Raw genomic sequence first — 72,089 nt, 5'->3', positions numbered from 1 at the left:
CGGCCGGAAATGGGGAAGCACTCAGAAGGTCATCTCATCCATGCCCCTGCCTCTGGCACAAGCATGGCCAGCCATGGGTGCTTGGGAATCCCCTGTAACCTAGACAAGCGTGAGGACCAAGGAATAAGTCTGCAGGGTGGGGACAGGAAAGTGATGTCCCCGTGATCTCCCACTAGAAGGGACTGCAGGAGACAGGGAAGAAAAAGAGAAATGCTCAGCCCCCACGGGATCTCTGACCTCCCCAGCCCTTTTCTTCTCTCTTGCTTCTTCTTTGGTCTCCAGGTTGGGGTCCCTGTATACCTCCCAGTGTCTTCCTCCCCTCTGGGCCACACACCTGTGACAGTCACCATTCCTGGAAGTTTAGATGCAGGACTCGTCCTTATTCCTTCCTAATAGTGGCATCTGTTTCGCCAGTCCTCCCTGGAGGGGTGGAGACCCAGACCACTACAGTCCCAGGTGGTTCACCCCGGGGAGCCCAGGCGGATTCTCAAGGGACAGAAGCTTGTACTGTTGCCTGTTCCTCACCCAACCCCATCCAAATTGAAAGAATGGCATCCTCGCAGGCACCGCCACATCCATTACCCCATCGCCCCCAAGGGAAGGATGATGAGTGTCCCCTGGAAAATGCTGACTATCCTTTCCCCCAAACTAATGGCAAGGCAGGCATTCACACTCCCCAGAGAGTTCACCGGGGCTGTGTCCCATGCATCCGAGGAAGAAGTGTTTCCTCTGCAGGCGCGGCCAGGCCAGCAGGGATTTCTGAGCTTCTAGGGGGGCGGGGGGGAGGGGGGATAAGCAACAAGTCCAGGGACAGGCGGGGGTATCCAGGGGCCAGCACCCCTCAAGCCTGCTATCCAGTAAACATCCTGGTCACTTTGGATTTACTAGTCCTGAAAAGAAGATTCTTGTCAGCACACAGTCGCCTGTGGTCAGGGGGACGATCTCAAACTGCTCCTCGTTCCTGGGCCAGGCGCCAGCTGCCTGGGATGGTCAGAAGGTGAAATTTGAATGCTGGTGAATGGGAGAGCGGAAGTTCAGCAGGCTGAGTTAAGCCCATTCATGAAAAAGATCTAGTCTCACTTCCTTATTACCAGGAGTCGTGTGTGGAGGGTGTGTGTGTGTGTGTGTGTGTGTGTGTGTGTGTGTGTGTGTTTACGCCTGGCACAGAGGGGACAGTTGCTTTCTGTGTCATTTCTTCCCCTGCTCCCACTCTTCCTTTTTTTCTTTTTCTTTTTTTTTTTTTTTTTGCCTCTCAAAATATAAAGTTCATCCTCAGGAAATTGCCAAAGAATGTGTAGCTGGTCTGTGGTTTGCAGAAAAAAAGAAAGATTCATACAGAAAGCAATACTCTTCCCTCCCCAAAACTTTGTCCCCCTCTCTCATGCTCTCTCTCTCTCTCTCTCTCTCTCTCACACACACACACACACACACACTCATTCCCGGATCATGCTGCACACCCAACACCCTGTGCTTCTCCCTTCCAGGCCTGGCAGGTATGGGCTGCTAAGAGTCAGCCCTTGGTGGGAGCTCAGCCCCTCAAAGGTGGGCTGGGAGGGAGGTCAAGGCTGACCATGAGCCGCTGCTCTGAGGCCTGACACAAGGCTTTCTCTTTGAGGAGAAATTCATTGCTCTCTTGTTGGGTCCACCTCAGCCAGCCACGAGATGCCTCTGGCTAGCCATGCATATCACTAGTGGCATGGTTTCCGAGCTTTTTAAAAGACCCTATTTGCCTGTTAACTCTCCCTCCCTCCCTCCTTCCCTTCCTCTCTCTCTCTCTCTCTTTGGTACCAAGGATTAAGCCCAGGCATGCTTAACCTCTGAGCCACATCTCCAGCCTCCTACCCACTTTTATTTTCATCTTGAGACAGAATCTCACAAAGTTGCTGAGGTTGCCCTCCAACCTGTGATCCTCCTGCCTCAGCCTCCCAAGTCGCTGGGATTACAGGCCTGTGCTACTGCACCTAGCCTAACTAACTCCCTCTCTTTATTTACTGGATATGATCATAAGGATAGCCTCCTCCTAGGGTTGCAATGATTATGATAATACCCACAGCTGGATATGGTGGTGCAGCCTGTCATCCTAGCTACAAGAGAGGCTGAGGCCAGAGGATCACAAGTTCAAGGTCAGTTCTTGCAACTTAGCCAGAACTTGTCTCAAAACAAAATAAAAATGGTTGAAAATGTAGCTCAGTGGTAAAGCACCCCTGGGTCCAATCCTCAGTACCGCGCACGCGTACACACACACACACACACACACACACACAATCCTTAGCACTGTAGACAGTAATGGCAAATGTTCTTTTCCTCCAGAGAGGGGCCTCCCCACATCTGGAGGCAGTCTGTTCCATTTTTCAGCAACATGGCGAAGATGCCACCGACTCTGCTGTGCTTTCCAAGTCTTGGGAGGGTTAGAGGCACCTTCTTTGACTTTAGGAATAGAAATTGGAATGCTCACTGAGGGAAAAAACATATGTACCCAGCACAGCTCAATCGACTCCCTGATTTACTGGAGCCCCACCATCATTTGTGTGAGAAAGAAGGCCTGTCTCCGAAAAGAAGACTGAACCAAAGTCCCCAAAATGAGTAACCGCAACAGGAGAGGTCAAACCCTCCGTGGCTTTCAGTTGTTTTTCTCTGACTCTGGCTAAGAAGTGCTTACGGGGCACCCACAGTGATTTCAGTGCCATTCTGGGAGGAGGTGCACCTGTCACCCCGGCTGAGGTCCCTCCGTGGGCACAGCCGGTGGAAGAGCACTTAGGTACTTTCCCTGCAGTAGCCAACATCCCCTGTGCTGTTGATGCCCCAGGAAATCTCATTCTCGCTGATCCTGCACCTCTGTGAAGCACGCCCAGGATGATTGTTACTGATGAACACCTCCCACTGGGGGAGGGGACTCGCTTGACCAGTATCATTCTCCCCCTTTTACAGATGGAGAAAACTGATGTCCACGGAGGTCTTGGCTATGGAGTTGGAAGCTGCTGGAATTCTCCAGGCTGCTATCCCTGCTGTTTCTGCACGTGGTACAGAGGACACAAAGGGCTATTTTTATCCTCTCCCATCCTGAGTTATTCTTCACTGAATTGGACAGAAGCTTCTAACCATCCCCCAAATCCCCTCCCCCAGAGGATCCTCCAGGAAATGAGCTGTCTCACATCATTGCCCTGCTTTGCCTTGACCTTGGCTTTGGCCGTGTGATTAACACTTGTTGGGTGCTTCTAGAACTCCAGGGACCCCAGCCCAGGTGGAGACGGATGGGTTCACCACTAAGGAATCTCCCTCACTGTCTTCATTTCCTTCCCTCTTCCCTCTCCCCTTTCCCCAAGCCGCCCATTGACAGTGAAAGAGAGGAAACATCTGGTCTGGGTTCAGTGCCTCCGCCCTGGTGTCAGGGGGCTTGGAGGAAGAGATGGTCGGAGGTCTTGCAACCTTGAAATAAACCAACGGTTCCCTGGCACTGCTCCCCACCCGCCGTCCTTTCCTCCCCATCCCCCCTTAATGTCACACACCCTCCCAGCAACAGGCTCATCCCTGCGGCCGGCTGCCCAGCAGACAGCTGCTGCTGCCTCTTCCAGAAACCCAAGAGAACCATGAGCAAAGTGGGGCTCAGCATGGCTCTGCCAAGACAGTGAGGATGCTGAAGTGGACAGGGGACCAGGGTGGAACGACACTGGACACGCTCCAAAACCCCGTAAGCCTGGTACTCCTCAGACTACCTCTTTCTTCCTCCACCCCTCTCCAATCACTGTGAGCTATCTTTGAGGAAACATTCCCTCTGTGCCAGGCACTAGCACAGATGATCTTATTTAGCCATAAAAATCCGTCTCCTTACATCAGAAGGAGAAGCACAGAGAGGGTGAGTAACTTGGCCCAGATCACACAACTGTTAAGTGGCAGAACTTAGATTCAAACCCATCAAACTCCAAAGCACAGGTCCTCAGCCCCCTGCGGTCTTTCCCTGAGCACCCCTGAATCCCTTATTCCTCACCAGATCCACGAGCATTCGGGCACCCACAACCATAGGAACAGCGGGCATTATTCAGCAGCCTCTCTTTCTTTCCCCATTTCTACATATGCAAGGGAAAGACTCCATATCTACCACGTGGTCAGCCCGGGACATGCAGACGACTTGAACACCATTCCTAAAGTCTAGGAGAGAGGTGGTCATTTGGAAGCATGATCAGTGGAGAGACATTATGAATATTCCTGGGCCTCAGAGGAGTTATCCCATCATTAGCTCAGGCCTAGTCTCACCTTCTTGCCTCCAAGATCCTTCTGTGGTTTTGAAAAACAAATGGCCAGGGCAGCACCACCTACGAATGATGTGACACGATGATTGCTCAGAGTGGCCTGGGGGCTGCTCATGAGTCATGGCCTCACTGTGGGGCAGGACTACATTAGGCCCTGGAGTGAGAGCCGATGCCATCTTCAGCCAAAGCCTGAATTGGATCAGATGCTTGGGATCAGTGAAGAGAGCAGCAAATCCAAGATCCTGAGGAACACAGACTCTATGCAGGAGAAATTGTGGTTTGCAGGCAGAGAAGAGATGACCAAGGGATGCTGGGATCTTGAGAGGTAGTGCTCTGAGGGACTGCCAGGGGCTGGCCTTGATCTAGAGACTGCGGAGAGGTCATGATTCACACAGTGTCAGTGGGTCCTATTTGGAAGGGAAGGGGGAGAAGGGTGGGCTCAGTAGCTGAGCTGTGTTTGCAGCATGCCTGAGGCCCCTGATGCCACCGTTTCAGGGGGGGTGCTGGGAATGGTGACAAAGACCTTCAGTGTTAGCAGACCTGGGTTTGAATCCAAGTGTCCCTTCTCAGTGGCGTGAGCCTGAGAGAGTTTTTTAAGCCCTCTTGGCCTAGCTCTGTGGTCTATAAAATGGGCGTCTCATGACCTACTTTACTGGGTGGCGGTAAGAATTCTGCATGTACAGGGGATTTAACATTGTGCCCAGCAGAAGCAAGCAGCCCCAGATTGTCCTCCTGTCCTGGAGTCTGAGTGACTGTGCCAGGTCACTCATCGATTGAAGCCATCCAGCCAACAATGTGATTGGGGTCTTAGAGAGACTCCATCTCCATTCTTAGGAGGATACCTGGGGAAACACCTTCACATTTAGGGATCCATGTGCCAAGGGCAAGGTGGTCACCCCTCTACCAACCGAAAACCCTCAGGCAGCAGAATGGATAGTCAACATATCAGCATCCTGGTGGAACCCTGCACCATGCCGGACACACACACACACAAAGAGCCCCCAAAGTGACTTCTGTGGTGACTGAATGAAGGAAGCCCTTCGTAGGTGGGAAGAGGACGTAAGAAAGAAGCACTACAGGTGGGTTGTACATGCATCAGATATGGAGATGAACACTTTCTCATCTTCTCTGCCCCTGGAATTTTTATTTTTTAGTTGTCAATGGATCCTTATTTTATTTATTTAGTGTTGAGAATCAAACCCAGTGCCTCACACCTGCTGGGCAAGCACTCTACCACTGAGCCATGACCCCAGCCCATGCCCCTGAAATTTTGGAAATAAAGGAATAAAACTTCTCTTGGACAGTGAGACCATGGATGAACACAACAATGCATCAGAGCCAAGCTCGCAGCCACTCTAAAGAGAGCATGGTTCTTAGGCAGGGGTTGCAGCTCAGCAGTAGAGTGCTCACCTAACACGGGTGAGGCCCTGGGTTCGATCCTCAGCACCACATAAAAATAAATAAATAAACTAAAGGTCTTGGGTCCATCTACAACTAAAATAAATTTTTAAAAAATAGATAAATAAATGTTTTTAAAAAGAGAGCATGATTCTCAGTTGTCCAGCCTCCCTGGGCCATGTACAAGCTGGTCTGTCCTAAAGGGGACAGCAACTGAAACACAGAAGAGAGTCCTAGGGAAGACCCAGGGCACTGGCCCAGAGAAGGAGTACTTTGGCCTGAAAGACAGCTGTGTCTTCCTTGTGGCCATGGGGAGTATGTATATCGAATTATCATCACTTGATACCATGACACATCTAAATTTTGCAACTGACTTCTGTGTTTTTGCTCTGTGCTCACCAAGCATCCGTAGCGGTGAAGCCGGACATCCCAAGTCCTTGGTCCTTGGGGACAGAGTGGGATTTGGCCCCTTAACAATTCTCTTCGGATTCCCTCAGCTGGCTCTTAGGGAGAGTCAGTGTCTCCCACAGCCATCCGTCCGCCTGTTGAGGTGAGAGCAGAAAGCCACACGCAGACCAAGGTCATGCCACCATGAGACCTGACTTCCCAGGAAGCTCCTGGCTCCCTGACTCTTCCTATTGGGCTTTCAGACAACGTCTATTTCAAAACACATCAGAATGCATCAAACAAAGCTCTGCAAGAGTTGCTTCAAATGAATAAACCAGCCTAGATGTCATACCTGTTCTCACTCCAAAGTCCTTCTGACTTCAGGTGGCCCCTGACTTCAAGGACTTCCTCTCTGGTGTGATAGTAAGAAGTTGTGTGTGGTGGGGAAGGTGGGGACGAGGCATCAGAAGGGTCACCCGCCTGTAGCTCCCCTCTGCAACCAAGGCTCAGGTTTGTCATATCTGCTTGCCTTCTTCACTCCTGGGGCGGAGTGGGGAATGCATTAAGGGCTGCCTCTGCCTCCACACCCCTGCTCAGCAAGGAAGAATGGAGAAAGAGGCCTGGGGGACAGTGGGCAAGGTCTTTCTAGGTGATGATATTTATTTTTTAGTTTTTGGTGGACACAACATCTTTATTTTATGTGGTGCTGAGGATCGAACCTAGCGCCCCGCGCATGCCATGTGAGCGCACTACCGCTTGAGCCACCTCCCCAGCCAAAGGCACTTGTTTTTTTTATTACAGCATTGGGAATCAATCCCAGGGCCTTGCACACATTAGACAAGGACTCTACCACTGCACTACACCACTGGCCCAAGGCATCATTTGTATGCAGTAAAATTCACTCTTTTTTATGTTTTTGCATTTTATGAATGTTGACAAACTGAATTGTGCACCTACTCTTAAGTTCAAGATATAGAACATAGGGGTTCAGGGTGTAGCTCGGGCAGAGCCCTTACCTAGCATGCAGGAAGCCCTGGGTTCCACCCCAAGCACTGTGGAAAAGATATGGAAGATTCTCATCGCCCCAAATGTTCCTTGTGCCTCTTTGCGGAGAATTTTTCCTCTTCTAATACTTTGGCTGTGGCAACTGGGATATCTTTCCTACTCCGATGGTTTTTCCTTTTCCAGAATGTCATATAAAAGGCATTGTATATGAAGTGGCTCTGAGTCTAGCTTCTGACACTGGACACAATGCCGCTGAAATTCATGCATGTTGTTAGAGGAGTTCTAACACTTCACTGTCTCTCATTGTGCCAGAGCATGCGGATGGATCACTTTATCATTTGAGTTGCTTTCAGTTTGGGGCATTACGAATAAAGATATCGTTACATTTGTGTACAACTGTTTGTGTGGACATCCTCACAAAATTTTGGGAAAAGATCTAGGGGTGAAACTTCTGCATCATAAAGCAAATATATATTAAATTATATAAGAAATTGACAAACCACCTTCTAAATTTGCTGAACCCATCTTGCATTTCTAGCAACAATATGTAAGAATTTTAGTTGCTCCATATTCTGACCAAACACTCCATATTGTGCATGCACCAGGGATTGAAACCAGGGCTCCTACATGCTAGACAAGAGCTCTATCACTAAACCATACCACAGCCCCAGTGCTTACTATGTCATGATTATTGTGTTGTGTTCTTTATATAGTCTGGATGAAAATACTTCATCAGGAATATAGATATTACAAACATTCTCTCACCCTGTGGCCTATCTTTTTCTTTTCCTGACAATATCTTTTCAAAGAGCAGAAGTTTTTAGTTTTGACACCATCTCTTTTTATCAAATCTTTCTTTTAAGGTTAATGTTTTTTGTGTCATTTCTAAGAAATCTTTGTATAAAGTCACAAAAACTTTCTCCTGTTTGCTTCTAAAATTTTTATAGTCTTGGGTTTTTCTGTTTAGATCGATGATCCCACTTAGAGTTAGTTTTTTATATGGTGTGAGATACGATAAGGCTTACATTCTTATAGGTCTATTCTTTTTTTCATATGGATGTCCAAATGTTCAATCACCATTTCTTGAACAGTTCAGACTTTCTTACTAAATTGCTTGTCAAAAATGAATTGACCACACAGGTGTGGATCTGTTTCTAGACCCTGTTCTTTTTTCTTTTGGATATGTCTCTTCTACATACTAGACCAACACTGTAATGCCTTGACTGTCCCTGCTTTATAGAAAGCCTAAAAATTAGGATATTGTTCATTTTTGATGTTTATATAATGGAATCATACTATATGCATTCTTTATCTGCTTTTTCTACATTGATTTTGAGATTCAGCTTCATTGAGGTACAGACCTATAATAATGCCTTCATTTTTACTACTTTGTATGTCTATCCACAGTTTTTTTTTTATCATTCATTCTACTGTTGGTTGACATATAAATTGCTTTCAGATCTCAGTTCTTCCAAACTATGTTGTGTGAAGTTTATGTACATGTCCAATAGTGACACATGCAAGATTTCTTCAGGGTTTAAACCTATGTATGGAATTACTGGGTCCCTGGGCATAGGAATCTTCTCTTTGCTAGACAATACCATTTCTTCATGTATTATATCAATTTCCACCCTTGCAGTAGGGTACAAAAGTTTTCCGTGTTCCACCCCACCTTCCCTTGGTATTGTTAGACTTTTTAACTAGAAATTATGCCTCATTGTACTTTTGATTTGCATATCCCTGGATATGAAAGAGGTTTTTTTTTTTTTCTTTCTTTCTTCCCTGAGTGATGGAGATGGAACCCAGGACTTCACACGTGCTAGGCAGGTGCTCTACTCCTGACCCTCACCCCCGCCCAACATACTTTATTGTGCTCTTTGTCTTTTCAGAAAGGACTGACAGTTGGAGCTTCATGGTAAGCTACCTGCATATTTTGCTCATTTTCCTGTTGTTATTGTTGTTGTTGTTTACTGATCTGATGAATGTTTATATATTCTGAATGCTGATCCATCTTGTGTGGGTAGGTGTCATCTCTCCTGGCCTATACCCTTCTGCCCTTTCAATGGTGACTTTTGATGACCTGAAGTTCTCTATTTTTATGTTGTCAAAATTATCAGTCAGGGCTCGGGTTGTGGTTTAGTGGTAGAATGCTTGCCTAGCACATGTGAGGCACTGGGTTCGATTCTCAGCACCACATATAAATAAATTAAAGGTCCATTAACAACGAAAAGTGTTTTTTTTTTAATTATCAGCCCATTCCTTTGTGTTATTTTGCGTATCGTGCATAGTTTATAAAATCTTTCCATATCCTGAATTCATAAATATCCTTGCCCCTGTTTTCTCTTAAGATATCTAATGATTTGTTTTGTTTTGCTTTGTTTTGTTTTCTGGTTTTTGTTTGTTTTTGGTGTTGGAGATAAAACCCAAGGTCTTGCACATGCTATACACATGCTCAACCTCTGAACTACACTCCTAGCCCAAGTTTTAAAGCTGTGATTTGCACATTTACATTTTTAATTCAGCCAAAATTTTAAGTTTGTTTATATATTTGCATATGACTATTGGTTTTTTATTTATTTTAATTAGTTATACATGACAGTAGAATGCATTTTGACACATTGTACACAAATGGAGCACAAATTCTCATTCTTCTGACTGTGCGTGGTGCAGAGTCACACCGGTTGTGCAACCATATATGTACATAGGGTAATAATGTCCATCTCATCCCATGGTTATATACATATTGTTTAAGGTACAGAGACAATTTCATCTGAAAAATCAATTGTCCCAACACAATATATTTTTCCCACCTATTTTCAATAACAGTTCTCTCATATCGAACTAACTAAATTCAGTGAGTTAGTTTCTGAACTGTGTTGATTTATTCTTCAGCCCTTTGTCAGTGGTAATTATCTTAAGTATCATAGCTTTATAATAAGTGCTGATGTTTAATCAGACAATTTCCTCACTGTAACGTCTTTGGGAATTTCTCAGCTATTCCTTGTCTTCATGCTTCAAATAAATTTGGGGGACAGATATCCACATCGCACCAAAAGTGAAAAAGCGCAACTGCTGGAAATTGTATTTGCAATCCCATTGAATCTAAAGGTAAGTAAATTCAAAATGAGGAAAATTTATGGTGCCCCGCCCCTGAGTCTTCCTACCCAGAACCATGCACGGCTTTTCATTTTAAGCATCCATTCCAGATGAGGGGGGATAGCATTTTGGTAACACTTTCTAGTTTTCCTCATAAAAATTTTGCACCTCTGTTCAATATTCCTCAGTATCTTATTTTTGGTTACCCTTGACTTTTCTTTTTTCTTTAAATTAAAATTTTGGGGGGTTTGATGATGCATGAAAATTCACTTTTGTGTAGCCATCTTCCATCTGACAGCTTTGATAAACTTCCCTATTCCTCCTAGCCATTTGACTGATGGCTGCTTCAGGTTACCTACGTGGACAATCGAAGGATCTGCCAACGTGAGAGCTGCATTTCTTTTTCTTCCTTCTAATTTCAGTTTCGTTCTCTTTCCTATTATACTGGCCATTACTTCAAGCAACACTGAATAAAAGCAATGAGAGCAGTTTGTTACCGATCTCAAAGGGGACATTTTTAATATTTCATATTGAATATGTAATTAGTATGACTCTGGGTTTGTGGAGGGGAGTAGAAAAAAAGAGAATCCAGGGCACACTCACATCGCAGGTGTGCTAAAAAAACTCTTATCAGGTAAGGAAGTCACCTTTGAATCCCAGTTGGGTAAGAGTTGTTATCATAAGCAAATATTGAATGTTATCAAACGTTTTCTGCCTCTATTGAGGTGATCATGTGATTTTTCTTCTTTGAATGAACTGCTATGTGGTGAACAACATTTAGAAATCTCCTAATAAACCAACTTTGCATTTGTGGGATGAATTCATTTTAGTCATAATCAATAATCTGTTGAACCCCGGATAGGGTCAATATGTTCAAGTTGTGTTTAAAATTTTTACATCCGTGTTTAATAGCAAAATGGTTCTGTGTTTTTTTTCCCTATAACTATATCTGATTTGGGTGTCAGAGGGGGGCCTGAGAAATGCTTCTTCTCTTCTTCTCTATAGAATTTCAACACTCTTGGAACGATCTTTTTTTTTCAACGTTTGGCATATCTCACCTGTAAAATGATCTGGGATTGATATTTTCTCTGTAGGGAGATTATCAAGGGCTCTTTGCCCAAATGTAATGGTTTTCAATGGTCACTATGGGATTTCCATTTCTTCTTCAGCCATTTCGGCAATCCATTATTTTGCTAGCAATATTTCTCCTTTTTATTGAAGTTATCAAATTTATTGGCCATAGATGACATTATTTTTCATATTTTTCTTTCTGCTGTACCAGTAGTAGATAATTTTCTGGAGCTACTATAATGGAGCCCCAGAAATTGGATGGCTTGAAAAGAAGAAATGTATTTTTCTAGTTCTGGAGGCTAGAAATTCAAAACCAAAGTGACAGCAGTGTTGGTTTCTTCTGAAGGCTCTGATCTGTCCCCTGCTTTTAAAATAGAAGAATTTAACCCATTCAGTTATATCATTGCTACTGATATAATTGAACATTTTTTCCTATCATGTTATTCTTCCCCCTCTATTTGCCCTGTATGTGTGTGTGTAAGAAAAAAAAAATCCATTTTCCCCCCTTCTACAAGATTGAAAGTTACACACTTCCATTTCTATTCTTAACAGCCTAAACTCTTCTCAAAACATACAGATCAACATGGTGATGTTGCCAAACTGATTATCTAACCTAAATCCCTCCTGCTCTATTTCCTGTTAGTCTGTCTTCAGAGCCTAGAATCTCTCTCCCATGTGCCTTCCTGGACTTGAAATCCCTAAACCACCACTTCTGGAGAACAAAAGGAAAAAAAAAAAAAAGTTCTGGAAACTTGCCAAAGGGGAAGGAAAAGGAAAAGCTTAAAATAATCAAGTGAAAAAAGGAATAGAGAGTAAAATGTGCTGGAGTTGACCATCCTCATTCTCAGAGGGCCAAGCAAAGGTCAAAGGGCCCTGGCCACTGCCTCCGAAAACAGGAGTCACAGTCCGGCCTGCTGGAGATGAACACTCAACTTCCTTCCGTGCTAAAGTCATCGGAAGAGGAACCTCGGAGCTGAAGAATGGACCTCAAGCGTCTGCGTAGCCCCTACAGCTGTCCTCAAGCAGGGAGGCCCGGGGAGGCCACAGCTGGGGGCGGGGGGATGCTTCTCAGATGTTGGTGGGGGAGGGGTACAGTGCCACTTCCAGAGTTTCTGATGTAGTCAGGGGGGACAGGAGAATGTGCATTTCTAAGAAGCCCCCAAGTGTATTAGCTTTCTGTAGCGGTGACAAGTTTGTCCCGAGATAATCAACTTAAAAGGAGGAAATGTTTGTTTGGGCTCCTGGTTTCGGAGGTTTCCGTCCATGATTGATAGGCGTCCTTATTTGGGCGCCTGGAGCAATGTGGAACATCATGGTGGTAGAGGAACAAAACTGCTCTCTGCCTGGCATCCAGGAAGCATAGAGAGGGGGACAGGGACGGGGACAGGGTCTTAAGATCCCCTCCCAGGGCATACTTCCAACCAATGACCTAACTTCTTCCCACTAGCCACACCTTCCCAAAGTTTCACTACCTCCTAGCATCATCAGATGGGTGACCAAGCCTTTCACACTTAGGGGACATCTCAGATCCAAACTATCACACCAAGTAATTCAATTGCTGGGCCCGGAGTCCCATTTAGCGCCTGAATCCTGGAGAAGTTCAGTTGAGACTTGAGCATCCTCCATAGACCCAGATCCCAGACTGTGGCGCGAGCTTGGTGAAGATTTGGTGAGTGCCTGAGTCAGAAGTTATTTTATTTGATCTTTCGCCATCTCGATTTCCTCATCTGGAGAAGAGTCCAGCAATTAAAAGGAGTGTGAAGGGCAGGAGTTCAATATTTCTAGTGGCCAGACTAAGAAATAAACCTGGAGGACAGATACTCCTTCCCATTTGCTGTCTGCTCATCCCACTGCCTTTTGGACCTGTCCAGCCTGGAACAAAAGGAGAACTCACCATGAAGGAGAAGTGAAGAACTAGGAGGGTAACTGGAAGTGGCCAGTCACCCACATGAACAGCCTCTAGGGGGGAAAGAGAACCCCCTGGTTGAGCAGAAGTCATGGAGGCAGGGTCCAGGCAGAACCGTGGGGTCTGGCCAGGCCTGAGGAGGAGGAACCCTGAGTTAAGAGCCAGGGTTCGAGGGCCAGTGAGAAATCCCAGGTTGCCATCTCTGAGCCTGACTGCAGAACAGCCAGGTGTGGCCCCCAGTCTGGCTCTCCTGGTCCATCCCTGCAGCTGGCAGCTCTATGGCCATCAGACTCACCCCGGCTGGCAACTGACAGCGCCCCCTAGGGGCCCGAAGGCTGCCCTCCTTTTCCTGCACGGAGCCTCTGTCCTCCAGGACACTGCTGCTGGTCCAGTCGGGAGGCCACAGGGTGAGATTCCCTCTCCCCCATCCACGGATGCACATGTTTACAGAGTCTCTTCCTCCTTCCTTCTCTCCCTTCCTCCCCCTCCCACTATCCTCCAGCCACCCTTAGCACCATCCAAGGCCCCATGGGGCCACCTAGCATCTCCTGTGTCCCCAGCACCCACAGACCCTGCACCTGGGACTGTGTGTTTCCCCAGGGGGCTCTCCCGGGCTGACACCCAGGTTGACAGAACTCACCCCATCACCCCCAGGGTGGGGGGAGGCCGGGGGTGGGGTGGAGAACTCTGTGGACTACAGTTGATTTGCAGCTCCTTAGAGGACCCAAAACTTCCTTAAAGGAAAAATGCAGACAGGCCCCAACTCCTGATTGGCTAAGCGGCTGGACTCCAGAAGGTCGCAGTTACCATATATGCTCACGTAGAAGAGGCCGCTGCAAATAGTGTAGACTATTTCCCAAGCCCTGGCCCTGGTAAAAATGGCAACAAGAGCACACTGACTCCCTGTTTAAGTTCCATCCCTTTCTTGTCTCCACCATGCACACGTGAGGATTGCCCTCGTAATCCCAGTGTTGCTGGCTGGAAACTAAGACTCAATTGTGTCATTGACAAGAGAACAACTTCTGGGGTTGGGGATGTGGCTCAAGCGGTAGCGCCCTTGCCTGGCATGCATGCGGCCCGGGTTCGATCCTCAGCACCACATACAAAAAAACAAAGATGTTGTGTCCGCCGAAAAACTAAAAAGTAAATATAAAAAAAAATTTTAAAAAAAGAGAACAACTTCTCTAATGATTTTCCTAAGGGCTCATCACACACACACACAAACACACACACACACACACACACACACACACACACACGACTGTTTTTCCTGGGGCTTCTCATAGGCAGGTATATATGGTAGTTCATGTGAGGAATGTGCTATTCACTTCTCCTACCTTTTCAGATAGAGGAAGGGATTGGAATGACTTAGAGCTGATCAATTCTCCAGTGACTGGAGCCCTCCTCCCCCACCACCTCCCTGCCCCCAACCAGAAACCTTCTCCCGCCTCACAGCCAGCCACACATTCTTCCACCCCCATCCCTGGCCAGGAGGGCTGAACAGAGGAGCAAAGAAAGGGGGCAGGGGAGGAAGGAAGTTTGAGAGTGTCGAAATATGTGTTCCAGGTACATTCCAGAGGCAAACACACAGGAAAATAGGGTAAAAAAAAAAAAAAAAAAAAGTTAGGTCACCACTGTTTTGTATTATCCATGGTTCTGCAACTCAGAAATAGAAGGCCTCAGATTCTGTCTTCATCTGCCCTTCATCTACACTTTTCAGTAGATATTTCTAAGGATCAGAGAGGGTTAGTGTCTTGATTATGGTCCCACAGCCAATTCCCAGCAAATCCAGGACTAGAACTCAGGCCAGAGATCAGGGATATTCCATTCCCTACACTTGATTTTGATCTGCAGGTACAGTAAGTGCTTATTGGCTGCTTCTTCCCAGTCAACCCCATGGGTGACACCAATGGCTTGGGTGGTGGGGTGGGAGCCCCTGATGGGCAGGCTGTCCATCACTGCAGGAAGAAGGAACTGCTCTGGTCTAGGTGCAGATGGATCCACATTCAGGCCCCTCTGGGGACCCAGGGCAGCAGCACAGTGAGACTGGGTTGGTGGCACAAACCCAGAGTTACTGAGGGGAACTGAAATTTTGTCATTTTTTTCTCCCTGCCACCCCCAACACAGTATGATAGGTGCAATGACGACCCCAGCCAGACATAGGAGCAGACTCCTCATCCCTGGAGAGGGAAGCGCCAGCCCCTTCTTGGTGATCCAGGATGACTTCCTTGGAAAGCCCAGGAAGTCCTTGCCATCACAGGACCAGACGCCAGCGGCACTTCCTGACGTGCTCTGAGTGCATCTGCGTACGTGCGAGGATGTGTGTGCATGGATCCGTGGAATTGGGAGCTGTTCCTGTGTGTGCGTGCATGTGTGTGTGTGTGTGTGCGCATGCGTGCGTGTGTGTGTGTGTGTGTGTGTGTACGTGTGTGTGTGTGTGTGCATTGCTCCACACATACCCACTTCCTCTTCCACCACTTGCTGCCACGATCCTCTGAGAACCCAGCACAAGGTTTCCATTAGTGAAGCACATTTTTGTGCTATGGATGTTGAACCAGGGGGGGGAAGAAAGCAGACTATTGTCCGTGATGGATGGGGTTTTAGAGGACTTCCCAGGGTGGTCCTTAAGGGGGCCCGGCATGGAGGCATGCTGGGCATGCAGCCTCACAACATTCCCTTGTTTCAGTCTGACGTCTGTGTCGGGGGGTCTGTCTGCTGTGCCACTGGGCTCTCTGCACCCCCCTTCATCCCCCTGCCTCCCCCTCGGCCTTGGCCCTCCCCTCCCCCCAGCATCTCGGACTTCCAGGTGACCTGAGTTCAGGAATGCATTTTTCTAAGTTCTCCTTTCAGGATAAAAAGCACATGTCCAACATGCCGTGCTCTCTGTTGTGGATACGGCTGCCTCTCAAAGGAAGAGGTGGCTCGGGGACCAGAACTCACGAGTGTCACTCATTATTCGCACATTTTAAACATACCCATGTCCCTCTTCAGGATGCAGAGGGGTTTGGGCCAACTTCATAGGACAGATTTCCAGGATCGTCACCCTTGCCTCTGCATCTGAACCCACTCAGTGGGAGACCAGAGGGGTGCTCAGCCTCTGTGCTGCCCAGCCCCACTGCACGTCAGCATGTGCTGGAGACAGAATCAGTACAAATACCTCGGGGTCTACGGAAACTCCGTTTATAAATCACTTTCCCTCGGCTCAGTTAACCCCTTTGTTTTAAAGATAAAGGAAATGAGCCCGTAGGAGCTTAGATGACTGGTCATGCGACCAGTAAGTGACAGAACAGAAAACAAATCCAGTCCCCGGACTTGAGGTTCCATGATGTTTCCATCTTGCCACCTTGTTGGGGGGACCTAGAGCCACCATCTAAGAGGGCCACTGCCTGCAGGGTGCTCTCTAACTAGCAGGGGCCTGGGAGCCACGGAGGAAATCATACAGAGCAAGCCCAGGAAGTGGGGGCTAAGGACACAGGACAGAAATGCCTTGAGGATGGGTAGCCCCTGAAGACAGGGATGAATTGGGTCCCATTATCCCAATTCAACAGGAGAAAAGGGAAGGGCCATAAAGAAATGGAGCAGTTCACCCAAGGTCAGATCTCAGAGAACAAAAGCAAGTTAATCAAATCCTTAATCCAGTTGAAGGGTTTTCAAAGAGCTTTTGGGAGCAGGTGGGATGGCAGACTAGAGACCCAGACCTCCCAGGAGGAGCCTAAAAGATCAGTGCTCACGTCTATGGCCTTCCCCCACCCCCACCCCTTCAATTCAACATAGAAGCAAAATGCCCCAAAGTAAGTCAGGGGAGGTACTGCAGCCTCAAAAAGCTGGATGGGAAAAAAATAATGAGGGACCAGAATAGGCAAGCTTCAGAGTTCCTTCATCCTGTTCAGGGCTTGGAAATTTACATATTAAAGGCTCTGAGAAGTCCTGCAGGGAAAACCCAAAGAAAACCAACAAAATACCTAAAATAGTAAAATTGCCCTCAAAAAAAAAAATGGGGAAATTATTAGTTTAATCCCATGTGGTTTGTCCTAGGAATTTTTTTCTCCATTCCAATGAATGCCTATTAACAATACCAGGAACTTATCATTCTGGGGAATTTATTTTGGGAAATAACATCCAGAGTCCTCCAACAATGTATCAAGGGGTTCGGGCGGGTAGTGAGCTGAGTGATAGTGAGAGAAGATGGGATGTCGACAGCTGAGCGGCAGACAACTGGTTAGAAGACAGAGGATGGACGGAGGGGCCTCTGGGGACTCCTGCTTGAGTTTCTGGTTCTGACCTGCAGATCCAGTGTCTCCTCTCTTCCCCTGTTCCTAGGATAAGTTCAAGTACGGCCCTCTCTGAGTGCTCTGCTAGCCCCTAAGATAGAAGCTTTTGTCCAGAATGGTTTCGGGGACCACCCTATATGACTCCTCCAGGTTTTAGATCCCCCAACTGACACATAAAAATGAAGGCGTATTTTCCTCTCCTTCTGGAAGGGATCTCAGTACCCCCCGCCCTTCACTCCCCTGCACCCACACGTGCCGACTGAGCACACGCACGGGTTACCAGGCCCTTCATCTCATCCACCCAGGTTATGCCTAGAGCCTGGTGCAGGGCTTGGCATAGAAAGCTGTGGGTAAGGGGCCGGAATGTGGCTCAGTTGTAGAACACTTGCTGAACATGTGCGCCAGGGCCTGGGTTTCAACCCCAACCCTGCAGAAAAAAGAAAAGGGTTGCATAAAAAAAAAAAAAAAAAATGTAAGCTGACCCGGAAGCGGAGCCAGGGTTGTTCTAACACTTTTTCCTCTTGGCTCAACTAACTGGTTGGCAAGGACTCTCTCTAGACTCTTCCAAGGGGCTGAGTTTGGGAGAAGGTGAGGTTCCATTCTAAGAGTCCAGAAGAGCGCAGCTGGGCTGGCAGGGGTGGGGTGTGACTCAGTGGAGAAGTGCTTGCCTCACACCTGTGGGGCCCTGGGTTCCATCCCCAGCACTGGAAAGAAAAAAAGAAAAGAAAAGAAAAGAATGCCCAAGCATAGCTCAGTTTCTTCCTCCCCAACCCTTTTTGATCAGGCTCAAGATGAAATCCTTATTCCCAAGTCTCTCTGCTTCCCCAAGTTGATGGGAGAGGTCTGGTAGCCACACGCTCCCCTGGCCCCATGCTCCTGCCTCTTCCCTCATCTCCCCCCAGTGAGCCAGGGCCTCCCTCCTGTTTGCCGGTCTCCCTTAGTTCTTTCCCTATCCTCTCCCCTCTCCCCTTTCTCTCCTTTTCTTTCCATCTATTGAATGGTCAGCTTTGCTCCAGCCAAGCAACTGGCTCCTAGGAACCTCTGTCTGCTGGGCCTTTGGCCAATGCCTTCTTCCAGCTGCCCGATTCAGGGTGATCTAAATAAGCGTGTGTGTAGGGCTACTGTCTTCAACAGACTCCCTCTACCAGTCCTCTGGGTCCAAAAGCACCCTCGGAGAATATCTGTATTGGACTGGGGCAGCACATCTGGCCAGCTTGGGCATGTCTGACCACACCCTCAGCTGCTGTGGCCATGGGCCCTACTGACCCGAGATGCCAATGGGCAGGGAATGTCAGCACAGGGTCTTAGTCTATTTTCCAAAGAGGGCATTCTGCTCTGTATCCCTGTGTTTTGGTTAATTTTTTCGCTGCTGTGACTGAAACACTTGACCAGAACAATTTTAGAGAAAGAAAAGTTTATTTGGAGGCTCACAGTTTCAGAGATCTTAGTCCATAGAAAGTAGGTTCCATTCCTGAGGTTCGAGGTGAGGCTGAACATCATAGCGGAAGACTGTGGCGTAGGGAAGCAGCTCACATGATGATCAGAAAGCACCCAGAGGTTTCACTTGCCAGATACAGAATCTATACCCCAAAGGCACACCCCTAGTGACCCACCTCCTCCAGCCATACCCTACCCACCTTCAGTTACCTCTCAGGTAATCCCGTCGGGGGATTAATGCACTGATTGGGTTAAGGTTCTCCTAACCCAATCATTTGTCCTCTAAACCTTCTTGCATTGTCTCACATGTGAGCTTCTGCCTTCAAACCATAGCACCTTGGATGGGTTCAGTTCCAGCAAAAGATCCAGCCTGGGCCTGGAAAGCCCAGAGGTGGGTGGAGATGAAGTAGGCAGAAGGAACGGCGCCTGTGTCCTGCATCCACACCCAGGCTCTCCTCAGGGTTGGTCCAGGCAAAGAAAGAATCAGGGGCCTGCTGGTGGGTGGGAGTGAAGTCGAGAGAGGAGGAGGGGAGGCCCAGGGGAAAGGTCGTGACCTACTAAATACACAGGCAAAGGGGGCCCCACAGCCTGGATCCCCAGGTGAAAGAGAGGAAACGGGAATGTGTCCGGGTCCCGACACATGGTTGTAATGATCACAGACTCCATAGGCTCAGGGGGGCCTCAGAGTTCATCTCCTCCATCCTCCTGTTTCCGGGAGAGGCTGTATCTAAACTCGTCAAGATGTGTAGGCAACTCTGTTCTTAAGTTCCCTGGAGAAGGAAATAACTGAGCTCCTTTTCACTGACTGTTAGACTCAGGATCATGGTGTCAACTTTGAACACATCATTCAGAAGGCTCACAGTTTACAAAGCCCTCACCAGAGACTGCTTTGTGACCAGGCTGAATGTCTGGACTCCTGGGCCTTTGGTCCATTGTGCATTGTGATCCCAAGTTTCCTAGGGAAGAAAGTTCTTGCTGTTCAGCCCCAGCCTTCCAGCTTCTGCACAGGGCCTGTGCTCATCCACATGAAATATGCAAAGTGGTTCTCATGGTGTGTGAGCCTTGGTGAGCATCGCGTTGACTGTTAGGTGCTGCTGGGTAGATGGAGATCACTTATTCTTCAATTTCCTTCTCGAAAGTACTTATTGCTCTCGATGCTGTCCTAAAGGCAGAAAGGGGATGCGGGTAAATGCCTTACCGGAATGTCTTCCCTGGTCTGTTCCCGACTCCACTCACACTCTGTCCCCAGCCAGGTTGTGGCTTCCATCCCCCGTATGTTCCCATCGGCACATCAGTTGACCTTTTGAAGGGCTTAAGAGTGGTGCAGAGGAACAGCGAGGGGCTCTGAATGGTGCAGCCATATAATTTATTATCCAATCCAGGATGCCTTACAGAGTGAAAGGGCTGCTATTAATTATGCGGGACAACAGGCATACACCAGGATTTTCCCAGGCAGAGCAAGACGCCGGTCACCCTAGCTCTGGATTTGAATCAAATCTCTCCACCTTGTTTTTTGGCCTATACTGAGCAATTAAGGCTCAAGTTTCTCATTGGTGAAACTTACCAAGGTAGGATATCTGCCTCCAAAGGCAGAGAGTCTTGGTCTTTGAAGTACAGGAGTTATTCGGGGAGTTTTTCAAAATCCCAAGTGCCCAGCTGGGTGCAGTGGCGCATGTGTTATAATCCCAGCATTTGCACAGACAAGGAGATCACAAGTTCAAGGTTGGCCATAGCATCTTAGACTCTCAGTAATTGAGAAAGACCCTGTCTCCAAATTAAATTTAAATTTAAATAAAACAGGGGGGGAACTAAGTAGTAACTCAGTGGTAAAGCACCCCTGGGTTCAATCCCCAGTAACACAACAAAAAATAACAAGAAACCAACAAAAACAGAAAGCACAGGTTCCTAGCACAGTGCCTAGAAACTGACCCAAAGGGTAAGACATGATGTAGGAGTCTGCATTTTGGCAATCACCTCGGCGGGGATGCTGATAGATGGGTCAGAGGTCAGTCTTTCGGAAACACTGCCTTTGGGTCATGGCAAAGTCCATAACAACATGAGTAAAGCACCTGGCACAGAGAGGGCCACCATGCATAGCCATTGTCATCCTGTTGAACCTCCCGCCACCACCTCGCCCTCTCCTCTCTGAGCTCCTTGAGGGCAAGGCTGTGTCTTAATTATCTTTGAAGGCACAGTGGCAGCTTGGTACACAGTGGTGCTCTAACAATGTTTGGGGCCTCAGGAATGCTTTGGAGACCCTTTGGAGACTCACAATTATGGAGTAAAGAGTGGATCTCACTTGGACTTTGTGGCAGTGTCAATCCTCAGGCAAAACTGTGACATTTTCTACAGGCAGGGTCTAACCCCTTGTGCTGCAGAACCCTCATTCCTGCTGCTCACCTGCCCCAGGCCACCCCCAAGCCCATCTCAGAGGACTGGGGTGGGGCAGAGCACAGGTTTGCTGAGAAATCTGGCTGAGAGATCTGACCGTTACATGGGTTTCATCCCGAAATGACTTTGAATGAAAACTGAAAGTAAAACTCAAAACCACCCACTTCCCCCGCTCTCTTCACTAGCAAGCCCTGAGTTCAGCTCAGCAGAGCCAGGCTTGAGGCCTTCCCAGGCCTGCCGCACCCTTCCCAGCCCAAACCCTCAACCTCGCTGACCGCTGACCGTTGTGTTCAACCGGCACCCTCTGCACAGCCCCAAGGACTCTGCTTCTCCCGTCCCCTCCCACCCACACAGAAGTCAGAGCCAGGGGCAGTGGAGAGACACACCCTTCAAGCAGAGCCCATATCCCAGCTTTCTTATCAAACCTCACTCCTTTTTATATCTTGACTCCACTTATTAAATAAGAACCAATTCTAACATTTAACAAATCCGTCTAAGACATATATAATGACCAAAACTTCTGAGTGTGTATTATGGACTCACAACCGACAGGGTACCATTCAAGTCAAAAACTTAACTTTTAAAAATAAACCTTGGTGGGGGTGTTGCTGGAGATGTAGCTCAGTGATAGAGCACTTGCCTAGCCTATGTGAGGCACAGGGTTCAATTTCCAGAACCACAAAAGAAAAACAATTTTTAGTACAAAAGCAATAGGCAGGGCTCCTCAACTTACAATGATGACGTCCTGTTGAACCATCAGACGTAGAAAATACAAGTTGAAAATGCGTTGAACACACCTAGTCTAGCAAATATCTGAGCTTAGCTGCATCTACCTTAAACAAGCTCAGAACACTTCTGTTAACCCACAGTTGGGCAAAACATCTAACCTAAAGTATGCTTTTATAATAAAGTATTCAATAGCTCATGAAATGACATGAATTGAATATTGTTCTAAAAGTGAAAAACAGGGCTGGGGATGAGGCCCAGTGGTTGAGGGCTCATTTAGCATACACGCGAGGCCCTGGGTTCTATCCTGGGCATGTCAAAAATAAGTAAATAAATACAAATAAATAAATGAAAAACAGAAAGATTATTCTATGTCAGGAGACCAGGAAAAGATCAAAATTCAAAGTAAGCTTTCTACTAAGTGTATATTGCTTTCCTACCATTGCAATTTAAAAAAATCAAGTTGAACCCTCATAAATAGACCACCTATACATGCTAATAGCAAAAACCCAAACACTACAGAAATCAAACACATAGTTCCTAGACTCCTACCCTCCAAACACCTCTTCCTTTCATAATTTCAGAAGCTACAGTGTAGTGGGTTTGTACACAGGATTGCTATTGAATGCACACTGTCACCCCAGGCTCCCAGAAGCTAGGACAAGTTGACTTGCCTCTGATCACCAGGTAAAAAGTGGCAGAACCACTTGGTGGTGCAGCAAGAGGGTACAAACAACATGCTACTAGAGGAAGAGAGAGCTAAGATAACACGCAGGAAAGAGGGGCATGTTGTCTTTTCTATCCTCACCGCCTAGGGGACAGGAACATGGCCTCAGCAAACGTGCCGACTACCCAGGGGCCCAGCCTCATGGTTGGAATTAAAGATTGAAAGCTGGAATATAATTCACCAATCACAGTCACACTTCTTAATTTCATAGGCATGGACACAGATCTAGAATAGACCTGGAGTAGGCCTTGGCATCAAGAGCAGATTTCTTAGTCAAGACTCTTGTCTTACTCATGTGTATCGAAGGTCGAAGCTCCATATTAGCATTGGAGATTTTTTTTTTTTAAAGAGAGAGTGAGAGAGGAGAGAGAGAGAGAGAGAATTTTTAATATTTATTTTTTAGTTCTTGGCGGACACAACATCTTTGTTGGTATGTGGTGCTGAGGATCGAACCCGGGCCGCACGTGTGCCAGGCGAGCGTGCTACCGCTTGAACCACATCCCCAGCCCCATTGGAGATGTTTTGATGTGTCTGGGGCAGACTAAGTTCAGATGCAGTTGACAGCAGGGCAGGAGTGACAATGGTTTTTATGGAACATCTTCAATTCTTCTCCCCACCTACAGAAGTCAAGAAAGGCCTTCAAGGGCTGGGGCTGGGGCCCAGTGGCAGAGCGCTTGTCTGGCCCACGTGAGGCACTGGGTTCGGTCCTCAGCACCACAGAACAATAAAAAATAAAGATATTGTGTCCACCTACAACTAAATATTTGAAAGAAAAAAATAAAGAAAGGCCTTCAAGAGAGGTCCGTCAGTCCGCAATGGATGACCTAGCCGTATGAATTATTGAGAGGCTGCAGTCTTGTCACCTGGAGACAGACTCCCAGCAGGGGCAGGCCATCTTCACATCTGAGAAGGGCTGGTGTCCTTGCCCCACGTGCCCACACCTTCCCACATGCCCACTTATCCCACTGGTTCCTGCGCCTTCATTTCTCCATGCTCTCAGCCCCCCAACCACTCACACTCTCCTTCAGCTCTTAGTCCCTCATCTGAAGGCTCAGAGGTCTTAAAATGTAGTCAAGACAGTTCCTTAAATACCTCTTTTCCCATGACCCTGACCTTGTCCTGTCCCAGTCACCGGCTCCCAAGGGTGGACCCTAGACATTTGAACCCAGGGTGCTTTACCACAGAGCTACATCCCCAGACCTTTTTGTTTTTTCATTTTGAGACAAGGTCGGGCCAAGTGGCTTAGGTTGGCCCTGACCTTGTGATCCTCCTGTCTCAGCCTCCTGAGTCGCTGGGATTACTGGCTTGTGCCTGGCTAGATCTTGTTAATACCAAAACATCCACTCCCATCCTAATCTCAATTTCCTGCACCCTCTCTTGAATTCCTCTCTCTCCAGTCCTCCTCTGAGACCTCCATCCCAATAACCCTCGGCTCCACCAGCTCTTCCCACCTCTCCCTTCCTCACTCATTTTGTACTTCACCCCTCCACCCTCCTTATCCATTTTCAATTCCATGGCCAATCATTGTGATCACCCCCTTCGATATGTCCCCAGTTCCTTGGTCCCTCTTACCTCTGCATAAGGCAGAGGTGTGGCAAGACCACCAGGAATGTGTGAGCATTCCTCGCTGCCCCTCACAACCCTGAGACTCCCTGCAGCTGCAGGAGATAGAGGACTACAGCTGGTGTGACTGGATCATGGAAGCAAAACCTGCTCCATCACAGCCGGAGAATTCGAGGACCTTGGGTTTAGGTGAGGATTTATGAGGACGCTAAAACTCCCTGCAGAAACTCCATCAGCCCGGCCGAGGGGTTCTTCTGAACACAGTCCCCTTCCACATGGGCCTTCCTGAAAACCCATCTCCAGATGACTCATCCTCTCTCAGGGCACAGCTGCAACGTCACTTCCAAGTGCACTTCATGTACTCACACTTTCCATGAGAAAGGATCCAACGGGGGTCACCGAGTCACCATCTCATAAGGAAGACCCCTCTCTATGGGACAGAGTCTTTGCCAAGGAGTCAGACCACTGGCTCCGGCACCAATTCCAGGGCCAATCTTGTGTGGCCTGGATGGCGGAACTCCTAGCACAGGAGCAACTGCAGGCTGTGGAAGGGGCTGCTTGTGACAACTAAATGGCAGTCCCCAGAGTATCACAGATCAAGCTGGCTCACATCCAGCTCAGAGAACCAACTCTGGGTTTCACCCTGCACCAGGCCAGGAAGCCTGAACATCTACCCTCTAGGGGAATTTTGCTGGCAGTCCCCAGGTTTTCAGAGACCAACTCGTGATGTCTTGGTCAGACCCAAAGAAGGTAGCAGTTCCACTCCACTAGCCATGCTGTGGTTTCATTCATGGACAACTTCAGCCTCGGTTCTAACTCCCAACTTTATGGTATAGAGACCGTGTGATGTTTCAAAACACCTGGATGTGGGTTCAAATCCTGGTTTTCTTTCCTACTAGCTATGAAATACTGGGAAGTTTGCTTAAGCTCTCTGAATCCCAGTTCTCTCCGCTAGACAATGGAGACCATGACGTTGACCTCTCTGAATCTTACGGAGGTTGGAACCACTTGAACTTCACACCTGCTTGGCAAGTTATTACCAGCACACTTGTGTATCCCAGACCCCTCTGCATATGCAGAGACACTGATGAGTCCATAGAAAACCTTCTGTTGCTATTTTCTGAAGCTAAAAATTCTTGAGGACCTCAGTTGCCACTTTTTCTAGAATAGATCTGTGTCCAAGTCTAGCATTTCAAGAAGGAGTGTTACTTGAGAGTGTCACTCTCGCTTCTGTTACCCTCCTTGTCCTCCTCTATGATGTTGGGCATGGAGCAGTTGGGTGACCTTCCACAGCCATGCAGCCTAGTATCCAAGGATGCAAACTACCCTGATGAATCCAACACTCTTAAGGCTTAGAAAACCACCACTGTAATGCTCAGAGATCAGAGATGGCTCCACCCAGAGTGGAAATAGGAAGTAGAAGGCATTAGGAAAGAAATGCAAACGGCACCAGTGCACAGATCCCCAGGCTCAAGTAGTGAAGCCAGCTGAATTGTTTTCCTGCCCCCCTTCTGGGCTACGCTGTCTTCTAGCCATCAATCACACACCTGCCAGCAAGGAACTGCCTCTGGGAGATACAGGGCAGGAGGCGCAGAACCTCTCAGGTCCTCCCCTGACCTGACCCTTCAGGCCAGTACCGAATAGCCTTCAACTCCAGGGAAGCACGAACACAAGGAGGTCACGTCAGAAAGCTATGAGGTTGAATTCTAGACCTGCTCTGCCATCCTAGGTGAGACCTTCAGAAAGTCAGCCTCGGGTTCCCTGTTCGTAAAACAGGGTGGCATGGCGTGTCCTCCCTTGCCTTTCCCTGGGCTGTTACAAGAAGAACTGTGATGAGAAGGAGGACAGCCCTCGGCACACTCTCATGCCCTGAACGAAGGTTCCTTGCCAATATTGTCTTCCCAGTTTGTTTGTGAACTTCTTCAGGATGAGCAGCTAGAATCTTTGGTCTTAGGAGTAATTGGCTACTACTTAGGGAATTCTTTTTTTTTTTTTTTTGGTACCACGGGTTGAACCCAGAGGCACTCTACCACTGAACCATATCCCCAGACCTTTTTATGCTTTGTTTTGAAGCAGGGTCTCATTAAGTTGCTTAAGGCCTTGCTAAGTTGCTGAGTCTGGCCTTGAACTTGCGATCCTCCTGCCTCAGCCTTCCTCAGTCGCTGGGATTAAAGCACTTAATGAATCTTTGTTATGTGAAGGCATTATATATTATTTCTTCACTTTGCTTCCATGCATAACATTGTGGAGGGCTGGGGTTGTAGCTCAGAGGTAGAGCGCTTGCCCCTCACTTGTAAGGTGCTGGGTTCAATCCTCAGCACCACAAATAAAATAAAATAAAGGTATTATGTCCATCTACAACTAAAAAAAAAGTTTAGGAAAAAAAAACATTGTGGAGCAATGACCATCACCTTCTCGATAAGTAACTCAAACTATAAGTTCAGTCTCTTGACCAAAGACTAATATATAGTAAATGGATAAAATAGGAATATTTTGAAAGTTAATTTTTAAAATTTTATTGGTTCAAAACTTGTGTCATGTGAGGCCGGGGATGTAGCCCAGTGGTAGGGTATTAGCTTAGCATGCCCAAGGCTCCAAGTTCCATTCCTAGCACCAAATGTATACAATAGCAAATAAACTTATATCACAAAAGGTTAAACAATGAGAAACCTCCCTCCCACCCCTGCCTCCCCCACTGCCACCTTACTACCAGGATCAATCAGTTTCTCACAGATCATTTGAAAGATATTCTCTACATATGTATTCTAATATATATGAATTTTTTTTGCCTATGCTTTTATCTCAAATAGTCAGGTGCTATTGTCCTACACTTTGCTTTTATAGTTCTATGTGTTTTATTTTTTTTTTTTAAGTCGTGTTTTCAAAGCCCATTTCTGAATGATGGTCTTTAGTTAGGTTTGGTTTGATGATAGGGCCATAGAACAGGCAGCTGGGACAGGGTTAGAGGTCACGTGGTCAGCTGTCTCCGTCCACAGGTGAGGGCACCAACACCCTGAGAGGGCAGCCTCGTGGCTGTCAGCGCTAGCCCAGGAGACCCTCTGCGTATGTGATAAGCAAGGGTGGCCCCGTCCCGCAGGTGATGGCAGAGTGGTGGCATCAGCCCAGATGGCTGTGGGCGGCACCCTGGGATCCCGATCACTGTGGGGGAACCCCTGGCCTGGCTTCAGTTCCTCTTAAAAAGAGACAAATCTGGGTGTGTGCCCTCGGTTCATAGGGACCATGTTCATGTTCAGAGGCACTTTTTCCCTGAGCCTTGGATCCCACCTCTTCCTTCCTAGCCTCGCCTTCACGCAGGGTAAAGTGACCAAGATGTCCACCCAGGGAGATCAGAAGAGAGCCTCAGAGAGCTGTGCCCTGGGGGATTAAAGTCATTGGTGGTGAATTCTACCCCACCCTCTGGGTCTCCATCCCCCAATTTCCCCCAGATATGTTGTGAGAAATGAGAAGTTAGACTTGAAGGGAACTTCCACAGCATGACACTCAAACAAGATTATAATACTGTCTCTTCTTACAGCAGAGAGAACTGCACTTACGGGGGACACCTTATATGAACTTTACAAGGACAGAAGGTATAAAGACAAGAGTCCCCTTTGGCACCCTGGGGAGAACCTCGGATCTGAGGAATAGACCAGATGTCATTTTCCTGGGTGGCTTAGGAATCATTTTACTGGAAGATCAGAGATGACCTGAAACACAGTGGTTACTAGAATTTTGCATTTGATAGATCAGAAAAAATCTAGGGACCAAAAAAAGGTTGACAACTTTGTATTTTATTATAGAAGGATATGTGTATGGCTACAGAGATATAAATACCACTTGATATCAATATTCGTATCCTATTCATAGAAAAGGGCATTTCAATGTTATAAAACAAGTCAATTTCAGAATAAGATGATTCTTCGGGGATATTTTCTATTCCATGCGTAGTCTTTAAATTTTTATTAGTGCATATCAATTCACAGTTTAGTGGTTTCAGTGGCTTTAGTATTCATACATGCATATAACATTTTTGATCATTTTCTCCTCCCTGTTATCCACCTTTGTCCTCCCCTCCCCTGACCCCATACCTCTTCACTAGTAGTCTCCCTGCTCCATTTATGCCATTGTCCAGAGTCACATATAAGAGAAAATACGCAATACCTGTCTTTCAGAGGCTGGCTTATTTCACTTAACATGATGATCTCCACATCCATTTTCCTGCAAATGACATTATTTTGTACTTCTTTATGGCTGAATAATACTCCATTGTGTATGTATACCACATTTTCTTTATCCATTCATCTGTTGACAGACAGCTAGGTCAATTCCATAACTTGACTATTGTGAATTATGCTGGTATAAGCATGAGTTTGCATGTATCGCTATGGTATGCTGACTCAACTCTCTCCCGTATATACCAGGCAGTGGTATAGCTGGATCATATGGCAGTTCTATTTTTAGTTATTTGAGGAACCTCCATACTGATTGCCATCATAGCTGTACTAATTTACATTTCCACCAACACTGTAAATGTTTCTTTCCCACGACAGAGTCACCAGCATTTATTGTTTTTTGTATTCTTGATGATTGCCATTCTGATTGGGATAAGATGGAATTTCAAGGTGGTTTTAATTCGCATTTCCCTAATGACTAGAGATGTTGAACATTTTTCATATAATTATTGGCCATTCATACTTCTTCTTTTGAGAAGTGTCTGTTTCATGCATAGTCTTTATTTTCCTATAAACTAACAAAAATTTCATCAACTCCTTCAGAGGTCCATCATGAACTTTCATTTAGAAGTACTGAACTTGGTGATGTTAAGTAGGAATTCCTTATTTTATTTTATTTTATTTTTGTACAGAGATTGAATCCACTTAGCCGCTGAGCCACATCCCCAGCCCTTTTTTATGTTTTATTTTGAGACAGTCTTGCTAAGTTGCTTAGGACCCTGCTAAATTGCTGAGACTGGCTTTTAACTCACTATCCTCCTGCCTCAGCCTCCCAAGCTGCCAGGATTACAGGCATGTACCACCTCCCCGGGTTTATGTGGGCATTCTTAATGAAAGGTGTTAACTATTTCCTTATGTTATTCTTGGTCCTTCATTCCCTTTTTCCTTCTTTCCTCCCACCCTCCACCTCTCCTTCCTTTCTTCTCTCTTTCCCTTCCGTCTTTCCTTCCCTCCTATCCTTTGCAAGTCATTACTGAGCGTGGGCCATGATCTAGTCATCTTTATGCCATCTTCTACCATATATATCTCTATAATCCCAAGAGCTCACCCTCAGAACTGGATGGGAAGATGATGTGATTATGAAGCAGCTGGATTGGGGCACATGAAATTGTCCTCTCAAAGAGGCTGGATCAGCAGGAGAACTGTCACCTTTAGCAGGAAAGGAAAAGCCTTCAACTTAGCTTCTGCTCAGGAACAGCCCTTTAGCTCTATTTTAAGAAAACGTCAAAGGCAGGCCTGCACCTGGGGTCCACTCCCCAGAGAGGTGCATCCCAGGAAGCAGCTTGCACTTCCTCCTGTGCCCACCTGGCTGAGAGTTCAGGCCACCTGCACTTTCTGGGCGCCTGCAACCCCAGCACCACACTGTAGTGTTGTGTGGCCTTCAGTGTCCCTGGAGGCAACCTCCCCATCTAGAGCTGCTTGCCTGGGCCGTCCAGGTTTCCTCTAGAGGCGTCAATTACTGTTTTGGTCAGCACTCTATTACCAAGTCGCATGGGTTTTACAGGCCTTCCCAACCCTATTATTTTTAGCCTGTTATTTTTAGTGTGCAATTTTATAGAATGCAAGGGTTTTCAGGAATGTATGTACTATGTTATTGTGCAAAACCTGTCGTAAGCCAATACTGCTTATCTTTCACTAAGCTATAGCATCACCATACCCGCAGGACAATAAGCGGCAGTGAAAAACCGTAGAGGTGTGTGGAAAAATCCCCGCTTCAGAGCAAGTGAACAAAAGCAAGTTGCAGAACAATGCACACAGCATGATGTTATTCGTGGGGGAGGGGAAATAACCTTCAAAACAACACCTTTTAATCTCTACGGGAACATATATTCCATGTCAGTAAATTCAAGGGAAATATGCTAACTAATTTGTCCTAAGTGGGGGAGGGGTTCCAGCACCATTGCCCTTGAACCTAGGTGAGGGTGTCCTGCCCTTGGCACCCCCTCTGGACCCTTTTCTTAACCAAAGATACTACCATTTAAAGGAGCTCCCTTTCTAGAGCATACTTATGACCCCAGAATTCTCTTCCTGAGCCCATTTCAGGCCCACATGGGACTCTTTTCTAGATCCTTTCTTCTGGCAGCTGCTGCCTTTGCATCTACCCTCAACCATCTATCAAGGGATACAGGGGTGTGAAGAGGGGTGAGAGAGCAGGAAGCCTGCCCCTGTCCTCTTGCCCAACCCACTAATGTTAGAGGCAGGATGGGGTGCCAGGAGATAGATAGGTTCTCTCCTGTAGACTTTATCTGCAAGGTTCAAGTGTTTCAGGGAGAATTATTTTTGTATTGTTCACATACTGAACAATTAATGAAACCATAATAAAGAAAATCCTGTAAATACTCCATGCTCATTCAGAAATCGGAACTAACAGTCTTTATTGGCAGCTCTTGATTATGGCTCGTGGGGACTAAAGGGGAAGGAGAGGGAGGAACTGAAGTCATGAGGGAAACAGAAGTCTCAGTTACTCTAAGTGACAGGTGTCAATTACTAATTTTAAAGAAAGAAAGCATCTTTCAATGGCCTTATGGGGTTATGGGGCAAAAGTGGAATTCCCCAGAAGCAAAAGCCATAGCAGTTAGCAGAACGGGGTCCCCACGTCCACCCACTGCCTCATATCCAGCACATACAGAGCCAGCCCCAGAGGAGCATCCAGGAAAGTCCTGAGCTGGTCCTGTTCTGCCTTACCGCAGGGCAGCTGTTCAGAGCCCACAGTCAGAGGGGCCACCGACCAGGGGATTTCCTGTGGGTGGAGCACTGTGCAGGGCCCCTGGGCTATTCTGAGGTGTCCCCCAGCTCCCCACACCCAATTCCAGGAAGCCTGCCTGGCATTAATCGGAAAACTGCTATCTTGTCCTCAACTGCATTCAACAAAACTAGGTGGGAGTAGGAGGAGCACAGACCACCTGGTAATGAATTGAAAGAGCCCAGAGCCAGGAAGCAGGAGGCTGGCCACCTAGGTATGGGAAGTGGGCAAGCCACTTAACCTGAGAACTACTGTGTCCTTCCCACAGGGTGGGGGGGGCGGGGGGGGTCAATTAGAATAATAGTTCTTAGGGCAACTTCAAAAGGTTATTGTAGAAGTTAAATGAGATAAGCACATGACCCAATATTTTAAAAGGACCAAAGGTCTGGGGATGAAGGTTGGTGGTAGAGCACTTGCCTAGCATGTACAAGGCCCCGAGTTCCATCTTCAGTACTGGAACAAAAAGCAGGAGGGATCAAAGACCTTCACATTCCCCTCACCAAAGCAGAATAAGTGGTGAAGAAGTGTGTGCAAAAATGTTCCACATCACTAAGGAAATATGAATTAAAACCAGGAGGTACCAATACACAGCTATTAGAATGGCTGTGATCCATGACACTGAAGAAACGACATGCTGAGGAGGATATGGGGTCCCAGGAACTCTCCGTCACTGCCGGTGGAAATGCAAAAATGGTCAGCAATTTTGGAAGACAGTTTGACGGTTTCTTATAAAACAAAACATACTCTTAGCATAGAATCCAACAATTCATTACACATTTTGATACTGCTGAAAGAAACTAGAAACTATGTCCCCACAAAACCTGCACATTGGTATTAATAGCAACTTTATTCAAGATTGCCAAAACTTAGACCAAGGTAGGTGAAGAAACTGTAACATCTGAAATAGAATATTATTCAACACACACACACACACACACGCACACACACACACACACTAGCTACTCTAGAGGCTGAGCCTGGGCAACACAGCAAGACGCTACCTTAAAAATAAAAAATTTTTAAAAAGGGCTGGGAGTATTAGCTCAGCTGCAGAGTGATTGACTGGCATAGTTCAATCCCCAGTACCCATCCCCTGAAAAAGGAATGAGCTATTGAGCCATGAGAGGACATGCAGGAATCTTGAATGCATACTAATGAGTGAAAGAAGTCAATCTGACTGAAAAAGCCACATACTGTGTGGTTCCAACTACATGACATTTTGGAAAACATAAGACTTTGCTGACATAGAAGGATCAGCTGTTGCAAGAGGTTGGGGGGACAGAAGAGCGAAGAAGCAAAGTGCAGAGGATTTGGCAGCAAATAAAATACTCTATATGATAAAATCATGGTAAGTACGCATCATTACATTTGCCCAAACCCATACAATGAACAACACTAAGAGTTCCACTAATGTAAATGAGGGACCCCAGGTGCCCAAGGGGTCTGGGTCATGTGAGAGCAACTGCAGAGTCCCTGGCATGGTGGAGCTGGCCCTGGGGACTCCCTGTGAACCCTGCACCTGCACAGCACAATCCCTCGCCAAATCCTGCCCTCAATTCCCCCAGTTTCCTGATGTCAGAAAAAGGACCAGTGAGCAGGAGACATCAGACAGGAAATGTGGCAGGATGACCAGGAATTTGGAGTCAGCTATATCTGATTTCAAATCTCCTGGCTCTACTAATTCTCAGCTGTGTGATCTGGATAAATCGCTCCATTGGTTTTCTGGTCCCCTGTCCTGTCTTCAACACAGCCTCTCCTATCACAGGCTACAGTGTCTGGATGACAGAGGACAGAGAGAATGCCATCCTCTCTCTGCTCCGCCAGCTCCCTGGCTCCTCTGACTACACTTTTAGCTTACTAAAGCTCCCTGATCCTCTCCACAGAGCTGTCCTCACTGCGAGCCCCTGATGCGAAGGGGGTTGTAGAACACTGATGATGGTGTCCCTCACTAAGAACCACGTGTCAAAGGTGCTGTCTTAGGCCAGTTCCTACAAGACCTAGAGGACCTTGAAATTCCAGCAAGTCAGAGACCTATGAACAGGAGAAGGAATACATGGAACATAGCACACGCACACACTATGCACATGCATGTGCACACCCACACACAAACCAACCATCACTTGGTGGTTTCTGTAATATGCAATTTAAAGAAGAGCAGAATGAAAGAGATATTGCTGTGCATATCATGGGCGAGGATGGATGATTCTCAAAAATACGTGGTTGAGCCAGAGAAGTTGAAAAAAAAAGACAGTGCATTCAGTTCATTTTGATGACAAAATGGGCAAAATGAATCTAAATTTTTCGAAGTCATTATAGTCATCTCTAGTGCCCTCATGAGGGATTGGAAAGAAGCTTGAGGTAGCTGGGGGCGCGGGAGGAGGGGGTGGCTGGTGATAGTCCATCTGGACCTGGGTGCTGGTGACTTGGGCGTGCGCACTATGGGAAATGAAGCACACTTATTTTGTTAAGGGCATATGTCATGAATACATGATAGATATTTACATTCAGAGCCGTACACTTCAGATCTGTATATTTACATTTTTTTCTGTGTAAATATTCTGCTCCCACAAAAAGTAGAATGAAAAGACAAGAAGTCACAGACTGGAAGAAAATCATTACAAAACACATATCTGATGAAGACTTAGCCAAAATAGAGAGAATTCTTAAATTCAACAATTAGGGGGAAAAAAGAAAACTAATTCAATTTAAAATCAGTTAAAAATATGAACAAAGATTTTTTAAAAATTGTAAAATTGTACATATATATATATTTGAGGCACTTTGTGTGAGTGTGTGTGTGTGTGTGTGTGTGTGTGTGTGTGTTGCTGGGTATTGAACCCAGGGCCTTGTGCGTGTGAGGAAAGCACTCTACCAACTGAGCTATATCCCCAGCCCTATATATTTGATAAATAAGCCCATGAAAAGATGTTCCACATCATATAACATCAAGGAATTGCAAATTAAAACAACAAGGAGACACCACTACACACCTGTCAGATTGGTCAAAATCCAGGTCACTAACACTGCCCAAAGCTGGTGAGGATGGGGAGCAGCAGGCACCCTCAGGGATTGCTGTTGGGAATGCAAACGTTGCTGCAACTTTCGAAGGCAGTTTGGCAATTTCTTAGGAAACTAAATAGTCATATACCTCATGATCCAGCAATTACACTCCCAAAGGAGTTGATAACTTTTGTCCACACAAAAACCTATTCACAAATAATTACAGCAGCTCCATTTGTAATGGCCCAAACTTGGAAGCAGCCGAGTTGTCCTTCAGTAAACAAACAGCGGTACATTCAGATAATAGATATTCAGCACTAAAGAGAAATGAGTTATCAAACCACAAAAATATAGGGAGGAATCTCAAATGTGTATAGTTAAATGAAAGAAGTCAATCTGAAAGGCCCACATACTGTATAATTCCAACTGTATGACTGGCAAAGGAAAAACCACAGGTTGCCAAGGATTTGGGAGTGTGGGAGAGAGATGAATAGGGAAACTAGCACGTCATTGAGGCAGGGAAACTAATCCATTTGACACTGCAATGGTTGACATATATCATTGTCCAAATTCATGGTACAAACAACAACGGGAGTGACCTGGATGTAAATGACTGACTTCAGCTAATAATAACATAGCAGTGAATATTATTCATCAATTATAAGAAATGTACCACACCAAGGCAAGATATTCATAATGGGGGAAATTGGAGGAGGGCTATGAGGGAGTGTATGGGAACTCTCTGTACTTTCCACTCATTTTTTAATCTTAAGTCTAAAATTTTTTTGTAAAGAGTAGCAATTTTTTTTAAAATTAATTCTATCACCTTGGATGTTTGACCTTTCTTCACCCTCATTTTAGTTTCCTTGTCTTTGAAATGAGGGGCTTTAACGATGTGACCCTATGTGTCCTCAAATAGGGAAAAGCCATGTGGGTCCTTCAGTATAAAGGCAAATAAACCTGCCCCACTCCCCCACCACCACTGCCCATAGCTATTATAATCAGCTTTGTCCCTGTTCAATCATTCAGGTGGTCTTCATGGTCAACATTATCTGAATGTCCACCTTAATCCCCCCCAGCAATGGATGCTGGAGACAGAGTGACCACAGTCCCAGTTTGCCCAGCCTGAGGGACATCTTCCTCAGACAAGTCTCAGAGCTAAAACCAGGAAGACCCCAGGCCTAGGGATCAAGTCACAGTCCCCCATAAGGGGTTAGATGTAACATAAGCACTATTGTCAAAACATCATGAAGTAGTGACAAAGAAGAATGACTTTCCCAGAAGACAGGGCACCTGAATTAAGTCCTGGGGAGCAAGCAGAAGCCCCCCATCAATATACTGGAGAGAGGAGAGAAAGAAAGTCCTGCTGTACCTCTGCCCCAGGCACAGTCATGATAAGACCAGCACCAACGCTGCTTGGAGCAGACAGAGGAGTCTGGATCTCTCTTTTGAAAATTTGAGTTGACAGACTGAAATCAGAGAGCACAGCTGTGCAAATGTCCTCATTTATAGGTGTTGCAGGGAGAATGCAGGCTTTGGGGATTGGGAACAAGCAGATGTGCACAGCACTCACCCATCCAAAAGCAATCCAAAGCCAGGCCCACTCCCCACCCCCTCTGTCCCTTGGCCCAGGCCTGGGAGTACTGCTGAAGCCTGTCACACATGCAGAGACGGGTGCCATTTCAAATTCTCCATCTCCAACCTCAGCTGAGTCCTCGATGGTTGGCTGCTTATAAATCATTTCTCGTTTCTCAGTTTCCTTTCCCCCTTTACAAACTTTTGCTAACCTGGTCAAACCTATCTCACCACCCCCTCCACACGCTCACACACCCTCAGCAGATGGCAATCTTCCTCAGTTCCCACCACCCTCCCTGCCCTCTGCAACCTCACCGGCTCCTTCCTTCCATCCTTTTGCATAGAAGCTGTGAGTCTGCCGCTGCCTCACCAGATGTGGGTTCCTTGGCCTTGACCTGTAAAAAAAAAAATAAGTCACTTTTCTTTATAAACTACCTAGTTCTATCCACCCCTTCACTTCTTCTCTCCCCACACTCTACACCTAGGTAATCCCAGCGGCTCACCCGGCTTCAACTATTATCTCTATGCTGAAGATTCTCCAGGATATTCTAGGTATTGTCATTTCAATGAGTCCATTTCAATCTGTTGTCAATATGATCAATGTGAATGATAGTGAAAATATATAAATGTGATTTTATTTAAAAAAAAAAAGATTCTCCAGTATAAATATCTCTCCTCTGAGCATCAGTGGGAATATCTGACAGCTCCACTTAGAGGTCCCACGGGAGCCTCCTGAGGTGCCTTTCCTACCTCAATCCCCCTGTCTGAGCATCTGCTCCCCGCTCACCTCGAGGAAGGGAAGGGGGACGTATCTAGACCACTTATTTGTACCACGGAACCCTGACCCTTACCTCCGTCCTGCTGTACCTCTGCCCCAGGCACAGTCATGATAAGACCAGCACCACCGCTGCTCGGAGCAGACAGAGGAGTCTGAATCTCTCTTTTGAAAATTTGAGTTGACAAACTGAAATCAGAAGGTGAGAGACTCTCCTTCCCTGAACGGTTCCTAACATAATGCCAGCACTCAATAATAGCTGATGGTCCTGATTCCCTCCCCAAACCATATTCTTCTCCAATTGCCTACGCCAAAGTTCCCACTGCATTTTCACCCTCCCCCCTCACTCTGTGTATCCAGTCCTCCACGGGAACAACCTCCCAACTGGTCCTCATTCTCTCCACATGTAGCCAGAGGATTCCTTCTCCAGCAGAAATCTCACTGGAGCACTCTGTTAAAGGGCCACCTGGGTTTCCCCCACATCTTTTGCCCTCCATAAAACGTGAAAGCCCTCTCCCGACTCACAAGACCCTCTGTGACCCAGCCTCAGCCCGCATCAGCATCCTTCATCTCACATGTCAATTTACAGCCCACTCCGCCCTTTCCTTCTTGCTTCTCTTTTCCCCCTCTGGGCTTTTGCATATGCTCTTTCCCCCTGCCTGGGACCATTCTTCCTCTGCCCCTTTCTGACTGTATACTTCTTTTTTAAAAAATTAATTAATCTATTTTAATTAGGTAGATATGACAGCAGAATGCATTTTGATTCATTGGACACAACTGCAGCACAACTTTATATTTCTATGGTTGTGCAAGATGTAGCGTCACAACATATGTGCAGTCATACGTGTACCTAGGGTAATGATGTCTATCTCATTCCACCATCTTTCCTGCCCCCATGCACCCTCCCTACCCTCCCTCCGCTTTGCCCAATCAAAATTCCTCCATTTTCCCCATGCCTCACTCCTCCCTCTTATGGATCAGCATCCACTTATCAGAGAGAACATTCAGCCTTTGGTTTGGGGAATTGGCTTACTCCACTTGGCATAATATTCTCCAACTCCATCCATTTACCTGCAAATGCCATAGTTTTATTCTCTTTAAATGCTTCATAATATTCCATTGTGTGTATATACCACAGTTTCTTTATCCATTCATCCATTGAAGGGCATCTAGGTTGCTTACACAGTTTAGCTATTGTGAATTAAGCTGCTATGAACATTGATGTGTCTGCATCACTGTAGTATGCTGATTTTAAGTCCTTTGGGTTATAGACCAAGGAGTGGGATAGCTGGGTCAAATGGCGGTTCCATTCCACGTTTTCTAAGGACTGTCCATACTGATTTCCAGATTGATTGCATCAATTTTCTGTCCCACCAGAAAAGTATGAATGTGCTCTTTCCCCCACATCCTCACCAACACTTAATGTTGTCTGTATTCTTGATAACTGCCATTCTGACTGGCATGAGATGAAATATTAGAGTTTCGATTTGCATTTCTCTAATTACTAGAAATGTTGGACATTTTTTCATATATTTGTTGATCGAGTGTGTATCTTCTTCTGAGAAGTCTCTGTTCAATTCCTTAGCCCATTTATTGATTAGGATGTTTGTTTTTTTTGGTGTTAAGTTTTTTGAGTTCTTTATATATCCTGGAGATTAGTGCTCTATCTGACGTGTATGTTGCAAAAATTTGCTCCCCAAATGTAGGCTCTCTGCTCACCTCATTGATCATATACTTCTTGCTTACCCTTCAGGTATATCCTTATCTGTCACTTCCGGAGGAATGCTTCCCAGTGCTGCTGGCAGGATGAGTTGCCCTCCTGTGGACCTAGGTGCATCCTTCATAACTCTGACACTCACCTGCCACACTTTGTCATTTAGCTCCCTCCGAACTGGTCTGGCTTCCAGTCCTGGATCCCACTTTCCATTTGATTGCATTTCTCTGTCATAATCTTGACAATTTTGAAGCGCATCCGCCAGTTATTTTGTAGAATGACACTTTGTTTGCATTTGTCTGATGTTTACGCATGATTAGACCAAGGTTTCATGCCAACAACACCACAGCAGAGATGGTGCATCCTCCTTGGGGTACCATGGCATGCTGTCAACATACTGGCAATGGAAACTGACCAGTTGGTGAAGTCGTGGCTGCCACGTTTCTCCTCTGTAAAATTATTGGGCTTCCCTTTGAAATAAATGAATAAATATCCTGTAGGACAATAATTTGAGATAATGCAAATGTCCTATTTCACTTCACATTGTCACCCTTAGCTTCTCGATGATTCTTAGCAAGTGGACTCATGAATATTATTCTATTTTATCTAGTCTATTACTGGTTATAATCTCTACCACTGGAGTATGTTTTTTTTTTCTTTTCTTTTTCTTCCCCACTCCCCACCTCCATTGGTACTGGGGATTGACATGGGGTTGCTCTAGCACTGAGCCACATCCGCAGCCCTTTTTACTTTTTAGTTTAGGTTTTTGCTAAGTTGCCCAGGCTGTCCTGGAACTTAGCTCCCCAAGGAACTGGGGTTACAGCATACATGCTGTGCCTAGCTTCATTAGTTATTTTATTACTCAAATTGTCTCCGCTTTGACCCCTGGGAGAGAATTTATTCCTTCATAGAAATCATAATCAATCTCATTATTAAAGTAGTTAAACAGAGCTGGGAGCAGTGACCATGGTACACACCTGTGGTCCCAGCTACTCAGGAGGCTGAGGCAGGAGGATCCCCTGATTCCACAAGTTCAAGGCCAGCCTGGGTAAAATAGTGAGACCTTATTTCAGGAAAAAAAAAGTACATTAACATTCATATTATCAATAAAGCAAATAAAGAAACCAACTTTAAACCACAAATTCTACTGTTCTTGGTCATTTAGGAGAAGTGATTCTTCAAAGATGAGTAGGTGCTTCCTGGCCAAAGCAGGGTGGGCTTTCCAGGTAGAAGTCGGGCACTGATGTGTGAAGCAGCCTGGTGCCTCTGAATGCCGCCCTGCTTGGGTGAGTGAGCCGTGGGTGTGCGTATACAAAGAGAGTCAGGCAAGACGTTAAATCTGGAGAGGGGACAGGGGCCAAGTCCTAGCCTGCAGGTGACCAGAAGCAGCTGATGGATTTTAAGTAGAGGAATAGCCTGTTGGATTTTTGTGATTTAAAAAAAAATCTTTCTGGCTCCACAAGAGGGAGGGATGCGGGAGGGGTGCCAGGCTATAGGCAGGACAGTGAGCTGGGAGATGAGCGTGGGCAGCAGTGGGAATGGAGAGGAGGAGGCAGACATGGAGACATGAAGGAGGGGGCATCAGAGTGCTCAGTGACCCAACATGGGGTAGAAGAGAAAGAGGGACAGAGAGGAGTCCAGGACGATGCCCAGGACGAGCTAGATAGTGGAGTCCTTCCTGAGAAAAAGAAATACAGGAAGAGGAGGGAAAGGTGAGCTCAGCTTTGGGCATGACTTACCTCCGCTCTTGGGCTCATCTTCTGCTCCCTTTCCACTGGGTGATTCTTGCCGTCTCTGCACACCCATTTGCGTTAGAGATGGAGACGTCAGGGAGGAAGTTGGAATTCTGGGTCTAGTATTCGTGGGTAAGGTTTAGACCGAGGATGTAGTTTTCTGAGTCATGAAAGGACATCATCCTTCACATAGAGGGCCAAGGACCAAGGATGATCCCTGGGAACAGCAGTGGGAAAGAGGTCCCAGGGGGAAAGAGGGGGAGGGGAAAAGTCAGAGCTGAAAGAGAGGAGGGGTCTGTACAAGTGAGGAGGAGACACTCCCACCCAGTCCTCAGCTGTGTGGGTGACCTCCCCCACCACAAATCAGAGAGACCATCAGCCTCTATTCTTTTGCTCTTTTTCCAGAATTCCTCTGAACCCCACCAGGGTCAGTTGTTTATGGTGGAAACCTGGGAGTTTCCCTCAACACACCCCCATGATGGCTGGCCCTCCATTACCCAGCCCTGTGGATTTCACCTCCTAAGCATCTCTTCCACCACATACACTCTCCTCTCTCCCTTTCCTATCTCCAGGGCCCCCTCTGTTCTATCACTCTCATCTCTAGAATAATAAACTTCAGGCAAAACTGGGTATTCCATTTTAGGTTCCAAAAGAGGCTAGGTGTCTCTTAAATGTTCTGCCTGCTCTGCACTGCTCCTTCCCAGTACTGAGCACAGACAGTAACTCAAACTAAGTCCATTTTTCTTCTCTTAAAACAAGTCTGCTTTTCTCCAAGTTCCCTCAGAGCAGGACTGTAACTGTCTATTTCTCCAGTCACCCAGCTCTGACATGCCATGGGGCCTCAGCAGGGATTTATTGAATGAATAAAGGTTGAGCTGTCTCCATGAGGTAGAAAAAATTCCTCCGATTTTAAAAGTTTTTATTTGGAAATCATGTCACGCTTTTAGAAAAGTTGCAAAAGTAAAAATAATTCCAAGAGCACTCGTGTAAAAAGCGCCTTTGTCCAGATTCACCTATTCACATGTTACCCCACTCGCTTTATCTCTCCTTCACTCTAACAACTTTGGAGGTTTCTAGTTGTATATGATTGCATATTATGTATAAATTCTTTCTGAACCATTTGAGGGTAAATGACAGACCTCTTGGTCCTTCATGCTTAAGTGCTCACTGTATATTTCCTAAGGTGGGGATATTATCTTACATGACCACAGTATACTTATCAGTTACAGAAATTTACCATTGAAACAGCCCTTTTATCTAATCTACTGTTTGTATTCCAATTTTGGCAACTGACCCAAAACAGTCCTTGATAGCATTTTTTTCTCCCTCAACACAGGTTCCAGTCTAGGGTCTGGTATTGCTTTGAGTTGTCATGTCTCATTAGCTTCCTGTAATCTGCACCAGCACTTTCAAATAGAAATATTATTTGACACACAACACAAGTCACATTTTTAATTTAAAAAATTTCCAGTAGCTACATTAAAAAAGTAAAAAAGAAACAAGTGAATTTAATTTTCGCTATATGTCTCTATATATTTATGTTTTATTTTTTGGTACTGGATATTGAACCCAGGGGAATTTTACCACTGAGTGATATGCCCAGACCGCACCCCCCACCCCTTTTTTTTGAGACAGGATCTCACTGAGTTGCTGAGACTCTCACTAAGTTGCCCAAGCTGACTTCAAACCTGTGATCTTCCTGCCTCAGCCTCCCAAGTCACTGGGACTGCAGGCATGTACCACTGTGCTTAGCCAACTATATATATTCTTTAACAACATCTCAAACATATTATTTCAACACAGAATCAATATATAAATTATTAATTATCTACTTTACATATTTCTTTGAAATCCAGCATGTACTTTATACTTCTGGCACAACTTAGTCTCATTAGCCAAATTCTGTGTGCTTAATAGCAGTATGTAGCCAGTGGCTATCATGTTGGGCTGTGCAGATTTGGAATATTTCTACAGTCCTTCCCTTTCTTCTATATATTTTTTAAAAGAATATGGTCCTCCCTCTTTTTATAGTGAATCAGTTTTTTTCTCACTATGGTTTTCTAGTTATTCCTCATGTTCAGATTCTCATTGATCTACTAAATATGAGGTATGGCCTTTTCAGGACGTCTCAGCTAAAAGGACCCAAGAGCCACCAGTCCCTTATTGCTGATGATAGTTTTGATCACTTAGTCAAACTGTTGTCTGATTTCTCCTTTATATAATTATTCATTTTCTTTGCAATTTTTTAAGTGAAAAGACAGATTTGTGAAAATGATTGGCCCAGCTTTATACAAATGGTAAGCGACAGAACTGGGATCCGAGTACCTGCTTATCTTGCCACCATAGTGGCTTTATCCGTTGGACAATGTTGATGAGTGCTGGCCTGGGCCATGGAGCATACTAATAATTTATTAAGTTTAGTGCCATGAAAAGAAGAGTGAACTGCTTTACCTTTTAAGGCTCACCGCTGGGGAACAGGGCCAAGCACCACTTAATAACTTGCTGCCCCTTCAAGCCTATATTCTTGAAATATTTTCTTAATATTCTTTGGCTCAACAGGAAAGCTTCTAGAAATTTGAACCACAAATATACTCACACATACAGAGATTAACATTTTCACAGTCCATTGTGCTATTAATTGTAAGAGCAAAAGGGGAGACCCACTAATGTATATCGATAGGGAACTGGTTCAATGAATCATCATATAGGAAGCTTGAATGAATTAAAGTTCCTCTCTATTTCCGGTTCTGCTCAGTCTCAGCTGGTGGAGTGCTGAGTGGCTGGATGGAGTTAGGATTCAGCCAGTGGCCAGCCCAGGCTGTCTGGGTAAGAGTGAGTGCTGTTCCTCCGTACCTCAGCATCGATGATGACCTGACCTCTCATGAGTGATGATGACCAAGTCTCTTATGAGCCTCCTCCAAAAGCAGTCCAAACAGCCAGCAAGTGAAACCCAGAAGAGGAGCACCGGGCCAGCTGCACACTCAGGAAGTCCCTGGCTTTGGAAAAACGATCCTTCCTGGACCTTGTAGGTAATTCTGCCAGAGACCACAGGAGCCATCAGGGGACGTGAGGAAAGGCACAGACCCAGAATATCTTTGCACTTCTCCCTGAATGCCACTCAGACAAAGTTAGACGGGGCTCTGGAATCCACCAAAATGTGTAGGGTCAAGTGTCCCCTTGAGAGGTTACTTTGGCCACGGTGAAAGCGCCATGTTGGGGGTAGGGGGAAGTACCATGCACACGCTCTCCTTTTTCAGTGACATTTAAGACTCCATTGTCTTTGTGCTAACTTTAGCCGTTTACAATCATGGCAGCTCTGGTCACCGGGAATCCTTCCTTGAGACACTTTTCTTTCGCAGCTTGAAACCTTCTAACATCTGCTTCTTTCCAGGCACTGGTTAGGCATTAGGGGCACCATCCCACAGTGACAGCGACCATTGCTTTTTGTGCAGTAGCTTTCACCTGTTAGACCTGTGTCCTGAGGAGCATTTCTCCCTGGTCCCCGTTTTTTCCCTTGATAGAATCATGAGTTAAAGTTGTATTGATGATCCAGAAATCTGTGACCCTCGGGATGTAACAAGGACCTATTTCTTGGTGTGAACTTCTAAAGGTGCTCTTTTCATAGATTTGGGAAAATACCAGCATTTAAAATATCATTTATTTCTGCCAGGTGCAGTGGTGCACACCTGTAATCCCAGCTGCTTGGGAGGCTGAGACGGAAGGATCTCGAGTTCAAAGCCAGCCTCAGCAAAAGCCAGGCGCTAAGCAATTCAGTGTGAGACCTGTCTCTAAATAAAATACAAAATAGGGCTGGGGATGGGGCTTGGTGGTCAAATGCCCCTGAGTTCAATCCCCAGTACCAAATATACATATGTATGATTTATTTCTGTCACATCTTTTTCTGCAATGGAGAGATATTGCTCCTGTGTTTTATTTCTCTTGAGCATCTGTTGTTTTTTTAAGAAAGGTTCAGTCTTGTATCTGTTTAATCTATTGTTTAAGTGGGTCCATTTATTTCCTATAAAATCAGTTGGTTTTTTTGCTTTTCTGTAATTGTTTTCTGAACGTAATCCTTGAGTTGTTGTTGTTGTTGTTTTTTTTAATAAGATTTTCTATAGTGAGAAATATAGTCATTAACCCTGAGTCTGTTAGAAGTAGTCACTGGTCAGACAAACCTTACTGGGTTGGAAAATCCTATCCAGAGATCTCCTTCCATCAACCCGTCATTGACCCCAGGCCTGGACTTGCTTTCTTTTCATCCTGCCTGGCTGCACTTCAATATATCTCATCTTTCCTGTGTTTTCTTTTAGAGACAAAATTCCACAAATTTCTCAGGTATTCCCTTAGGCATTGGCATTTCCTGGGTCACAAGAAGGTTCACACAATGATTGGAGTATTTTACACTGGTCTTTCTAAGTCTATCCAAATTTCTGTGACCACTTTGTATTACATGCTGGAAGGGGTGGTTGCCAAGCGTTCTCACAATGCACTCTTGGTCAGCGGCCCTTTTCTGGGCAGATCTAAGAGGACTCTTCTCAGATTTTCCTGGATCCTGCAAAAGTCATTCCAGTCTGCTTTTTTGTGAAAGTTCACTTCTCTCCTTCCATTGGACTTTGCTGGAATTTAAACACTGTTTCTGTTATAGACTTATCGAAAATAGGTCCCTCATTTCTATTTCCTTCTTTAATAGTAATCAGCGTTGGGTTTTCAGTAATATTGATCGATTTCTTGGCCACAAACTTAGAAGATGTCATGCTCTTTATGATGATGAATCCCCTTCTTCTTCTTCTTCTCCTTTTATTTTCCTTCTCTGTCTCCTCCTCCTCCTCCTCCCCATCCCCTTCCCCTCCCCTTGTCCTCCTCCTCCTCCTCCTTCTTCATTTTTTTTTAACCTTCATAAAATCTATTCTTTCATGGGTGAAACCACAATTTGGGCATCTGATATTTAAAGCCATAATTAGATTTTATATTAGTAACAAATCTAGAGTCATTTTGAAATCACATGGTGAACATTTCTCCTGAACTACGTGTAGCTGAGTTGCAGGAATTAAGTTAGCTCCCCTACAGTTCCCACTCTTGGTCCTGAGGACAGTTTAAAGCAGCATTAGAGAAGAATAGAATTTTGAGGAAGTTTATCTTATACAGCTTAAAGATACCTGCCACTAACATTCTAAAAAGTCACTGCTATTTGGAAAAACATCCCAAACCTTAATTTCTAGTCCTGGCCTCCTGGCTCAGAGACAAAGACTGCAGCAAAAATTGTCCTCACTCCCTGACACCTAAAAAGCCCATATACTGAGATGCTCTCGTTTCGTTTCAATCAAATCCTTGCCTGTGCTACTTTTGCCTCCTAAGTCCCTCTGAGAAGGACCCAGCCTGTCGCTATGCCTGTGTGAAATAGCCCCTTGCTGGTAGACAAGAGGGCCTTCAGCTGCAGTGACCCACCAAGGTAAGAGTCCCATGTGGCCCATGCTAACCAAATCCTAAAGGTGCCTACCCAGGCCATACCCATTAAAAGCAAACTGGGTTGTGAAACACTGAGAATGAATGATATGCAACTATCCATGCCAATATGGATGACCTAATAAGTACAGTATTGAGTGAAAGAAGCCAGACACAGAGTTTATGTGGCATGATTGCATTTATGTAAATCACAAAAGCAAGCAAGAACAATCCTTATGCTATCAGAGGTCAGGATATTAGTTGGCAGGTTGTGATTACCCACAAGAAGCCTTCCAGGGTGCTGGTCATGTTTTATTTCTTGACTGGGTGCTGTTTACATAGGAATATTCTCGTTGTAAAAATTCATCAAACTAAAAAAAAAAATTTTTTTAATTCATCAAAGTGTCTACACGGAGACACAAAGGAAGAAACATAGAGAAGGCCATGTGAAGACGCAGAGAAGGGAATACTGCTGCCACAGACCAAGAAATAAGGAGCCACCAGAAGAAACTGGAAGATGCAAGGAAGGGGGCCTCCAGTTGGTCCTGCCAACACTTTGATTTCAGACTTCCAGCCTCCAGAACTGTAAAAGAATAAATTTCTGTTGTCTAAGCCAATCAGTGTGTGGCAATTTGTTATGCTACACCAAGAAAACCACCAGAGAAGGCCACATATATAATATCCCTCTTCTTCCTATTCTAGTTCTAAACCGAGACATCAATGGCAGGTCAGACAGATGCATACCAAAATTCTGCTTTGATTACTGATAACATTATATTAGATGGCCTGATTTAAATCTTGCCAAATCTCCTTGCTAATAACTGCCAGAGAATTGAACTTACTCCTCTAGATTACAGACCTAGAAGAGTGCTAGAGCCTGCTCTGAAGTGCTTACTGCTTGGCCCAGAGAAGATGAGGTCACGTTTTCTTCAGATGTTCTACAGGAGATGTGGGTGCTTCCTGCAGGAGTGGGGTGAAGAAGATTTCCATTACCCTGAGCAGTTCTGTTCCAGCCCTGCACTTTCCCATCCCCATTCATCAAAAGATAAACAGTTTATATCCACCCTCCTTAGCCAGCCAATTAGGGGGTGCTAGTTATTACTTGAATATGTCCCTTTTGGGTTTGACATGCATAAAAATCCATCTAGTGGCTTATCAGAGCATTTTAATCATGTGTACTGTTGTCCCTAAGAAGCACTACTGCTAAAAGAAATTTCTATTTTTTGCTATATGTCATTAGTGTTCTAAGACTCCCCCGCAGCTGTTTGCCTGGCCGGCCACCTGCTGCATTGTGGAAACCAGCGAGGGATCTTCTTTTCACGATTATGCAATCAACTGTCAACCTGTAGGCCAGTGAACAGGCTGGATGGCACTTCCTGTATGGAACAGGATTCTCACTTCTAATCTTATCAAAGCCGCCAGTCCCAGAAATCACGACAATTAGCAGGTGAAGGTCACCCTTGGCTTAGCAGCTCCACGTGGTTCACCACCATCCCCAGTGGATGTTATTGCTGCAAGATCCGGGACAACCCATCCTGGACAGTATTCCAACTGCAAGAATCATTTATTCCTCTCGTTACTGCATCCATTTCTCTCAACTAATTGTCTGGACAACAAATGATCTGTTCAACTAATCTTCCTTGGGGTGCAATGTTATTGTCTTTCTCAAGGATTTTAGCCAGCTACTGTGAGTAAAAAGAAATTTTTTCTTTTTTGACAGTACTGGGGATTGAGCCCAGGGATGCTCTACCTCTGAGATACATCACCACTCCTTTTTATTTTTTATTTTGAGACAGAGTCTCTAAAAATTGCCCAGACTGGCCTCCAACTTGTAATCCTCCTGCCTCAGCCTCTGGAGTTGAGGCTTATAGTTGAGATTATAGGCATGAGCTACCACACCTGGCTAGAAAGAAGTCTATCTGTGTCTTGGATAATGTATAGTGTGGGTGAGCACCAACTCTTTGGTGCTTGAAACTGGGGCCCATCAGAGCAACTGTCACTGTGAAGTGTGAAGTTCTCCATAGGAAGTTCCACTTTTCACTGCAGAGACACATCATGGGAGAGAGATTAGAAGAGACAGGTATGGTTTTAGCCACCAGAATAAGGAATGTGTACCTCATCCTGCAAGTGGAAGGGAGCCCCGAGGAGCCCTTATCTAAGGGGGTGGCATGGTCTTGTCTGCATTGAGTGGTGAAGGATGGAACAGAGGAAGCAAGTTCAGATTGAAAGCTATGGTATGGTTCATGTGAGAGAAAACAAGGCTCTGAAATAAGGCAAGATTAGTGGAGATGGAGAGGAGGGGAAGGACCTAAGAATGCACAGCAGATGGAATAATCTCATGGATGGGGGAAAAGATGGAGCATTGCTTATTGCGTGCTGCTCACCTCTGTTGACAAGAGGAACCGCAGGCAGGTCCCCGACTCCCAACCTGCACCTTCTCCATATGCACCAACACTCTTCGAGGATGTCTGTGACTGCCGTCTGTCAAGGCGCCAGGCTGGGTCTCTTTTCCCACCTCTGCTCCCATATCACACCTCTCCTAATTCACAAAATAAAAGTCCATCTCTCCTCCCTCCTAGAATCTCATGAAAATAGTATATTGCTCCTTTGCACGAATGAAAACCTCAGGAGTCATCCAAAAAGGAATACAGTTTCCAAAATCAATGTCAGTAAAACCTCTAATCAAGGTTGAGACTTCCCTTTCTGTCAAGCACAAAGCTTGGCCTTAAAAATAGGGGAGTTGGGCCCCTGGTGGACTGCTCTCCGTTCAGATGGATAGTCATGCATTGTATAATGGTATTTCCATCTGTAATAGACAGCCTATGTGACAGCACTCCCAGAAGATGACAGAGAGTCCTAGCACCTGGCCATCGTGAAGATGTAATTCAAGCATTACTTACACGGTTGTAGAAATGCTGGTGTAAATAAACCAACTATGCTGTCGTGTAAAAATATAGCACTCACAACTGTGTATAGTATATCATGCTTGATGATGATAATTTTCAACAACCACGTTACGGGTTTCTGTATTTACATGTTGTACTTTTTATCATTATTTTATTTTATTTTTGCATAGTGGGGATTGAACCCAGGGGCACTTTACCCAGGAGCTATATGCACCTGCCATTTTAATGTTTTAATTTGCTTTGAGACAGGGTCTTGTCAAGATGCTGAGGCTGTCCTTGAACTTGCACTCCTCCTGCCTTAGCCTTCTGAGTCACCGGGATTACAGGCCTGTGCCACCACGCCTGGCTTCTATCATCATTTTAGAGTTGTGCTCCTACTACTAATAAATTAAAAGTTTACTGTAAACATTGTGCTGTGTTAGGCCTGCAGCGGCCTCATCCATCTGCTGTTTATCCTGTCTCTGATTGCATCTTGCCAAGTGACTGACCTGTGCTAAGTTTGTGTAAGTGCCCTCTGTGATGTTCACACAATGACCTGATCAACTCCTGCTGCAATCCTCAAAATGTGTCCCATCATTAAGTGACAAATGCCTCTACTGAGTGGAACTGGAGCGATAGCAATTTTCCATCCCACTGTAGCAAAAGATTGTGTGGCTCCTAAGAGACCGTGCATGCTATGGGACAGAGTCTAGAGAGCCTCCATATTTTAATCGTGGCAAACACAGGGTAAGTCTCCTTGCCATTTCTTTCTGTCTCTTGTCTCTGACTATCTAGAAATTAGGATTCAGAAGTGGTGAAGCTGTTAAAAGGATTTCCATCAACACATTTCCTTGAACTGAGCAGTGAAAGCAGACTGTCTCTGGCAGAAGTCTACTTTGGCCAATTGGTGTCCATTAAATATTTTCCACGAATTAAATGTGATTAATCTGTGCCACCAAGGTTCTGATAAAATATATATTTAAAGCAATCGATGAAATAAAAACATCTTAATACAAAGATATATTGAATTTAATAAATCTTTCTATTTTCCTAGATTTTCTGAAGACCTCTGGCTAAATAAGCTGCCTTTAAATGACAGAGAAGCTATAGTAAAATTAAAAGCCTTAAACATGGCTGGGTTAAAGCCTTCATATCTGAATTTCCAGTAATTGAAAAGAATACACTATGACCTGAATAACAAATCCATCATAAGTTGAGTGGGTTTTATTTATTTGTTAACAACCAATTGAAGGAGTACTCAGATCATCAATGTATCATCAAGTGGCAAAAAACAGTTTTGATGATGTATCACCAGGTGATTTTGAGCAAATAGTCAACAAATTGTGGCATTGCCATAATCGAACTCTTGTCTTCTATTTTTTAAGGTGAACATAATTTCCATAAAAACAAAAAATGATAATGGAATTGATGTTGAATCCTGTAAGCATTATTTATTCATGGATATATGGGTTAATTGAAAATGCATTTCCATTAAAATTTATCCTCTATTTAATAATTATTCACAAAAATATGTGCATTGTGCAAAGTCAGGGAAATTTGATTTTAATACATACTTTTGTAGCAGAGAAACATAACAGAATGATCAATAAAATATTTTCAGTCAGAAAAATATAACCCAATAAAATTCTGTGGGGTTCTAGGACATAAAAACAAAGCAAAGTAAAAAAACGCATGTAAAGCTTTCAATTTTCAAGAACTTATACATACATTTTAATTATTCATTCATTCATTTCATTCTCTCTTTTTTGCCATACTAGAGATTAAATGTCAGGCAAGCTCTTGGATGAGGATCCAAATCAAAAAAGCTACATTCCATCTGATGAATTATAAAGTGATTAACCTGCTATATTTCAAACTGAGTATGTTCATGATATATGAATGACTAATAGGTATTACATAAAAAAGGCTCAACCTCACTAGTCATAAGGGAGATAGACGTTAAAGCCACAATAGGGTATCACCTCACACCTGTGAGAATGGCTATTATCAACAAGATGAGCCATTCAAGTATTACAAGGAGTGGACATAAGGAAACCCTTGTATATTGTCAATGGGAATGTAAATTAATGCAGCCATTGTGGAAAACTATATGAATATTCCTCAAAAACCTAAAAGCAAAACTACTTTATGATTCAGTGATCCCATTTCTGGGTATTTACCTGACAGATCTGAAATCAGTATGTGAAAGAGATGTCTACACACCTGTCTCCATTGTAGCCCAGTTCACCACAGCCAGGAGTCAACTTCATTGTCCTTGAATGGATAAAGAAGACGTGGTACCTTTGCACAGTGGAATACCAACAGACACAGAAAGGGAGAAATTGTGTCATTTGTGATAACATGGAAAGAACTGGAGGACATGATGCTAAGTAAAATAAGCCAAACAAGACAAATGCTGTGTGGTCTCACTTAAATGTAGAATAGAAAACAATTCAATTTGTAGAAGCAGAGAGTAGAATAGTCATTACCAGAGCCTGGGCAGAAGGAGGTGAGGGGAATCATAAGATGATCACCAAAGGGTATAAAGTCTTAGGAGGCATAAGTTTGATTTTTATCTATCTATTGGATAGAGTGATCAACATAGGTAAGTGGATATTGTACGCATCAATATCTCTAAGAAAGTAAATCTCAAATGTTTCCGAGGTAAATTTTATGAGGTGTTAGATAGTTAATTAGCATAATTTAATCATTCCACATTGCATTAAAATACATGGCATCACTTTGTACCCCGAAAATACATGACTATAAATTGCCAATATATAATAAAAATGTTAATAAAGTGTCAACGGCAAAAATTACATCGTTTGCAACCAGCTCCCAGTTGATCCCCAGAACATGAACCACCACCGCTCTTCCCATCTCTCTTGATTTCCCCCTTTCCCTCACTTTCTCATCCTTTCCCAGATAATGCTTTCATTGCCACTTCCCTTTCCCTCTGATCTGTCATCATTGTCACTGGCTAGGTAACAACTATTGCAGCTGCTTTTCTGCAGAGAATGGAATGGGTGTCATCCTCTCCTCTCACTCCACCCCTCTCCTAGCTCCTCCTCTCTTCGCTCTTCCTAGTCTGACTCGGGGTTCCCCGCAATGCATGCCCCCCAGTCCCTGGGCACCCTCCCGCTCCCCCTGAAACGCTCTGCTTGATCCAGCCTGGGCGCTGCGCTCTGCGTCCTCCACCTCCAGGCGCCTGGGGGACAGACAGTCGCGGACTTAGCGCGCCACGGGGGCCTCGCCTTCCGCCCGGGAGAGCTGGAAGGTGGACCCTGATCTCCCACATCACTATTATGTAATTCCAGCCCCGGCCAAGCAAAGCCTGGCCCTTCCCGCTCCGCATACATTTCAGTCTCCTCTTGCCTTTCATCCGCGGAGGAGCCGGGGAGGGAGAGGATGTGACCTCATCTGCGAGGCATCTGAGCCCAGGGGTGCCCCAGGGCTCCCACCCAGGCGGGCCCCCCCATCCTGGCTCCCAGTGTCCCTCTTTCCATCCAAGGAGGGACGCAGTGGACAGCCAGAGGACTTAGTTTGGAGGGAAGGGACACTACATTTCTGAGAAAGGGGCAGATGGGAGAGGAAGTGAACTTGGCTAGACGTTCACTTTATGTAAAACATTCCCCAAACTGGAATCCCATACACAGAGCTCCACACATCCACTCGCTCAGGCATGGCTCAGACGCATGCCGGAAACCCCCACCCCCACCCCTAACTCACTCCTGCCCCAATATAATCAAAAGGCATGAATTAAGGCTAAAGCGTTTTCTTCTCCTTTTCCCCTTCATAGCACTATCTCCAGGAACCACAGACACCTGAATCCCAGAGCTGCCCTAACAGCATGGGACAGAAGGCCTGAGGAACTCCATCTTGAGAGCCAGCAGCCTGCTCTGGAACTGGTAGCATGGGCTAAGCATGACCAGACAGTAATCCTGAAAAAAAAAAAAAAAAAACAGTCTCTAAGTTGTGTCTGAATTCCCTACAATGAAGCTAAATTCCTTCGGGATCTTCAGGGTCTCCAATCTTCCAGGATTCTTGCTTTAAATCCAAGTACCTCAGGGTAGAGATACCACCCCCTACACACACATACCCCAGCCCCCTAGGAAATGGGAGAAGATGCAAGAGCAGAGCTGGTGAGGCTCAGAAAGAGCAGGGGATAAATGGCTCTGTCCCCCTCCAAATCATTCCCCTGGGGGGCATGCACCTGCAAGCCAGGAGCCAGCCCCCAAGTTATACAGGAAGATTGGTGGGCACCTCCTTCCCTGCTTCTCCTCAGGGCCACCCCTCTCTGGACTACTGGTTCAATGGCCCTGCCCTTGGGATCTCCCCTCTAAGAATTCTGTACAAAGCTTTATTCTGTCCTATGTGTGCTTTGTGCACATCAGAGTCACCCAGCCATCGATTAATAGAAAATAATAAATATAGCCCAGTTTGCTGTTTCTCCCTCTCAAATACTTTCCATCCCTCTTCCCTGCACCCATACATTCCCTGTGCCCCACCATCTACCCGGCGTCCTCCTCATCCTTCAGGTCTCTGTTGAAGAGGCCTTTTCCAGCCACTTTGTCTAAAGTTGCTCTCCCTAGTGTCTGTTATCTGACCCTATTTATTTTCCTCCAAGAAATTTTATTATTTAATTTGATTTTGTCTGTTTATTTGTTCACTTATTCATTATCAAGAGTGTTAAACACACACACACACACACACACACACACACAGCTCATAGGAGTGTGAGTTCCACAAACAGAGATTTTGCCAGATTCACCATTTACACAACCCTAGAATGGGACTGGTACCTTGGAGATAATACTTGTTGAATTAAAGTCACTGGGGTCTGGGGATGTGGCTCAAGCGGTAACACGCTCGCCTGGCATGGGTGAGGTGCTGGGTTCGATCCTCAGCACCACATAAAAATAAAATAAAAATAAAATAAAAGATGTTGTGTCCACCGAAAACTGAAAAATAAAATTCTCTCTCTCTCTCTCTCTCTCTCTCTCTCTCTAAAATAAGATAAAATAAAAAATAAAGACACTGAAGGAAGACATGCTGGGCATTGGTGACAACCTCATGCCCTCTGCAGCCTTCTATGTTTTCACACTCAACTATTACACATAACATAAGCATTACATTAACACATAAAGTATATATATATATATATATATATATATATATATATATATATATATATATATATATAATAAATATGTAACACATAATTATTGGTGTCTGTCTTTTGGACCACACTGCAAGCTACTTGTGCATGTTCCCTGAGACCTCTCTTGGACTCAGCTTCAGCCCAGCAACTGGGTAAAAGTAAATGTGCTCAAGAGTTTATTGGCTTGTTTGTTGACTATTATGGGGAGGAAAGTAATTAGACTTGCATTTGTACAGCTCTTACCCAGAGACTGCTAAGTTTTTCCACCCCGTATGGTTCCACGACTCTAAAAAGTAAGCCTAGACTAGCACTACCCCTACTTTACAGATGAGCAAACTAAGTCTTGCAAATTGTTGAGTGATTTCTCCAGGGCAAGAATTAGTAAGAAAGGAGCTTGGAAATGTCCCATAATAACCAGAACTGCCTGTTTGTTCTTTCAGTTTTATAGACTTTGCTCTGTGTGTTTTGAAACTCTGCTAACATAAGTCCTTTAACATGATACAGACCGGATGGTCTTGAGCTGCCTCCCTTCTGGGCTCTTCTTCCAGCTCTGTGTTATACTGGGTTTGTCTATCCTATGTTTTGCTCCTGCATTTCTTTTTTCTTTTTTTTTTTTCAGTACCAGGCATTGAACTCAGGGGCACTCAACCACTGAGCCACATTCCCAGCCCTATTTTGTATTTTATTTAGACACAGAGTCTCACTGAGTTGCCCAGCACCTTGTAAGTTACTGAGGCTGGCTTTGAACTCTCGATCCTCCTGCCTCAGCCTCCCGAGCCACTGGGATTACAAGCATGCACCACTGCACCCAGCTCCACATTTCCTCTTCATAGCTTTTCCTGATTTCTTATGTCCTGTTCCTAGCACAGTGCCTGATGCCTCTTAGGCACATGTCTACTGCTAATTGACTTGGTTCTCCCTATCAGAGAGAGCACAAGGACTGCCACCAGAAATGCAGGACAAACCAAGACTCAGGAAGTCCTCTGCCACCTGAGCTAGGTGAGCACTTCACATTATGAGGGTTGGATAAGTCAGCTTTTGCTCACACAGAGGGGTATGGAGGTCACAAATATTTCATTCCAGGCTCCACTTTTAGTTTCCCTTTGCTACCTTAGAACCTGCCTTCTCTCCTCTCTGGAGCAATCATCAGTCCTCCAGTATGGAAAAGGCTTTTGACTTTGTATTACAAGACCCTGTAAAGAGGACCCTAGGACTCAAGAGCAATGCCCCTAGGGAAGTGATGAAAAGAATAAAGCTCAAGGAAAAGCAGGAGCTGGCAGGGCAAAGAGGAGTGAATCAGAGTATTGCAAACAGAAGGACCATGATGGCAACGTTGACTTCATATTCCACATCAAGTCACAGAGGCGACAGGGAGCAGGAGCCTGGAAACTGAGAGCTGATGCTCAGCCAAAGGGACCACCAGCATGCAGCTTCAACATGTCACGGCCAGGCAAGAATGGCAGGAGGAGGGTGTTCAAGTCTATTCCAATTTTTAAAAAGAATCTGAAAACCTGGATTTTTATGAGAAATTCCCTAATTTTAAATGTCGGCTTGACTTAAAAAAAAAAATGTATGTGCCAAATAAAACACACCTGTGGGTTTTAATGGGCCAATGGGTAGCCAATTTAAAAGCACTGTGTTAGAGTGGATACAAAGTGTGGGATGGAAAGAGACTAGGAAGGTGCAAAGGTTAAGGCCAGAGAATGAGGAAAGTTTCAAGGCTCATTAAGGAAACCAACTGGCAATGAAAGGACTTCAAATCCGATCAGGTTTCTATCTTCGGAGGACCATTCTGATGGCAGCAAGGCGAATCAATGAGCAGGGATCAGCAGTGTAGGTAGGAAGGCCAGTTTTAAAAAGGATGTTGATCATCAAGGTGAGATGGTACAACGGCCTGGTCTCAGATGGTAGCAGTGGGGCTAGATAGAAATAGATGCCGTTGAGAGAAATTCCAGATTTAGAATCACAGGACCTCTTATTTGATTTACTGTAAAATGTAAGGGGGCAAAAGGAACCAGCTAGAACGATGTGTGGATTTCTGGATCAGACAACTGAGTGGGTGTTAGTGGCATTTAACAAGCTAATGAACACAAAAAGGAGAAACAGTTTTGGAGGGAAAGTGAGTGACTTTTTGATCAGGTGGAAGTTAATGTTCTGGAGAGACATACCCATGGAAATTTCTAGTGGGCAATTAATTGGATTTCAATGAAAGAAACCTGTGTTGAAACTATAGATCTTGGGGTCATTGGCAGGTCACACAAAGCCTTGAGATAGGCCGAGATCCCAAGGAAGAGTGTGCAGGTTGTGGATAAAAGAAAAGTTCCGGAGAGCGGTCCTTTTCAGGTTGGTTGCTCTCAGAGTAAAGGAAAGTCAGAAAAAAAAGGAAGAAGCCCAGCAGAGTGTGGTCTCAGGGAATCTCAGGACAGATGTCCAGGCGCTACCATGTGTGTAGACCACTGTGCCAAATGTCAGAGAAATATCAAGGATGAGGACAGAAAAGTATCCACTGAATCAGTGCCATGGAGGTCCATAGTGACCCTGGTGAGCACAGTTCCACTGACATGTTTGGGATGACACCCAGCCTGCAGGAGCCTGAAGAAAACCAGATGCGGGTGTATCAAATCTTCCAAAGATGATGGCTGTGGAGAGAAAGAGAAAAGGAAGACCTCATGTTATGGTTTGGATATGAGGTGTCCCCCAAATCTCATGTGTGAGTCAAGCAAGAAGGTTTAGAGGAGAAATGATTGGTTCCCTGATGGGAATAACCGGGTGGTTAATCCTGAAGACAGGCAGGGCGTGGCTGGAGGAGGTGGGGGCGTGCCTTTGGGGTATATATTTTGAAACCTGAGAGTTGAAGTCATTCCTCTATTTCCCATCTTCTTGGGAGCTGCTTCTCTCTGCCACACTCTTCTGACATGATGTTCTGCCTCATCTTGAACAAACTGACTATGAACTGAGATCTCTGAAACCGTGGGCCCCCAGATACACTTTTGCACCTCATCATTTGTTCTGATCAGGTATTTTAATCACAACCGTAAAAAAGCTAACACATTAGAAAAGGCTGTGGGATACAGGGAGGTTTTTATCAATAGAAGAGAGTGAATATATGTTCACTTTCATAAGAAGCCTTTAGAGAGGGAGAAAGAGATTGAAGAAATAAGAGAGAAGAACAATCTTCAGTAGCCCCAAGACTGTTGAGAAGGGAGAGGATAGAATTCTGAGTATCCAGGGAGATCAACTTAGAGCAGAGACCTCTGGACAGAAGCAGGAGGGTGAATGCAAGGAGATTGTGAGTTTGGTGTCTAGAGTGAGTTCCTTTTGAGAGCTTCTAATTTTGCCTCTGAAGTCAGGGTTGATGTTACAGTAGGGGGTACCGGCGGAAGGGGAGGCATCCTGAGGGTTGAGGGTAAGTGGATAATCCATGCCTTGTAGAACATGCTCTGGACTGGAGGAGTCAGGAGACCTGGGTAGAATCCCACTCTACCACTTCCTAACCTGAGATCAAATATAAAACCCAGCAGGGCAGGAGGGGCCAGGGATGAGGCTGCTGCCTTTTATTTAAAAGCTCTCCATTTGGGTGTTTATGAACCTGGCCATAGTTATTCACTTACAACTTCCATCTTCAGTGCTAATGCCTCATCCTAAGTACTTGGCCCCATCTCTCCCACGCTATCCTAATCACCAATATTTTGTCCTGAACTCTACTATTCCATCTCTAGGATTATATCACTCCCACATACCTAGTACAAATGGCTCCCTGGTATGCCAAATCTTTCCCTTCTGGGACTTGGCTCCGTTATGGTACTTCCCCCCAGCACACACACACACACAAAGATAATGAAGAAAAATGTTAAAATGTTCATATTTACAATGAATATAAATGAAAATTCACTTAGTATATTGACTGTCACTTGAAATCAAATGATATGTAAATAAAACTTTAAAATTTATGGAATGCAGCTAAAGCAGCACTCAGAAACTTACAAATTTAAATAAATTCTTTTCAAGGAGCTAGAAAATGAAATCCAATCAAAGGCAATGAAAGGAAGGAAATAATACAGATAAGGTTATTATTTATTAATAATAATAAATTAATAAATCAGAAAATAGATCTAGGATAGATATAGAGCAAAGATAAGCATATTTGATAAGGACACAGCAAGGCTAATTAAGAAGATAAGAAAGAATACAAATTTCAATATCAGGCATGAAAAGGCGATATTATTACAAATTCTACAGACATTAAATTAAAATAGAAGGCTACTATACTGATCACTTTATGCCAATAAATTCAACAACTTAGATAAGTGGACAATATTTTGAGAAATACAAGTTATTGAAACCAACACATAAAAATGGAAAATATGAATAGTATTAGATCTGCTAAAGAAAGTGTATCTGTAAAGAGAATTTTTACTATAAATAAAACTCTAGGCCTGGATGATTTCACAATAAATTCATTCATATATACCTTCTTCAGATTTGCTCTTTACAAAGGAAATGCTTATCAACTAATTCTACGAAATAATAATAACCCTGATATTAAAATCTGGGAAGAACAATATAAGGAAAAAAGTTCAAAACAGTATCCCTCATGAAAATAGACATAAAATGATCCTCATAAAAGTACGAGCAAATCAGGCTGGGGGTGCGGCTCTATGGAAGGCACAGCGTGGAGTGTGCAGAATCCTGGGTTCAATCCCAACACCAGGGAAAAGCAACAGCAAAGCAAATGAGAGAGAGAGAAACCCCAGTCACATAACTTTTATTACAGTATCTTATTATAATTATTCTATCTTTTTTATTTATTTTTTTAGTTGTAGTTGGACATAATACCTTTATTCCATTCATTTATTTTTATGTGGTGCTGAGAATCCAACCCAGGGCCCCGCTCATGCTAGGCAAGCAATCTACCGCTGATCCACAATCCCAGCCCCTATAATTATTCTATCTATCTTATTGTGAGTTACTTTGTTAATTTCTTATTGTGCCCCATTTACAAATCAAACTTGATCATAGATGTGTATATGTAAGAAAAAATGTAACACACATAGGATTGGGTAATATCGTGGTTTCAGGAATCCACCAGGGGACTTAGTGGAGGAAGGAGGACCACCATCATACCAATTCTACAAGATTATTATTGGAAAAGGTCAGAATCCCTCAGGAGCAATGTCTTCAAGGAGATGGAACGAATGAAACTTTTGGTGAACACAGTGAAGAGGGGAGCTACAGATCAGATACAAAAGCATAGAAAACTAAACAAAAAAGGCAATAATTATTGAAATACAAAAGTATATATAAAAGCAAACAATATTATATATGGTTAAATATGAATACATAATAATGTTAAATGTGATATAGATCTAAATGAAAATTATAATTGTATGGAGGAGGCAGTGAAGCCAAAATGTACTTTTGTGTTATGAGAGTTGGAGTAGAAGAAAGAAAGGTAATTAAAAAAAAACTTTTTAGCTGTAGGCACAATACCTTTATTTTATTCATTTATTTTTTTATGTAGTGCTGAGGATCAAACCCACTGCTTCACACATGCTAGGCAAGCACTCTATCACTGAGACACAACCCCATCCCACAAGAAAGGTAATTTCTCCATCCCATTATGGAAATTTAACAAATAATGCTTAAGTAGAAATTCAAGAAGTAGAAATACAAATTATTATTTAGATATAAAGGTGTACCTAAATACCAAATAATACCAAAATAAATGGCTAACAGAATCAAAAGTAGTTGCTTCTGGGGATTAGAAAATGGGATAAGAAGTGGAGCAGGGGACTCCTCTTTTTTTTTTAGAGAATTTTTTAATATATATGTTTTTATAGTTTTCAGTGGACACAACATCTTTATTTTATTATTATGTGCTGCTGAGGATCGAACCCAGCCCCCGGCGCATGCCAGGCGAGCGTGCTACCGCTTGAGCCACATCCCCATCCCCCAGGGGACTCCTCTTATAATAAATCTCATAAAATTATATACTTCTTTGAATTGTTGACACAGTTATCTTTGACTTTGAGAAAGGCAACATGTTTCATTATATTTGTGAACCAAGTAAACCTGACAAAGTTTAGATTAAAACAAATTATGCACACTTTCAAATACCAAAGCACAGCATTGCTTCCAGAATTGAAAGATGATTCAATATTGAAAAATAATTAATATAATTCTTCATTGTGATAGATTAACAGATAAAATTCTACTAGATGGTGAAAATAAAATACTTTTTTTCTGTAAAAGGTTAGATAGTAACAGACAAGTTCTTTCTGAACATGACAGCATGTACCTACCATAAGTACAAAACATGAGAAGGAATCCTACTGAACTCAGAAATAGCCAAGGGTGTTCACTATCATCAGGTACTGGGAAATGCAATTGAAGAAGAAACAGAAATTAAACATATAAAAACTGGAAATGTGGAAATCAATTGTCCTTATATGTAAGTGATATCATTGCATCCTTTAGGAAAACTTTTACTTTATTTTTAAACACTTAAAGTTTTTAGTTGACACATAACATTTAGATATATATGTGTGTGTATTCTAATTAATTTGGTTCTGAGGCTCAAACCCAGGGCTTTGAACATGCTAGACAAGCACTGTACCATTTGAGCTACCTCTCCAGCCCTTAAACAGTCCTTTTAAAGTGAGTTCTTGGCTGTACAAAGATAGACCACAGTGGATCAAGCCCACAGCTACAGTTTGCAGGTCCCTGTATACCCAGAAAAAAAAAGGGGGGGATCAAATAAAAACATTACAAACTTGAACAGAATTCAATAAATTCCATTTTTATATATGAAAAATCAAACAGCACTCCCATCTACAAAAATAGCTGGTTAGAAGATATAAAGAAAAGATCCTATTCAAAATAGCCACAAAAAATAAAATGACTAAGAATAAACTTAATGAGAAGTATGCAGGATTTATAGTTTGAGAGTTTAATGAATGAAGGCTTCACAATGGAAAAGCTCACCATGTCCTTAGGTTCTCAGCCTCATAAAGCTGTCAAAGATAGGGAAACCCATCAATCTCCTGTGATCCCGATAAAAATGCCAAAAGAGTATTTCAGGGGAACTAAACTAGCTGATTCTAAATTTCATGTGGAAAAATTACTAAGAATAGCCAGGAAATTTTTTAGAAAAATTAAGGGTAGGTAACAAGGAAGGTTAAAAGTGCCATGTCTAAAAACCATTATAAGTTCTCCCTAACCAAAACAACGTGAACAGAGAGAAAGACCACCAAAACCAGGTAGAAAACTCAAAAATAAGTTAAAGTACATGAGAGAGTTTTGCATAGTAAATTAACAATGTTGGCTCAACTGTATATCCATCTGAACAACAAGAAAGTTGATCCCAACTTCACAAGTAACTCAAAACTAGATTCTGATAGATGAAAGGTTTAAATGAAATCATGCAATGACTAGAAAGTAGGTGTGAGAAGTATTGTATAACCTCATGTCCAAGGGACACAAAACTCAACACATTAAAGAAAAAGTAATGAATGTTAACCTATAAAAACTTTATATCACTTCTACAAATAATAATAATAATAATAATAATAATAATAATACTAATAGTAAAAATGACTCCTCAGTAAAGACAAAAATAAACAAGAAATTTGGGGAAACATAACTCATAGGACAGGAAAAATGTATTCCTTAATAAAAGTAAATAAGAAGAACAAACTTTCTAAAGGAAAAAATGAACAAAGAATATAACTCGCTCACAGAAAAGGAAACCCAAATGGCTCTTTTTTTTTTAATTTTTTATTTATTTTTTAGTTTTCGGCAGACACAACATATTTGTTTGTATGTGGTGCTGAGCAACGAACCCGGGCCACACGCATGCCAGGCGAGCGCGCTACCGCTTGAGCCACATCCCCAGCCCCCCCAAATGGCTCTTGAACATATGAAAAAAACGTTACCCTCACTAATAATAAAAGAAATGCAAATTAAAGCTATAAAAAATATTTTCATCTATAAGGTTGGTAAAGTTTTTTATATATATGTTTGATGACCTAGTGTACTAATGAGAATGTGGGAATACAGACATTTTCATATTTTGATGGGAGTGCAAATTGACGCACCCTCTATGCAATTATATTTGTCAAACTAGCAAAATTGTAAATTCATGTATGCTTTGAGTCAACAATTTCATTTCCAAGCATGTATTCTGCAAATATGCCTTCTTGTATGAAAAATGTGCTTAAAAGGATATAGGATATATATCATATATATAATGAAATACTGTGAATCATCTATTAAAATATGTGGAACAGAGCTGGGTGCATTGGTGTGTGCCCACAGCCCCAGCTATTCAGGAGGCTGAGGCAGGAGGATTACTTAGAGCCCAGGGATTCAAGCCCAATCTGGGCAAAAGAGCAAGAACTCCTTCTCAAAAAACAAACAACAACAACAAAAAATGTGAGGCAGCTATTTGTTCTGACACAGAAAATCCACTAAAATACAGAAGCAAAATATAGAGCAATGTATACACTATGCTACCACTGTATAAAATATATTGTGTGTATGTGTGTGTGGTGTGTGAGGAAGATGGCAGTTATGGTTGTTTGTGAAGAAAGAAGTCAGGTAGATGGGGGAGAGGAATGTATGGGGGACTTTCTTTTTATTTAATGCCCTTTTGTATAGTATACATATGGAACACACTTTAAAATAAAGCAATATATAAGTTCATTGCAGAAAATATAAAGGCAGCAAGGAAGAAAAAATACTATCACCACTAAAGATAACAACATTTTGGTGATTACTTTTCAATTCCCTTTTTTAAAAAAAAAAAAAAAACATGAGCATTTAATTTTATTCAGTGATGGGTGTGTTAAGAGAGAGTTTTGCATATTAAATTACTGATGTTGGCTCAGCTGTGTATAGTTTTGCATCTTGATCATTTCCTTTAATCATGAGCACTTTTTCATTTGAAATGTATTCATTCAGTACAGGTTTCTGATTGTTTCCTGGTTCAGAATTACAATTGTGTTGATATGTTCATTTCTTTTTGCATAATATAGGCAGCACTCTCTCCAGAAGAAATGCTTTTGTGTGTAATACAAATCATCAGGACTCAACATCTTGTCACCCAAGCGTATTGAAGAAGGGAGCTGGAGAATCTGAGGTGTCCTGCTTACAAGGTGTGTTAGTCAGCTTTTCATCACTATGACAAAAATACCTGATACAAACTACTTAAAAGAGAAAAAGTTTATTTAGACTCACGATTACACAAGTTTCAGTCCATGGTTGGCTATTTCCATCACATTGAGTCTGAGGCAAGGAAGAACATCATAGCAGAAGGGTGTGGCCAAGGAAAGCTGCTCAGCTTATGGCAGCCAGGAAGCAGAGAGAAAGGGAGAGAAAAGCAGGGGGACAAGGTATAGTCCCCAAGGGCATGCCCACGAAGGCCTACTCCCTTTGACCAGGTCCCACTTCCCACAGCCTACATCCCTGCCCAGTAGTTCATTCAGTTATCAGTGGATGAATCCACTAAAAAGGTCAGAGCCCTCATGATCCAATCACTCCCCAAAAGCCCCACCTCTGAACACGACTGTATTGGAGACCAAGCCTTCAAAACTTGAGTCTTTGAGGGACAATCCCTCCTCTGGCACTTCCCCAACCAATGGGAACTCTCCGGGAATCTCAGTGAGAACTCCAAAGTAGCAGGCTGAGGCGGACAGCAGGGGTCTAATATACAATTGAATACACAGCTTAACATAACCATTATCATTTCAATGGCTTGCTGGCATCACCTCTCAACCACTCGTTCTGGCAAAAATGCCATGCATCATTCCGACTTGGCTAGGCTCTCAGCACTTATCCCCAAACACCTGCACCCTATTGCTCAAGGGTGGCCCCACAAATTGTGCCTGTATGAGTGGACTTTCCAGGAAGCCCAGGCCCTGGCCAGGAAGCAGGAGGCAGCTGAGTGAGGATAGGAGAACCTGGTCGAAGCTGGACACAGCCTGTGCAGACCCGGTTGCTGTGCAGTAATAGGACCAAGAGGATTCACACTCACGTCTGTGCAGCTATTCCAGACTTCTGCACTCTTGGGAGGCAGAGAGGCACAAGCCTCAACACAGGGAGAACTTCTTCCACCTGTGTTTTTGCGGCATCCTTGGAGGGGCGTGGTGCATCTAGGAGGCTAGAACAAACTTGGGCTGGGAATCATCTGCACAGAGTCTGAACAAGGTTTGACTCAGTAGAAATGACGTCCCTTCAGAGGAGGTGAGGCTGAAACAGTCCCCATCAAAATCGCTGCGTAAGATGCCGGCCACATCAGTGTAAATGTTGGTTTCCCCTCTTGATGGACCAAGCAGAGGATTTCACTGCACCCAAGAAGGATAGAGAAGGGAGAAGCCATGGTGAAACAAAGAATTCAATTTACTTGGCATTTCCTTAATTCCAGATCTTTGAAGGATAGACTGTGCTCTTTAAATTTCATAGCACATATAACCCAGAGCTGACAACAGAATAAGTGCTTAAGGGGAAATTAACATTGTACTTAATGTCTCTCCTGTGCCAATGACTGAGCTAAATACTTCATATATGTTATTCGCTTGATGTCAGTGATTATCTGACCCAGGCACGAGTCTCATCTCAGTCCCTATTGATAAGGAAACTAGGAATCAGGTACATTAAGTGGTGTATCTGGGATCAAATAACCAGTACAATGACACAGAATGTACACCCTGATCTGATTTCAAAGTCCAAATATGCTCTCTTACCTTCCCATCTTGCTTGCTATGTTATGTTCCACCAACTAGACAGCTAACGAAGGCAGAAATCCATGGTGTCACAGGTCTGAAGCTCAAAGTCTAAAATCAAGATGACACGCAAAAGTTATGCTCTTCTGAAAGGAGACTCCTTTTCTCCCCCTTCCTGGCTTCTGGTGATTTACCTGAAGTCCTGGGCATCCCTTGGTTTGCATGTTCAGCACTTGGGTCTCTGCCTCTAACATCACGTGGGATAGTTCCTGCATGTGTCTGTCTCTTTTCCTCCTCTTACTCAAATATCAATCATATTAAATGAAGGGTGCACCCTACTTCAATCTGACCTCTTCAATAATTACAGCTGCAACTACTCTATCTTCAAATGGGGTCACATTCCAAGGGATTAGAATTTAGGCCTGACTTTTTGGAAGACACTATTTAATCCACAGCATTTGCCTAGTATACATTTGATGAATGGGTTAATAAACGAATGAAGAACAGAGGTACTTACCTGGAAATTGGAGAAGCAGCCAATGAATAATTCCTCTCATTGACACAAAGCTTCTAATTGACATATTTTATGTATTGATCATTTTCATTCTTTTCCATGGGGAATTGCTGAACAGTAAACCATTCCCACATTTATCCAGTAAAATAAATCACCCTCTCCATCTCTTTAGTTGCACTTTGTTTTGTAGTACTGGGGTTGAACCCAGGAGCCCTCTACCACTGAGTGGCCTCTCTATTTTATTTTTTTATTTTTCATTTTGAGACAGAGTCTCACTAAGTTGCCCAGGCTGACCTTGAACATGCCACCCTCCTTCCACAGCCTCCTAAGTAGCTTGGATTACAGGTGTGTGCCACCGTGCCTAGGGAGTTGCACATTTTTATCCATACCCAAGATCATATACCTCAATTCATTGAATATTACTACACCCAATGGAGTATGATATAGTATTATTCCCATTGCATGGATGGGGAAACTGAGATGCAGAGGATTATGCAGCAAGCCCTAATAATGAGTAAAAAAATCAGGACTATAGTCCACATAATTTTTGTCCCTAAAGCCAATTTTTTCTTCTCATTTAAAAAAAAAAACTATCTATTTTTCATTACATTTATCATGTATGAACATGTGTTTACCATATTTTTTTTTCAAATAACACAGTTACATACAGCAAAATACCACAACTCTCTTCACCATCTCCACACCACTCCCAGGTCTAAAACTCTGCCTGGCAGCCTCATTTTTCTTCCTGGCTTTCTCTCTCTCTCTCTCTCTCTCTCTCTCTCTCTCTCTCTCTCTCTCTCTCTCTAATTTACTGTCAAATATGTATATTATGTCTATTTTTAGGGCTTGTTTTTTATTTACATAAAAGGGATCACATTCTGCATGCTGTGCTAGGACTGACATTTTCCACTTAACAACACCCTGGAGATGATTTTTTTTTTCATGTGTCAGCAGAACTGATGTTCCTCCTGGATGTACCAGCACAACAGCAGGGCCAGTTTCTGGTCACTACCCGTGCTCAGACCAGAGTGACATATTTCATTTCTTTTCTTTCTTGTTTGTGTGTGGGTGCCCACACATCGACATGTGTACTGGCGTTGCTGGGATTGAACCCCAAGCTTCTTGCGTGCTAAATAGCCCTACCACCAAGCCACAGCCGAGCCACACCCCCAGCACTGGGGTTGCTTCTTTTGAATCTTGCCCTATGTGTCAATAGGTACAGGTTTGGTGTCATTCATTTAAATTGCTATGTAGGGCTGGGGTTGTGGCTCAGCAGTAAAGTGTTCATCTAGCATGTGCGAGGCCCTGGGTTCGATCCTCAGCACCACATTTAAATAAATAAAATAAAGGTATGGTGTCCAACTACAACTAAAAAATAAATATTCAAAAAAATTGCTGTGCAGTGCTTTGGGCTGCCACTTTTATGTAATCATCTGCTCTTTGTGTACATTTAGGTTTTCCCCAATTTTCACTATTTCAATAGGATGGACCCCAGCATGCAGTTTCTATCTGTGAACATGTGTGAGAATATGAAACAATCTCTGCCTGAACACCTTCCCAATAAAGACACTGTGATCTCTTCCTGTACTGTACGGGGAACACTCCTCCCCAAAGGAGGCCCAGCTCTCTGGACCTCAGCACCCCTTGAGAATCTGAGTGGCCGCAGGTACATTACCGAGGACCCTGGCTGCCCTTAGGACCACTGGGAGAGTCTGCATAAGGCCCTGTACCTGGGCCTCATCTGAAGAAAATCTGATTAAATCAAACCAGGATGGGCCCCAGACCTCAGGAGGACTTTTTAAATACTTCTATGAAAGTCGAATGTGTAACTTGGGTTTAAGAACCAAGGACAAAGGGCCTCCCCGATTTTATTAAGTACCTGCCAAAAGATTTGAAACCTAAAGAGGGAAAAGTATTAAGAAAGAAAAGGCAAGAAGGAAGGAGAAAAGAAATGGGGTAGGAAACAAAGAAATAAAGAAACTTTGAATCGTGTCCCACAGAGGCTGAGATCAGCCTTCTCTCTACCCCTCCAAGGGCCCCACATGTGGGACTGTGTGTCTCCCCAGGTGCGGCACCCCCAACTTGTGCAAATCACAAAAAGTCACTCCCCCAATTTAGAGTTTAGAATTTGGTTTAGAGTCCCAAGTCTAAACCAGCCTTTGGGATCAGGACCCATCCAGGGGACTTTCTGCACAGTGCCCCCCTTGTATATGATGGGATAATGATGGGATCAGGACATTATGGATTAGGCAAAATGTGTAGGACTTGGTAACACAGAGTGGAGCCTAATGTCAGGGGTACACTTTAGTCAATGATGATGTTTCAATATCAGTTATCAATTGCAACAAATGTATCACACCATGGTGAGTTGTTCATGACAGGAGAAAGGAAAGGGGATGAGAGGAAGGACGTGGGGATTCTGTACTCTGCTCAGTTTTTCTGTGAAGGTAAAACTGATCTAAAAAAATGAAATCTATTCATTGAAATAAGACCCTACATACTAGTTCTCCTCTTTCTCTCCCCTCACCCTCCCTAGGAGAGTGGTTGAAACTTTTGATTGAGAAATGACAGGATCACACAGAGCCTTTAATGCCTTAAATCTTTTTAATAAGTCAGTAAATAAATTAATCAACACAAGGACATTCATCCCAGTGGCCTCCTGCAGACACACACTGAGAAGAGCAGGGCCCGGTGCATCCTTGTACCTGTCCATCCATCCCCCCCCCCTTGGGGTCCACAGAGGGCACCTGCTGTGCTCACAGCTTCTCAGCCTCTTTATCATTCCACCAAGGCCACCTGCAGTTAAGGACCTTTTTGTTGTGTCCTGTGAACCCTCTTCTTTACTTTTCCCCTCACATTTCTGTGCCCAGGACATTTTTATTTTTTAACTGAGGCTAATCTGATTACAGTGAAGGTGCTAATAAGGTAAATGAATGCCATTAACAGTACCAGATACAATCTGCATGTAAACTTGGGCTTCTGAGGGCCACAGGCTGGAATGTCAAGCATCTGGGGAGCGCCAAGGAGGAGGCCAGCGGGAGGGTCCTCTCCCAGACCTTTGGGGAGCCTCCTACTGTCCACGAATCATCCCCTTCATCAGCATGTTATTTCAAAGCTAGTAATCAATTTACTATTGGCTTTTTTTTTTCAGTTGTTTGTATACATCCTCTCCCTTTATTCTCAGCAACCCAATAAGTTACTGTTGTTTCCATTTTGCAGAGAAAGTACTTCAGAGTGGGTGAGCTAAGAAACCTGCTCCAGAGTGATGTTCAAACCTAGTTGGGATGCTGTTTTAATCTTTTCCCTTTCTAATCTATTTCTATTGGTGAGGTTTATAGGAGGTGGAATTTTTATCACTCCTGGGGACAGCAGTGAATAGGACCCTGGCATGCATGCAGGTAGGACCCTCAGCAAGAGCTTCCTTCCCTCCCCATCTCCCTCTCCTGGCCCTGCAGAGCTAAAATCATCAACCCAGTTGGATTCCGCCTTCAAGCCAAGCCAAGCCAGTTCTTTTTCTTTTTCTTTTTCTTTTTTTAGAGAAGGGTCTTGCTAAGTTGCTTAGGGCCTCGCCAAGTTGTTGAGGCTGGCTTTGAATTCAGGATCCTCCTGCCTCAGCCTCCCAGGCCTCTGGGATTATAGACATGCACCACTGCACCCAGCTCAAGACAGCTTTGGTCCTCAATCATGTGTAGATGGAGCCATTGTTGGCCCAGGTGGTTGGAGCACCAAGCTAAAGAGACCAAGACCACGAGTGCGATTCACTAATATTTCCCGTGCAGTTGCAGAGTGCTGGAAGAGTACCAAGTGTGGAATACCAAACATGACTCAGATATGTACCCTGCCCTCAGAGAGTCCTTAGGAGAGTAAAACAGAAGGGTCAGAAAGAGAGGGTGGGATTGAGGTTAGGAACAAACGGGCAAGCAAATTTATTTGGGGGAAACCCCACCAGGGATTCTGAGACTGTGTCCCATTGTCTGGCATGCATGTTCATAGAGTGTGTTACAATCTAACCCAGTCACAGGCTAGATCATTCCAGAGCCATGGTCACTAGATGGAAGGAGCCAGGACCAAATAATGCACAAGAATGATTGCAAAGCCGTCCCTCCCCTTGTTCATTTATTTCACAAATATATATTAATTTGGTCCCCACTTTGTGCTTGGCACTGTTCTAAGCCCTGGGTAGTCGAGAGGGAAATGGGACGGATGTAGCCCCTGCCTTGGAGTTTTCCTTTCACTAGGGCCACCATGCCACATATTGATGATGAAATAGATATAAAATATCAAGTGACATTTAGTGCTAGGGAAAAAAAAAAAACAGTGTTAAGAGAAAGGAAAAAATGAATTACCTTAGAAATATAATTGGATGTCTACAGCCTGTGCCTCACAGGGACATCAGCAACACCAGTTCCCCCTAAGAATCATGGTTGCATCATAAGCTAAATGATAAATATGCATGGATCACAAAAGAGAGAAGGTTTAATACCAGAACCATGATATGGACTCAGACACCCAACGGTGGTGTTTCTGAGTTTCTCCTCCACCTTGGTTCAAATCCTACTTCTGTCATATGCTAACTGTGTGGTTAGGGGACATTTACATGTTCTTTTTAATTTTTAGTTTCCTTGCTTGAAAACTGGGGAGAGTAATGCCCCTTAGGTTGTTGTGAAATTTGAAAGTAGGTGTTTGTGAAATTCTTGGCACAATGTCCAGTACTCAATAAGTTCTCAGTAAGAGGTAAGCATAGTCAGGAGTTATTTAAGAATGGGGACACAACAGGTTGGTATAGTGGCATAGGCTGGTAATCCCAGCAACTCAGGAGGCTGAGTCAGGAAGATGGTAAGTTGGAGGCCAGCCTCAGCAACTTAGTGAGACCCTGTCTCAGAATATAAAATAAAAAGATTGGAGATATAGCTCAGTGGTAAAGTAAAAAAAGAAAGAAAATTAAAAGAGAATGGGGATACATTCTGAGAAGTTCATCCCTAGGCAATTTTGTCCATGGGAATATCAGAGTACATTGAGTGCATTTATATAAGTCTAGCTGGTCAGTCACTCAATGTGGCCCCTTGAAGGTATGGAGTAACAAGGTTTGGGTTTTTTGTTGTTTTTATTTTTGGTACCAGGGATTCAGCCCAGGGGTGCTTAACCACTGAGCCACATCCCCAACTCTTTTATTTTTAATTTTGAGATGGGGTCTCACTAAGTTGCTTAGGATCTTGCTAAATTGCTGAAGCTGGCTTTGAACTTGAGATCCTCTTGCCTCAGCCTCTGAGCCGCTGGGATTGCCACTGTGCCTGGCAAGAAACGGGTATATATGAGATCTATGAGTCTGCTGCCAGCATAACAGGGCACACTGTTTATAATAAACCTTTTAAAATATGTAACCAGGAATACACTCTAAAATAACCACCAAGGGCTGGGGATGCAGCTCAGTGATAGAGCACTTTCCTAGCATGTGCAAGGCCCTGGGTTCCATCCCAGGTACTGCAGAATAAAATGAAATAACCATTAAAGTACAAACTAGTGAACACCTAAATCAGCAACATAGTTGTTTATTATCATTACCAAATATGGCGTATCACACATAACGGTGTGGTCATGGAGCTGGTAGACAGCAGGTTTGTTCCAACACCGTGGACCCCGCACGTGAATAATGTGTTGCACTACGGTGTTACAATGTCACTAGCCTGCAGGAGTTCTTCAACTCTTTTGTAGCTTTATGGAACCATTGTCATAGAAGTGGTATTTCACTGACTAAAACATTGTTATGTGGCACAAAGTTAGACTATTTTAATTTTTGTTACCAAAAGTTGAAACACTCCAAAATTATCTTCCAATTTTAATCCATCATCAATAGAAAGCAGAAAAATTTGTCCTTATAATGCTTCATTTTTTTTTAAAGTAGTCCTATGTGTTCACTCCCTACCCCTGCCCTGAAAAAAAACTCGAATACTCCAAAGGCTTTGAGATTCCCTTCTACCCTGGTCAGGATGCCAGGGTCTATTTACTGACTGCTGATGTCAGTCAATGTTTAGGGAATGAGTGCATTTGGCACGTGCATATTTAAAGGATCTGTGTAGTGAACCCTTTGTACAGTGTGAGCCCGGCTCCCCTGGCACATCTGGACTCTGGGTAGCTGTGGGTGTGGCTGGTGAACCCAAGACCCTGCAGTGGCTGGGGAGCCAGCCAGGGTCCAGATTCAGCCATGCATCACCCATGGGTCTATTTTCCGCAAGAATCTGAACTGGCACAACCCCAAAAAAGTATTTTGACCCCAGCATGTTCTTCCTCGATTTCCATACCTTTAATTCAGAGGTCTCTGATTCATGGAAAATAGCTCCACAAGGTCTGATTTTTTTGTGGGGGAGGGTGTTCCAGGGATTGAACTCAGGGGCACTTGACCACTGAGCCACATCCCCAGCCTTATTTTGTATTTTATTTAGAGACAAGGTCTCACTGAGTTGTTTAGGATGTTTAGTTGTTTAGCCAGCCTCGCTGTTGCTGAGGCTGGCTTTGAACTCTCAGTCCTCCCACCTCAGCCTCCTGAGTAGCTGGGATTACAGGTGTGTGCCATTGCACCCAGATCAAGGTCTGATTTTTGAGAGTTGATGACTAACATGACTTTCTTTTCTGGTCATTGTCGTCATCTCTTCTTCTTCTTCTTCTTTTCTTAAAATTTTTTTTAGATGTTGATGGACCTTGATTTTATTGATTTATTTATATGTGGTGCTCAGAATCGAACCCAGAGCCTCACACCTGGTAGGCAAGTGGTCTACCACTGAGCCACAACCCCAGCCTCTCTTTCCTGGTCATCTGAGTCCATCTACTCTCAATTCCAACTCAGGCCAGAAGCTAGAGAGGTGCCACCCAAATTAATAGTGGGGAGGGGAGCCCGGACACCATGCAGGAGTAGATTTAATCCTCCCAAATAGCTCATGATTCTTTTCCCTGGTTCAAGATGAGTGCCCCAAGGCTCAGGGACAGTCACCTGCCTTATAGTTTGCAAGTGAAAGAACAGGGCTGTAAAATTGGATCTGCCCAACTCCCAAGCCTGCCTTTCCTCCTGTGTCACCCGATACCCCCAGGAAGCAGTCCGTTCAGCTCCAAGAATGTGGCCCATAGCTGAAGCTTCACCTGGCTTCTCAGTTTCCTCACCCAGAAGGTCTATGTTAGCAGGAAACTAGAAAGCTCCTCTCTCAGTGACCCAGCAAATCAGCTCTGGGTATAGGATACTGTACTATGAGCATTGAGAGTTTGTCATCTCCTGAACCACAGGTCCTGGTATTTGGGGAGTAAGTGGTGCCAGTACTGCCTGGAGTCTGTCACTTGGAGAGCTGGTCAGCCCTGTGGTGCCAGCACCAGGATCAGG

Source organism: Urocitellus parryii, chromosome 5 (genome assembly GCF_045843805.1).
Source record: "Urocitellus parryii isolate mUroPar1 chromosome 5, mUroPar1.hap1, whole genome shotgun sequence".
Taxonomy (NCBI): Eukaryota; Metazoa; Chordata; class Mammalia; order Rodentia; family Sciuridae; genus Urocitellus; species Urocitellus parryii.
The sequence above is the reverse complement of the archived record's forward strand: the minus strand, read 5'-3'. Positions refer to the sequence as shown.